The following is a 65,811-nucleotide window of genomic DNA, read 5'->3' as shown; positions in this document are numbered from 1 at the left end:
TAAAAAAACATAGACAAAAACCATTAAATCAACAAGCTATATATTATCATCATCATCATCATCATCATCATCATCATCATCATCATCATCATCATCATCATCATCATCATCAGAAGAAGAAGAAGAAGCAGGAGTAGCAGCAGCTGCATCATCATCATCATCATCATCATCATCGTCATTGGCAACAGTAGCAGCCGCAGCAACAACAACAAGCAGCAACACCACTATCACCATCATTATCATCATCATTATCATCATCGACATCATCGACATCATCATCGTGATTGTTCGGCAAGCAATGATGTGCATGTGTTTTACATGTAGCAAAGTCCCTCAAAAACTGTATGTCCCTTGTTACATGCTCCTCTGTTATTATAACACCAGAAAAACATAAACCTTGAGGTTCTGAACCTTTCGTGGAATGGGATGTACCAAGAGGGCGCGTCCCAGATCGCCACCTCGCTCACCCGGAACCAAGCGCTCCGTGACCTTGACCTCTCCTGTAATAGGCTCTCAGAGGCCTGTGTAGCCACTTTTCTCGCTGGATTAAAAAACAACAGCACGCTCAAGAAATTGAGGGTAAATGTGTTTTTGGTGTTGTTTTCTATTTACAATTTTGTTATTTCCAAAATTGTTATATTACCTTTCCAACCTACGCTTTCTTTTATAACTATTCTGTATAGAGTGTATGTCAGTTTTGTAATATTGGTCAATGTCACAGAACTGCTACATCGAGAAACGCTATTTAAAGATAAAAACTTTGTGTCTTCACCATTATTGATTGCAGATCGGAAGGAATCACATTTCTCACGTTGGCGCGGTGCTAGTTTTAGATTATATCAAGAACAACCCGAAGATCGGACTCGAATATATTGATATGGGAGTAAGTTTCTAAAAAAAAACGCTCTATATACATACATTCAGCTTAATGTAATATTATTTAAGTTAAGAATACAGTAAAGGCCAAAAAAACTCATTTCTAATCACCGAAGTCATAAGCATTATGAAACACGGGATAACAACACACAACCCAACATAATAACAATATACTAATTTACTTTGCACTTATGAGCAAGTTCATGTTTTAGGACCAGCACGTACGTGACGACTTTATTAAGCTGTTGAAAGAACTGCAGGAGAACAGACGACTGGAAGTCGTGTTCGGAATAGTTTGGTCATGTGACAGGGACCCCATCGGCAAACAAGTGAGTAATGGTTGTTGCTATAGTGACACTGTGTGTAGGTGCAATGACATCTCCGTCATGGTTATGTGCAGGCAAACCTAACCCAATGGGTTTGGAGGGACACATGTTATAAACATAACCCGTTAAGTTGCTTAAGATAGTATTAATTGTGCGCCGGGTAGGGGCTATAAAATATCTATTGAGAGAATGATTAAAGTACTAAAATAGGCGTACTGGTAAAAGTATAGGAACATCCTCGGTAAATGTTGTGTTGATGAAGTCGTCTGAAGATCGGTATACATTGTATAAACGAGTATTTAGTACAAATAGATGTATGACAAGGAAATTGATTAATATTGGCAACTAAATATCTGCTTCATCAGGATGCCTCCGAGGACGAGCTCGCGCTTCTGAACGAGAATCCCCACTTCGTGCTGATGGAGTTCATGCGGATACAGAAACTGCGGCTGGTGGACCTCTTCCACCAGATGGACAAGGACAACAGCAAGGGCATCAGTGTGGACGAGTTCCAAAATGGACTCAGGGTAAGTGGCTCAAGCTGCGTAAATTGGATGTACAAACATATAGATGCATGGGAAAGAATCCACTGTGAATATCATACACATTTATGGACTTAGTAAATGTTACAAGTTGCCCGAATATCACATTAGAAAGTATATTTTCTTCATGTTTTCTAGTTTGTTGTTGTTTTTGTTTGTTTCTTTCTTTCTTTTAGTATTACCGAAATACCGTAGGTTGAATCTTACATACTTATGTATCACATCGCTTGCGAAGCATGTATCTTTTGCAGTTTTTGCGTATTGTTCAAATTCGAAAATTGCTTAGTTTGTCTACCACGTTAATACCAGTAAATTTAAAATTAGAGTTGTTATATACATCTGTACTAATCACGTGACTTTCACATGCTTAATATACACACTTTAAACTGGGAAACCATTATGCCCTATTTTAAACAGGTAAACTTATCTGAGACAACGACGAAATATTCCTTTTATTATGTACAGTGATGTATTATCGGTCTAATACTAGCTCGTATTGACAATTCCAGCCCTGTTTAGAGGAAATACGGTATTTGCAAATTAATTCTGGGATCATCTGGTGTCTAGTCCCTTTAAAACTAAGCTTGATTTTTGTATCCCATAATACAGGAGGTGCACATTCCACTGAAACGGAAGACCTTAGAAACGTTTGTGCGCAAGTGCGACACCGACAATAATGGGGAAATTGAATACTCGTGAGTACAGCATACTTGAATACTTTAAATAAAATACTTTTATCGGTGTTCATTCAATGTCAATTTAGTTCAACTTAATATACAAGGTTACCTCCAAGTAGTCAAGTCAAATTAATATTTAATCATAAAGCCGGTTTTACAACATGTAACACAAACTCTGAAGAGCTTTTAAAGCCGACTTAACCAATCAAACTGTACATGTTATAGATAAATCATGCTGTTCATAAAATAATTAATAATTAAAAATAAATAAATGTGTTACATAAATTAAAGTGACAGTGTGTAAGCAATATGTACACAATAATGTTTGTGCATTCATTTTATATCTCTATACACGCCGGTTGTTCCGCGACACAGGGAGCTGATCGAAGCCAACAAGCTGTATAAAGAGGCTCTCCGGAAGCTTGCGAAGTCAACCACCCCAATGGAAAAAAGCGCCATAGGCCGCATACAGAAACTCCTCCGCAAGATTATGCTGGATAACCGTGGACTCCCACCGGACCAGGGGAACCAACTTGCTACCGGAAGTACAACCTGACATGCGTTAACTCCTACGTTTAAGAACAGCACACAAATAACCATTTCAAGTGTATGGTGTTTTGCATCAGCAATATCTTACAGACAGCACAGTAATATATTCAAAGGCGTGAAACACTTTATACACTTGCTATTAGATCACATTTAAACAATATATTATGCGATTGTGTTACGAATACATGAGATCGTGTCTTTTCCGCCACTCCAAATAGTTCTGATCATTTTCACGTGGCGATGGAGGGTGACTGTGATGTGAGTAATGACCACCAGGATCAAACCCAGTGTTGTCATATGCACGCCTATCTCCCGACCACTGGTCACCATAGGACATGTGACCGTATCCGGCTGATTCGTGCCCGCCATGGTTGGATGGGTGACCGAAGTCTGAGAGAACGAAGGGGCTGTTGTATGGATATTCACTCTGACGATGGTGTCCCTAATATAAAACTGGTTGAATCAATTCTTGTTTAACATGATTGGCGCTTTTTTAATAATTGGACTGTATGTATCACGGTTAATTTTATGCTTATGTCATTTCCAATAAAATATATATTGTAAAATTATTAAAGAATTGTTGAAAATATATTATTAAGTTTATTATGGTGTATATTTATACCAGTTGGTGATCCGATTCAGTCCTCTTGTCAATGCAGACTGCTGTGCAATACTTTACATATAATACTTAATGAATCTGTACATGCAACGTCGCAAAACAAACTGGCCTTAACGGCATCGCGTCATTGTGAAATCTCGATATAAATGATATTAAATAGAAAATGCGTCACCTATGATTTAAAGTGTTGCTTCATTTGTAAAACGTTTTAAGCGCACCTGAGTATGAGGCCTGGAGTTGTGCCGATGGATGAGGCATGTGTCCACAGCGAGCAGACTTCCGGTGATGATAAACAGCAGGCCTGCTGTGCAGCTAAGGGCGAACGAGTAGTGAAAATCATGGCGGACCTTGTCGGCGTAAACACCTATACCGGCCAGAACGAGAATACCTGTAGAATAGAGGACATGGAGAAAACACAATAGCGTCATTGAAGAGAAATATCAAATCATACCAAAGGTACCAAAAAGCGACCAAAAAGTCGACTAGAGTAGGCAAAGGGTAGAATTATAATAAAATATCCCAAGCAATACATATGTACATCAAACCTTGAAACTGATATTTTTGCTTATAACATTCGCAAAATTATGTCCTTTACATGTATATTATATTGTTCTCAAGCGTCCGATATCATTTCAAATCGGTTGTGTGAACTGCTTTTATTTGCTGGACTGATTTCACTGTTGTACGTCTAGGGCTGATATCTTATCAAACGTCTTAGATATTTAGTGAAGCGGAAACCTCACGTGCAATATTACTACGCCCGTAAGTTTCAAAATGTAGCCTCGCTTGTTTTGCATAAACAATTACGGTAGGAACATTAATCGCATTAATATATTTTACTCATATACGGTTATAAAGGAGACCGCCAGCAGGAATAACTGGTAATGTTTGTAGATATCAAGAAAACACGTTTCTTTGATTTATAATGGGCATTTATTCAAACGATATAGTAAAATCAAATCAAAGTCAACAAGAATGAGTCAAAAAGTATAACGAGTAAATCGCCGAAAGCCGCAACTTTACACTCATAAAGCAGTGTAAGGTTCATGATGAATCGGGGATCCGAACTCCTCTACATATTTCAATTTAAAATTGTAAGTTACTTTATTGTTTAAAAATACACATTTATTACGCTTTATGACTGCCATGGTCCATTAACTGTATACAACCATTTATATATTTACATAAAAACAGATATTAACAGTCAGCCCACTTTTAATAGTAGTTCATCGAGAGTTGCATCTTATTTTACAACGATTGTAAAACTAGTTATACAACATGTATAACAACATTTTATCGCATGTGTAACCATGTTTGCAGTTATGATAACCATCGCGTATTTTATCTGTATAACACATGTGTCGCCAAAGATTCGCTTACTAACACATTTCCGGAACTTGTTCAATAAAACTATACTAAACTAAAAACTATAATATATTGAGACTCATGACGACTACATATACAAACGAATCTCGTTGACACGATATTACGCGAGTGTACGGTCTTGTGTTGTGGGGAAACCGGCGAAACCGGAGGAAGGCCATTTGACCGGCTTGGTGTCATCAAAACAAACTCACATGCGCTCATGCCAGGAGTCGAACCCAGGCCGCCTAGGTGAGAAGAGAGTGCGCTAACCAATGCGCTACTAGCTGGAATACATCTACGTCAGTTATACTACTTAGTTGAAGACTACCATTACCGCCCGTCCTTACCCGCTATCACTGAGGCGAAAACCGCGAAGAGCCTTAAGGACCAGTGGAAGTATCTTGGGAGACAGACCAGGAAAACCACGACTAGCAGCGCCAATAGGGCGAAAGCCAGACCCGTCGCCTCCAGGACCCTGGTCGCCGTCAACCAACCTGGGGATCGAAGGGCGTAAGGTTACCACAACCCGTAACCAAAGTATGTGTCAAGGAAATATAATCAACCATTCAAAGCTCAAAATAAGCATTGTCAGAAAAAGAAAGCGCTATGAGTTCATAAGAAAATGCCCGATAGTTATTACTATGGTAAGTTTCCTCCGGGCTTAGATATATGAGTTTTGGAGTTATGCATGGCGTCAAATGCACGATTGTACAGTACCTAGATTTTGATATAGACCAATGTCCCACAGGCCGGACCCAATGCGCTCCTGGATGTCGTGCCTCGTTGTCCACCAAGTGGTGCTGATCCCGACCACATGCAGCATATATCCGACGTCCAGAAGCAGCGCCGACCCCACCCATAGCTTTGACAGGGACGGCCTCCGCCGACCATACATCGCTCGCTACGTCAAACTCAACAAATCCGCCTTTTAGAGTTTACGAAGGCTTTTTTTGAACTCGTATTATCCAAGATAACAAACTTTGGGCTGCTTTAAAACTTAAACTTTGATAAGCTTCCGTAGAAACAATCACATTTTATTATTTTGGTGTAAGTTTGCACGACAAGTCCAGTGGTTTGATCCTCGCCTATATCCCCTTAGCTAGCTGTCAAATGTTCACTGTTTACATTGTATGTACATGTTGTATCATATAAATAACAAAAACAAAAGAAACAGGGCAGTAAACTCTGTCACTTTATTAAACATTGTAATTAAACGATGTGAATGCGAGCATCCTTGTTACAATGTTAAACTATGGTTTGTTGCTCCGCTGTATCATTCGTGGGTTGTAACCATTGTCTTAAGGCAATATTTAGTCAGTTCAAAACGCATCACCAGTTACATTCTACATTAAATGAGAGTACTTTTCTAAGTTGCGCGGTCAGATAAAATCAATGTGATAACTAAAATGTTCGATAAAACTGCCTTTTCTATTAGGTACAACTATATACAGTCTACCAAAGCATAGGGTCATTCGTTTATGACATGCTTGATATAAGAAAAACGTCAGGATCTTAGTCGAAAATCAAGCTTTTATTAACATTTTCTAATTTGGTGATGTTCAAATCCTTTCAGTGTATTATTTATTCGTGTACCCTTAAATATTGCGAGTTTCTGAACAATTCAACCAAAAAATAGAAGGCCAAGATCGTAACATGTGCATTATAGAAGGATAATATTTGAACTGAAGTTTGCTTTATGGAATTGCATCCCTTGATTAAGCAATTTTGATGAAACAGCAGTGATCTTATAGTTTACTATTTCTTTTTAATTCTTTATTCATATTTAATTACCTGTTATCAACTTTTTGGCAATTAGCCTCTGCTCAAACACACTCCTCGCGGCAAAACACAATCACTCATATCTAAATAAATGATGCACGTACTATGTCACAACCTAAAATTGTATTTAAAGTAAACAGTAAAAACGTTTCATGCACAGTTAAAAAATATATATTGACAATTGATAGCTTAGGTCAGCATTTAGATATCAATGAAAATATGCAAGTACGAAACATCTATGAAATCAAAATACGTCTTTATTTGAAAGCAAAAATCAAATCTAATTAAACAACGGCAGGCAGACAGAAAACTTTAACATAGTGCATTGTCAACACATAATATACATAGTTCATAATAATAGAAATTTCATACAATATGTAACAACAATGCGATTATTACATACATATAGTAATTGTTCACGCGTCAGGTAAAAAGCAAGTTTTTATAGACAGTTAAGTACAGTTTAAATGATGATCATATAGATGGATTATCATATCACAAAAATCAACATGAGATATGATCATCCATCCATAATCGCTAGTTAACTCAATCACACAAGCGTTGACAGTGGCATCGTTGCCCCAGACAATCTGTGTGGTCTGAGAAAGCAAGTGGAAGAATGTGATAATGACTCCGTGCCAGTGTCTCGGGTGTCATCTTTGGTGCATCATGACGTCATTTTCATTTCGGGAATGTCTCCACTCTGATCAAGAAAACATGTCAACAGTGTTCCTTTGTTTTCTGGACAGTAGACAGGCCTTTGACCGTGTCTGGATCGACGGTCTTTAATTCAAGCTTATTCAGCTACAGAAGGGGCATGACATATATACGTTATCCACAGTCATTGACAGTAATACTTTGGTTGCGTTTCATAGTATATTTTCGAATGTGACTAGCCGTGTTAGGTATCAAGTACTCTTCTCAAAGGAATTTCCAGTTTAACAAGGCACCAGACAGGGCGGGAAAAGTTTACGGTTAATGTACCTCCTCTTCATAGCCGGACTAATCAAGGAACTGGAAAAATAGTGGCAATGGTCTTTGCATCCATTATCTGACGATATGCTCACCGAGAGTGGCGGACGACATGGTCTTGGTGTCTTTTTCTCAAACGGTACTGATGGCGGTATTTTTACAACTCAAGTAATCCTTCAGTCCGTCAAGTCAAGCAGCATTACCAGGCCACTTCCGCCAACATTTGCACTTGGTCTGAATTTTAGTTTCCGCCGTTGATGAATACATGCACTTCGGTGTTGTATGTGTTTTACATATATCTGCCACAGAATCAATGCGCGAAGCGTGTATTTAGCTAAGAGGAACTTACTTCAGCATTTGTAGTAGTGGCATTTGTCCTGAAAATATTAGGTATATGTTTACCAAATGTAAATACGTTTTGTTCTTCATATTTGGAGAAAATAAATCATCTTTATTGTTACAACACATACTATATCTTACCAGCCCAAACCTCAATTTCTAAAGGAAAAATTAGCGGTCTGGAAAGTGAGAACACACCACTGTAAGACCCTATTTTTCCCAGAGCATAATTTTATTCTTCCCACCTGGAAAAATAGGATCCTATTCTTCACAGCTGGGAAAAATAAGATCTCATTTGTCACACATTTTGAACATATATGTCACAGCTCCTGGGAAAATTGTGATCGAAGCCAGTTTATGTTCCATTAACTCACGTTCCTCACAGGTCAAAAATTGCATAATTTTTCTAACCAAAAAATAAATTTTACAACTGAGTCACATTTGTCACTGATTGCTATTTCCAGTATTGCAGATATATTTTGTTGATATACATGTATGCGTATATATCCTTGTCATAAAGAATCGTTGATTTATGTTATTGTCGTTACTGTTGTTGTTGTTGATGTTAGTTGGCTGCAGTTGTAGGCGCAGTGGCGGTTTTTTAGAGATAGTTCTTTTATTTTTTTATTTTTTTATGTTGATGCTTTACGGTTTTTGTGGTATAAGTAGGAATAGTTTTGGATCTTGTTGGTACCGTAATAGCTGGTGTATGCCTAGTAAAGGTAAATGACACTGTGTTGGCCTAATCAGATGTACTGGAAAAAGTATTTCTAACGCTTTCAACGGCTAAATTTCGGGCAAGCAGTGAATACCGCAGTGCTAGAAGAGCTTTGGTTTAAAGATAATTCTATTCCGAGCTTGCCTGATATGGTCGAGCATTCACAATAGTGTAACAGAATTCACCCTCGGGAACACATTCCAACTAATAAAAATAGAGAAAAAAGATATTTGTAAGAATTGGTGGTGGTGGTGGTGTTGTAAGAATATGTTTTATTTTTTTTGTATAAGGCGTAGTTTTAAGAATATGTGTTGTTGTTGTTGTTGTTGTTGTTGTTCTTCTTCTTCTTCTTCTTCTTCTTCTTCTTCTTCTTCTTCTTCTTCTCCTTCTTCTTCTTCCTCTTCTTCTTCTTATTATTATTAATAATATTTTTATCATTATAACTATGTTTATTATTATTAATTTTATCATGATATTATTATTTTATTTTTATTTTTTTAATTTATTTTTATTATTACATTTTTAATAACAAATTTATCAAACAGCAATGTCATCAACAAAATCTGTGAAGAATATGATTCTCTTGCATACCACCAATTTGGTCAATCATATATGTCACAGTTTGAAACTGAAGAATAAGATCCTATTTTTCCCAGACCTGTGAAGAATATGATCTGGGAATAGTAAGGTCCTACACACCACTGTTTCATGCACGGAAGGATTTAAAAGTTAATTGACACACGTGTTTAGACCATATAAAAGCGTTGTGTCGCGTGCTAGCCCCACTAGCGGCGGACCCGTGGTTTATTAGTAATACACTTGACTGTCAAGGGTCGCAGGTTAGATTCTTCGCCGCAACACTAAAACTACTAATCGTCTTCCGAGAGGGACGTTGAATGGGGGTCCCGTTTGACAGTGCTATACACTGGTGAACGTTAAAGAAACAGGGTAGCTCTTAAAAGTTACATTCTGTCTTTGCACTATGCTCCAAAAACCTAAAATGACTAACAATCTTAACGGAACACTCGCCGAATGGGCAGGGCCCGAGTGCGAGAATAAAGAAGATAACACACCACCACCTAGCCCCACTATTATCTGAATGTTCCCCAACGATTACCACGATGTTCAAGGTCTCAATTTATTAATGTTTGATCATTATGGATGCTGCATATATTCACATAGTCTAAGAATAGTATATTTTCAGAAAAGTTGATACGGGTGGGCGTTGTTTCACATATATTTTCTGAGCAAATTTCTAATCCCAATAAATGCTAAGGGGCATGAACGGGCGGGGCTGATAATTAAAACATATTATGAACAGAACAGAAGTTTATTTCGAATTATGCTACAAAGCATCTCGTCAATCAAATATATAAAAGTAAATACAACTTACATGTATGTGATAATCGTAACAAGGTAGCCATTATCAATAACAATTTAAAAATAGCTTGAGAAATAAGGAGAATGTTCATGTATAACAATATTGTGAATAATAATAGATATAAAAAGCTTTTTTATCTAGTTAGTTGTTAGTAGATACATTATGGAAATGCAGATGGTTAGTTGTTACAACAGTGATTACACAATTACAAATTAAGCAATATCATTGATTAAAAGGTTTATTCCATTATTTACCTGTGTCCTTAATCACTTACAACTCAAGGATCGAGGATTCTGTAACATGGGCTGATTCGTTGTTTTAGTGAGATCGATTAATGTATAATCGACTCTTCTTTCAATCGACGCGGCGTCTTTTTTTCAAAAAGCTTTTGAATGCATTAAGGCGGAACTTGATGTCAATGCCAGGTGCCATGGTATCATACAAAACTGCTCTGTGACCTTGTCCGTTCAGGTACGTACCAGAATCTTGCACGCGACGTGTTTTCATGTAATGGTTAACGTTTGTGAAAAGTCATTCTATAACCCCACTTATATGCACGGCAAAGTCATGACCCATACACAAACAACATTAGAAAAATTAGTACACACATTTAATTGAAAGAGTTCAATCACTATTTACACAAAACTGTGTGTGCATTTATTTTTAACTCTGCGATACAGGGAGCTGATCGAAACCAGCAAGCTGTATAAAAAGGTTCTCCGGAAGCTAGCGAAGTCAACCATCCTAATGGAAAAGAGCGACGTAGTCCGTGTTCAGAAACTCCTCTACACGATTATGCTGGACGACCGTGGACTGCTGTCGGTTCAGACAAACTAGCTTGCGAAAACAGAAACCCAGAATCCAAACCCAATGTTGCCAACTGCGCGTCCATCTCCCGACCTCTGGTCACCATAGGGCACGTGGCCGTATCCGGCCGATTCATAACTGTTATTGTGCCCGCCATGGTTGGATGGGTGACCGTAGTCTGAAAGAACGAAGGGGCAGTTGTATGGATTTTCACTCTCACGCTGGTGTCCCTAATATAAAACTGGTTGTATGAATTATTTTGTAACATTACATTTGACTGTTTCAGTGTTTGTATCATTGTCAATTTTATTCTTAAGTTATTTCCTATTAAATAATTATCGTAAAATTATCAAAGAATTGTTAAATATATATTTAATTAAGTTTATTATGTTGTATATTCATACGATTTGGTGATCAGATTTTCCCATGTTGTCAATGCAGACTGCTGTGCAATAATACCTATATAATACTGAATGCAATTGTATATGCAGCATACAATAATAATTATGCTGGGTTAAACTTACAAGCGTCGCAAAAAGCATGCCATAATGGCATCGCGTCATTGGGAAATCTCGATATACATGATAATTTACGAGAAAATACGTCACCTTAGTGACCTTAGTGTCGCTTTATTTGCAAAAGACATTTAATCGCACCTGAGTATGAGCTCTTGAGTTGTGCTGGCGGATGCGGCAAACGTCTATGGCGAGCAGACCTCCGGCAAGGATAAACAGCAGGCCTGCTGTGCAGTTAGGGGCGGACGAGAAGTCAAAAACATGGCGGAGCTTGTTGGCGTAAATACCTATACCAGTCAGAATTGAGACACCTGTAGAATAGAAGACAAAGAGAAGAAAAAGTGTCAATGTTACCGACGAGTAAATTTGTCAACATCAATGTCTTGTCAATTGTACCCATGTCCGTTAAAACGACCAAAAGGTAGACAAGAGAAGACCAAGGGTGGATTTATAAAATCCAAACCATACTTATGCACATTGAAATGAGAGTTTTGCTAGTAAGATACTCAAATAATTTTCTTTTCATGTATATTTTTTTTTCATAAGCGGCCTGTATCATTTCCAATTGGTTGTGTGAACTACTTTTATTTGCTGAACTGCAGAACGTCTAGGGCTGAATTATTATGAACGTCTTAAATCTTTAGTGAAGCGGAAACCTCACGTGCAATATGACAACGTCCGTAGATTTCAAGATGTAGCCTCGCTTTTGGTCTTAAAAACTACGGTAGGAGCATTAGTCGCATTCATATATTTTACACACATTAGGTAATAAAGCAAGCCGGTTAAACTAGTAATATATGAAGGAAAATAACAAGAACACACATTTTTTTATTGCTGATCGATGTGCATTTATTCAAAACGCCATACGATAAAATCAGAATCAACAATTTTAAGTTGACAAGTTTTACGCTATGTTTCCCACCCTTAATAGTTGATTATCTAGAGTTGCACCTAGTCGTTTAAATTCCGACATGAAAGACGATATCATGCAATTTAATACTTTGCGTTAATAATATCTTTACATTCAACACAAAGATATTCGAATTTATATCAAAACATAGCTAACGAAAGCAATGGTTGAACACGCAACAAAATAATTCACAAATTGTTTAAAAAACAATGCCATTTTCATAAATTCCGTAAAGGCTAAAACTAGTTTTCGACGCAAAACATTCAAATCAACAAGATAACAATACTCTTGACAAAAAGAGGAAACTGATTGAGTGAAAAAAATAAACAACATTTTCGTGCAACAATTTCCGAAGGACGAGATAGTTTCACGGTGGCACTGCTAAACTGGGTCTTTTTTGCATTATATAATTCTTACGCTGAGAAAAGTCGATGAAAAGGGATTATGCAAAAACACGTCTAAATTAATTTAAAATCATTCATTTTTAAACGATATTAAAAAAAATTATTTAAAAAATTCATCACACGTTGAACCTTGTGGTTTTTCTGTGTTATCGCCAAAGACTCGCATACTAACACTTTATTGGACGTGTTCAATAACACTATACTGAAGTATTATTATACGACGATACATAACAACTTTATATATCAATGACTCTCGTCGGCAGGATATTACGCGAGAGTGTGTTTCTGTTGAGGGGGAAACCGGCGAAACCGGCTTTGAGACAATACAATACAATGCGCTTAATCTAGGAATGGAGGTTGGGTCGACTAGGTGAGCTGAGATTGTGCTTACCAATGCACTATTGGCTGCTGGCTCAACGTTATTTATACTTCTAAGTAATGGTGATAAGACGACCGTTATCACTCTTCCTTACCCGCTATCACTGAGGAAAAAATCGCGACGAGCATCACGGTCCAGTGGTAGAATCTTGGTAGACATACCAGGGAAAACACGATAAGCAGCGCAAATAGGCCGAAGCCAACACCCGTCGCCTCAAGGGTTTTTGTCGCCGTCAACCAAACTAAGGATGAAAGGGCCAAATTATGTGTCATGGAAATATAATCAAAGGACCTACATTAAAAGCTCAAGCATTGTCAAAATATTAATGTGCTTTGCTTTCATGAGTGAATGCCACAGTTATAAAAGTCATAGTTAAATAAATACTGGACACACTCCAACTATGGTAAGTTCCTCCTGATGTATATATCGGAGTATTAGAGTAATGTATGGCTTCAAATGCGCCAGTGTACAGTACCTGAATTTGGATAAAGATCAATGTCCCACAGGCCTAACGCAATGCACACCCTTGCGTTGTACCAATTCCAACAAAGTGGGCTAATTCCGACAACCTGTAGCATATATCCGATGTCAAGAAGCCACACTGCCACCGCCTGCAGTTTTGACATCGCCATCGCTAGTTATGTCCTACTCAACAGATCCGTCGTTATCGATGAATTTTTGCGAATTTAAAACTATGATAAGCTTTCGTAGAAACAATCACATTTGAATAATTTGGTTTACATTTCCGCGGCAAGTCTAGTGTCTTAATCTCACATAATCTCTTAGCTAGATGTTTACTAACAGTAGTCAAGGCATGACGAAAATTATTTGAAACGCTCGGCCGTAACGCTATGGCATTCATTACAGACAATATTTGCAATTGTTCAATAGTTTGGGTTTGTGTTTTAAATTCTTTTTATTGAGACGTATTCGCGTATTATTTGTTACAAGCCATTTGTATGAATTATATTTTTATATGACGTGAGAGCAATCTTACTCTTTAGTTAAACCAAACTAGTTTGTAATAAAATGTTATTTATATTTACACGCTTGAATAACCTTACCAATTTGATAACTTCCTGTTCACCTAGAGCAGTTTCGTATCAAAGTATGGGTGTTCTCAAAGAAGTTATAAAACTTTGATAAAAGGTTACACGTCAGTAAATTTGAAGTATATAATATGTTGACTTTGAATTAACAAGTTAATTGTTAACTTTTTTTTGTAACATATAGTCATAACCTCTAGTATGCCTTGTGGACATGCCATTGTCAAATTTAATGATAGGGAAATCAGAGGACAATGCTTTATATTATTGTATTACAGGTATACAAAACGAATCCAAGTTTGACTAGACTTATAAAATCACATATGTACAATATATTAAATATAATTATATACTTAAAGATATTACCCTGCATCATTAAGCATAAAACATTTCATGTTTCACAAAGGGCACGTTCATAGCGGAATTTTCTCGCATTGTTGTCAATGTAAACAGTGCAACAGGAAGACAGATAGTTCAATGTTCTTTATGGACATGCGGTGAAATGGGATCATGGAATAACAGCATCCCCTCCTTTCTCGTAAATGCTGTCCAGGGATATAAGCTTGGACACGGTTTAAAAGTTATAATGGCATAACGAATTCCTTCCGCATCAAATGATCTCTGTGCATGACCAACTGTGATATCTGAAATGTCTTAATATTTTAATTGTCAACTTTTGTCTGTAACCATGTCATGAATTTAAAGGTCTGGCAGCCACACAAGACACGCCCCTTTTGTCTACAATGATATTGTTACCACCATACATGTATAAGTATGAGGATCCGTAATAGGTGGCTTGATCTGGTAGGTATGGCTTCTCTTAATAACACTTTTTTCCAACACAATGATCTACAACAAAGTAGTTGTGTCATCAGTTGTGTCTGAAGGAGCAGTTACTGGCTCACTGATTCTAACCTGCAACAGAATGTTTTTAGTTGATCAATATTGAATTTAAATATGATAAGTGTATTTTATACAGTTCGACTATAGTGTATTTAGAAATTTACACTCATATCAGTTCCAAGGCAGTAACTGATAAACAAATATTCATGTGCATGTATGTACTGGAAATTATTCCAAAAAGGCTCCCTTCCTTCACAGTACAATGTTTATAGATTCAGTACTTTTGAGTTTAACTCAACACTTATTATTACAAATGACGTCCTCATAACTGTCTACAGGGGTTTCACTGCACTCAAGTGCAACCACTGATCGCAGAGGTCACAATGAACCCAGACGCGTTTAATTCCTTAGAATTTGTCCTATGTCCAACTTAATTTACAACACATTCATGCCACATTTTCAGAATCCTCAATTTTGTTTGAAATATCCTTTTTTATTATGTTCATTTTCTTCTTTTCCTGGTGGACTCCTGCTCATCAGCGAATGAAGTTTTCCTTGTGCATGTTCTGTTCCAATAAATGTTCTAAGAACTTTTGCCTACAGTTTTCTTGCTGTAGTTTGCATTATTTAATTTTGATTTAGTATTTCCCTTTAGTGCTAGTGCTTTAGTACTTCTTTTTTTGCTTTAATTTCCCTTCATCTAAAATGCTTCGAGTTTACTCAATTCAGCGACATAGTATGTAATGCATCCGATGATGCGAGATTTTCTGACTTTGCTTCTGAGCAGCTGATGGGAATGTAAGTGCACCCTTCAATGTTGGTAAAATAATCGAAGATTGCGGTTGTGTGTTTTCTGTGTTACATGCAGATGAAATCATTTGCATTTGTTGGTTTGTTTGTAACAGTTTTGCGACTTGTTTTTGACAAAAGTTAGTTTATTGTAGACGTGATAATATGGAATTTGTCCTTCAACATCATAACCCTCTTGTAGACAATTAGTGTACTTGGTCTTTGTATCTGTTGTAACTATCGATGCGTTTGGCTGTTGAATATCAGACTCTGGTATTTAGATACTCGATTCCGTTGTTAATTCATCCAATGATTTGAAACCTGCTCTTCTGATAGTGATATCTTTTTAAGATGCTCCTTTGGGATTACAGTACTATCAACTGGGTAAAGTCCAGATGAAATAAGAGCTGTCGTAAGACTACGACGCTCGACTACGACGCATTGTCTTAGAATTGAAAACAACGAGGTAATATATGCCTGTTAAAAGCAATAACAAATCAATTTAAAAAGTAAACACGAACTTCGCTGTGACAAAATCTGGTTGTTTAATGATTGGCAAAAGAGATATAGTTTTATCTTCTTTCTTCTTTTTTCTGTAACAGAGGCCTTGATGCTAGGGGCCCAAAACACATTCCCATAGAAGTCCTCCATAAACTCTTCCTACATATAAAGTTTGGTCACAGAATCAGTATGTCAACCAAAACTCTTAATATTTAATACCAACGGTAGTCTTTTTTAAGTTGCAGTGGCCTTGACCCAAGTGGAGCCAAATTCAATCGAATGAAAGGTCTCAATAAACATTATTTCAACCATTACATAAGTTATTCAATACTTACCATTTTTCCAGTTATTAGCAACAGTGACCTTGACTCTGGCCATAACGTTTTGTGCCCAATACATAATCTCATGAAAGGTATCTGGAAAAATCTTCATATTTACTAAGTTTAATCGCAATAGGTCGACCCTCACTTAAGTTATTCAATACTCACCATTTTTCTATAAATTGCAACTTTGACCTTGACCTTGATCCCAAGGATCTCAAACGCAATCCCATGAAACGCCTCCATAAACACTTCCTATATACCATATTTGGTCACTATATGTCAAACCTAGCTAAAATAATTCGATACAAAAGTTGACTTTGACGCTGCCCTCCCACAAGCCTATCCGAAGAATAATAGACAGTGCTTTAATAAACAGTTTTTCTCTTTGTGAAAACCTGGTTGAGAATATTAAAAGGTAAAATAAATAAAGGGTTAAAATAGAGTTATGTAATTTAGTTGTAAGATTGTCGTCAATAATTCTGAATACTGAGTCGATTGAATGAAGGGTATAGAGTTTTTTTAATTAAAATCCTAACTTTCCCTAAAGCAATAACCTGCCTTAAACTTTAACCTATGTTCCTTAGTCAATTAGGGGTCATAACTTGTATTCAGTATAATATGGAGTAATGTAACCTCATTGAATGATGGTCCAGAATAACTGTGTTTAGTATCAAGTCAATTAAAAGAAGAATATAGAAGTTATTTTTATATATATATCCCAACCTGCCCAAAAAACTTTAACCTAAATTCCATAGTCAATCAGGGGCCATAATATGTAAAAATGGTAATATGGTAATATCTTACTTCATTCTGCTATGGCCCTGAACAATTATGTGAATTATTAGGTGAATTGCATGAAGGGTATTGGATTTATAAGTGAAAATCCCAACATGCCATAAAACTTTAACGAATCGCCGACGCCGACGCTGGGGTTAGTAGTAAAGCCCTCCTTATTCTTCAAATAGTCGTGCTTGAAAGGCATTGCTGACTGTAAACGGCTTATAAAAACGAAGGTATGCATCTTTATTCTTTTCGAGTAAAGGTCGCATTGCTGATTGGCACACCGCGGAGTATTCTATTATGGGACCTCACAATCGGTTGCCACTTTTGGTCCCATGGCCCAAACACGCCAGAGGCTGCATTAGATGCGTAGCATTTTGCCCATTGCAGTAATGTTCGATGTCCCTTTCACTCCTCACATAATCTGTCAATAAAAACAGGGAGCATGCTCATGGAAATAATTCTACGGAAAGCCGCCTGTGTAAATAACACACCATAGAATACAACATAACGTTCTAAAGCTTTTTTCGTATATTCGGAAAGTTTTGAGACTGCGTTAATAAAAACCATACAACTCATAGGATGCATTTTAAATTTTAGCAGCTGATAATTTCATCTAATATAAACAAATCCTGAAAGTTTCAACAATATACTAAGTAGTGAACGTACACAACAAACATTACAAAAAGTAAAGGTCACAAGTCACGGAGCACTTCCTTGTCTCATTGTGTCACGTCTTTTGTTTCAAAATACCCTCTTTTTGCAAGTATACACTTATGGTGGCTTTCAACCCATTGCTTAAATATATTTCCAGCTTAAATATATTTCCATACCACTCTTCCATGATATTATGAACAACTGTCCTTTTTAACTGAACAGAGTCACCAATTTCCCTCACTGTCCTCCGCCGGTCTTCTTGTAACCTGTAACGCACTGAATTTACGCCACTTTAAGGTATTAGCCATGTAATACAACTCGGGAAACATCGGATAACATCGACATATATCGCCACTCGCCGTAACAGATCGCGACGAACATCGGGCGTATTCGGCCTGTACCGGATGTTGCTATTTTTAGAAACAGAAGGTATTTCCCGGCTATTCATAGGTCAATTATGGAATTTCTACATCGTAGGATTTGGAAACATTGTGATGTTTTTCTCATGAATATACGTTTAAAATAAATAAACACTAAAAGTACACGCTGACAGTTGATTACGATGCATCTAACAACTTCAGTCATTACAGTAAAACATGGATTATAAGTGAAATATACGCGTAAGAGAAGATTTCTTTCGAAAAAACGGTCTGTCAACAATCGGCATGGAACTGGGATATTCAGATATTCGTATCAAAGGGCTCTGAATGTAAGTATCCTTGAGCAGTTTTGTACGTTGATGTGTTCAAAAACGTTTGTTTTTTAATTTATCTTTGGAATTCTTATATCATTTTTATTAGCTAAATGGGTAGATAGCATGTTCATATTTTACATGTACTTATGTACATGTTACATATTTTTATATGTACTTACTTATGTACATAACTTATGTTTAAGATATGATATGAGTATGTTATTTTTAGATTGATTGTTTTATCTTAGAAAAATATTAGACTTAAAATTTTGTTTAAAAGTGATGTGTTTTGGTACGTGACCTAATTCTAACATACCATAATACATGTATATACCCGTTATTTGTTTACAAAATGCATATTTTCAAAATTATCCTGTGAAAAAAGTTGTATGTGGTTTGAGGCTTGAAGCCGCATCTGTTAGGGCACTATTGACATTCATTGGCTTGGTGTAGGTCTCGTTAAAACCCCATACTATTGTGAATCATTATCAACCATATGCACAACTACACATTTGTGCCTACCAACCCTTACTCTTGGCTAAAACAGATAGTAGTACAGAATGTATACTACTTGTGCATTTGTATTTTACGGTGGTAGTTTCTGCTGGTTGATAATCAGAAGTCTAATTTCTTTCAGGCAGGAAAATGACTGAATATTACTTAGTCAACAACACTGGGTTATGAAGAATTTCAGTCTGCATTAAATACTATGTTGGATCCTTGAGAGCGGATTTGACAGCCATGTCCATCCACAAGGCAGACGCATCTGATCGAGATGATGTGAGTATTTCATATAAAAAATATTTGACATGGTTTTTGTTGTTATAAACACACTGTATTCAATAATCAAGTGGTGGTGGTGATGGTGGTCAAGTGGTGGTGGTGGTGTTGATGATGATGATGATGATGATGATGATGATGATGAATTTTATTGATAAATTTAATAATTTTCTTTATATAGATATACATGTATGTATCAGCTTGTTGTTGTTTTTTCAAAATAATGTCGAGAAATATTAAACCGTTTATATTTTATTTTGTATATGTATGGCAATATAATTATCTATACTAATTAGTTAGAAAGGCTTTAAAGTACAACTTTTTTTCCTTTACAGCACTAAACATTCTTGATGGGTAAAGAACCTGAAGGGGCATGAACCAAATCAGCATTGACTCAGCATTGAGTAGTTATCATCTGTGCACACACTACAAGTACAAAGAATGGGAACAGACCAAACTTCAAATGTTGAAGAGTGAAGAATAACTGTGAAAACAACTAAATGTTAGAACACCAATGACAAAATAAAACAGATAGACATCAAATTACTCACAGAGATTGTTTACATGTTATAATATTAAAAAAAAACATCATTAGTTGAGAACTTTCACTCTGATATTTTTGGAGGGGCGAGCCCACTTAGTGTTCTTGTTTCTTCACATATTTTAGTTTAAAAGTACACTCATTTGTTTTAAACTCTGTATTCTGAGTTAGTATCATAAGTAAAATTCATTTATTTGAAAGAGTACATTTTATGAATAAGTCCAATTAAGCTTTATAAATTTTTACAAGAAAAGGGTTGATTTTTAAGCATTTTATTAACTATAAAAATGTATGGTATCATGACATTATGTATATTTTCTTCAAAACTGGACGGTAAACTATCATAAATTGTCTTTTAAATTGTTCATTAAACATCATAGATAATATCTAAAATGATTTCAGCAGCTTGCCTTATAGTTAACTATTTTTTATAAATTTTATAAAACTGCTATATATTTTCAAACATTGAAAAACTGCTCTTTTCCGAAGAATCATAAGATCAATCAAAATGATTTTTTTCCATGTGTATCAATAATGTAGTCGTTTGAACTTTAGTTTTCTGTTAGCTGAAGTTTATTTTACCAGAAACAGTTGTGTTTATTTCATAATCTCTGATAATGCGAAAAATATTCAAATATAGACAAAATATTTACTTGTCGCTCTTTGTAGCCCCTGGAGTTTGGGGGTGGGTGTAATGAAACATAAATAACTTTTTTAATTCACGGTAAAAAAATTTCAAAATTTGGATAAAAGTCCCATAGTGTACCGTGATTATAACTATGTTGTCGGTTAAAGCTTTTAAAAAAGTGTGTATTACGCGGCTAATACCTTAACTCACGACTGACAGTCTGCCGCTTTAAATCGCACACATTTTCATGCCCGTCACTAAAAACGTCCATGCCAGTGAAATACCAAAGCCCTTGAACATTTTGGCTTTGATTTATCCTGTGTAAGAAACGTACAAGTATTTGTAAGAGCTATCCCGGTGCGAACACCGTGTTTGATCATAGCGCGCTGCTCCGTGTGTGACGTCAACGTTGAAGTTTTTTCGTACATCTTCGAAATACCTCTCTACTTCCATTGATTGTTACAAAGTTGTATGCAGTAAGATGGCTTTAATAAATTGCGGGGTGATGCAGCTGACCTCATACTGTCGTCATATGTTTTGATGTGACATTTTGGCATCTATTATTCAGACGGAGTAGTATTATATGAATTGTGAACAATTTTCAGAAAGAGTAAAATTCAAAGTGCTCCGTGAAGCGCTAGATGGGTTGTCTTGACAACCATTTTCTTCCATATTATGAGATTATATAATTTTATTTTTCAAAAGGAAACTCGTGAATAGTCTATATACTCAGCTGCTTATTGTTTGTTGATTTATATTAAAAACGTTTTGAAATATAGACACAGTCTCAAAACTTTCCGGACAACCCTCGTACTTTACCTCTTTTTTTCAATTGCGATAAAAGCTCGCGTACATCTTACGGCTATGCCGGCGGATAATCTTTGGTATTTCTTTTAAATACATTTAGCTTTGTTCACAGCCGGGTTGTTATGTAAGTTTTGTGTCACAGGTAAAATTGTAACATAGTCATCTGACATGTTTTATTGTCTTTCATGTCTTTGTTTCTATGGGTTTTTTACTATAACTACATATGTGAGTTCTCATTTCATTTCATCACTCCTATTTTAACGATCTGCATGCATTTTAACTGTGACCGTTTTTAACACCCGTTTTGGTTCTCGGACACGCCTGCGCAGTTCATATATATTAACATCGATTAGGCGCGCGCTGTCCCTTGTTCAAAGACAACAAATTTCCTTATAACCATACATACTGTGTTTACAGGTTAGTAAAGTATTGAGGAAATTCATGTTCTAACTATGTTGTTTTATGTATTTTCTTTGCATTCACATTCGTTCTGTGTATTTATTCGTTGTTGGCAGTTCATATATATATATATATATACATCGGATAGGCGTGAGCTGTCCCTTGTTCAAAGACAATAAATGTCCTTAAGACCATACATTCTGTGTTTACAGTGTTTACAGCCAATCTTACTAAAGAGAATTTTATAGGAGTAGTGATATTTGTTTATCCCATTTCTGAAAAAAAATCAACAAAGTAACATGTAAATTAAGATACAAATTTATTAACAATACTTTTCTTAAGAAGACAAGTGTTTTTAATGCTTAAAATTTCACTCCAAGGTTCCATTAAAATATCATCTATTTTGGAAAATATCAATGGTTATTTCAATATTTCCCTTGAACATCAAACTGATAATATGCTTAAATGTCCAACTTCTTTTGTAAAAAACACACACATAAAAACAGCCGTTTGGCAGCTCATAATACAGTTGAGAAATTCCCCCATTGACTTTCAATTTGTGTGTCACGTAATCCGAAACTACCTGAACGATCATTATCGAATTATAACATGTGGAAATTTACACTGACGGTCGATACAATTTTACAAACCTTTTGTTGTGTCGTTGAGGAGATATTTGTGAACATTATACAAAATATGATACATTTATACAAAACTTACTGGTAAAATCTCGTTGTTTTCAAAGAAACGCCATAATTTTCCCGCACCTTTTCGTTAAACATTGAATTACTATACTAGTATCAATACGCAATGTAACAATATAGGTCTTTAATATAAATATTGACTGTACACACGTATTTTGTTCCGGGATTCCAACGAAGACATGTATTGACATTTAGTTTCAGATGTATCGATGACGCGCTTATCGATATTATGATCCCTTGTCTTTATTTGTCGTTTTTTTAATAAAACAACATTTTTCACGTTTCCGTACAATTTTGTTTTCATCAGCGAGAGTGACTGAGTCCATCGATGGACAATTTTGCCATTTAGGGGAATCTAAATCCTACAAGAAGCACCCATTGGGGTGCCTGGGATGATATCTGGTCACCGTCAACTAACGCGTCAAAGTATGCCAATTTTTCGCGACTTGTAGGATTTAGATTCCCCTAAATGGCAAAATTGGTCACAGCCTCGTCAGGTACAGGGATGCTGAGATAACTTCGATGGTGCATACCCCAGTTTTAGGCATTTTTCGCTGCATTTTAGAGTATAGAATAGCCTTATAGGCGAATGGGACCGGTGGTCGAATATAATTCCCGGCACCCCGAAGACTGCCTCTTGTAGGGCATCGAGAGACCTAAATTTCAAGACCTTAACGGACCTCATACCATTTTTGGGTCCGGAGATATCTTCGAGAATAGCTCCCCCTTACAAGCTATATGGGAGCGCGCTAAAAGTGCAAAAAGTCGCGAAAGTTGGCATAATTTGACGAGTTAAAAACCAGTGACCAAATATCATCCCAGACACCTCATTGGGTACTTCTTGTAGGGTTTAGATTCCCCTGAAAGGCAAAATTGGTCACAGCCTCGTCAGATGCAGGGATGCTGAGATAACTTCGATGGTGCATACCCCAGTTTGGGGCATTTTTCGCTGCATTATACAGTATAGAATAGCCTTATAGGCGAATGAGACCGGTGGTCGAATATAATTCCCGGAACCCCGTAGGGTGCTTCTTGTAGGGCATCGAGAGACCTAAATTTCAAGACCTTAACGGACCTCATACCATTTTTGGGTCCGGAGATATCTTCGAGATTAGCTCCCCCTTACAAGCTATATGGGAGCGCGCTAAAAGTACGAAAAATCACAAAAGTTGGCATACTTTGACGCATTAAAAACTAGTGACCAAATATCATCCCAGGCACCCCAATGGGTGCTTCTTGTAGGGTTTAGAGTCCCCTAAATGGCAAAATTCGTCACATCCTCGTCAGGTGCAGGGGTGCTGAGATAACTTCGATGGTGCATACCCCAGTTTTAGGCATTTTTCGCTGCATTTTAGAGTATAGAATAGCCTTAAAGACGAATGGGACCGGTTGTCGATTATAATTCCCGGCACCCCGAAGGGTGCTTCTTGTAAGGCATCGAGAGACATACATTTTCAAGACTTTAACGGACCTCATACCATTTTTGGGTCCGGAGATAGCTTAGTTAGCTCCCCCTTACAAGCTATATGGGAGCGCGCTAAAAGTACGAAAAGTCGCGAAAGTTGGCATACTTTGACACGTTTAAAACCAGTGACCAAATATCATCCCTGGCTTACCAATGGATGCTTCTTGTAGGGTTTAGAGTCCCCTAAATGGCAAATTTTGTCACGGCCTCGTCAGGTGCAGGGATGCTGAGATAACTTCGATGGTGCATACCCCGTTTTTAGGCATTTTTCGCTGCATTTTAGAGTATAGAATAGCCTTATAGGCGATTGAGACCGGTGGTCGAATATTATTCCCGGCACCCCGAAGGGTGCTTCTTGTAGGACATCGAGAGACCTAAATTTCAAGACCTTAACGGACCTCATACCATTTTTGGGTCCGGAGATATCTTCGAGATTATCTCCCCCTGACAAGCTATATGGGAGCGCGCTTAAAGTACGAAAAGTTGCGAAAAATTGGCATACTTTGACGCGTTAAAAACCAGTGACCAGATATCATCCCAGGCACACCAGTGGGTGCTTCTTGTAGGGTTTAGAGTCCCCTAAATGGCAAAATTGGTCACAACCTCGTCAGGTGTAGGGATGCTGAGATAACTACGATGGTGCATACCCCAGTTTTAGGCATTTTTCGCTGCATTTAAGAGTATAGAATAGCCTTATAGGGGAATGGGACCGGTGGTCGAATATAATTCCCGGAACCCCGTAGGGTGCTTCTTGTAGGGCATCGAGAGACCTAAATTACAAGACCTTAACGGACCTCATACCATTTTTGGGTCCGGAGATATCTTCGAGATTAGCTCCCCCTTACAAGCCATATTGGAGCGCGCTAAAAGTACGAAAAGTCGCGAAAGTTGGCATACTTTGACGCATTAAAAACTAGTGACCAAATATCATCCCAGGCACCCCAATGGGTGCTTCTTGTAGGGTTTAGAGTCCCCTAAATGGCAAAATTAGTCAAATCCTCGTCAGTTGCAGGGGTGTTGAGATAACTTCGATGGTGCATACCCCAGTTTTAGGCATTTTTCGCTGCATTTTAGAGTATAGAATAGCCTTAAAGACGAATGGGACCGGTTGTCGAATATAATTCCCGGCACCCCGAAGGATGCTTCTTGTAGGGCATCGAAAAGATATCTCCGGACCCAAAAACGGTATGAGGTCCGTTAAGGTCTTGAAATTTAGGTCTCTCGATGCCCTACATGAAGCACCCATCGGGGTGGCTGGAATTATATTCGACCACCGGTTTCATTCGCCTATAAGGCTATTCTATACTCTAAAATTCAGCGAAAAATGCCTAAAACTGGGGTATGCACCATCGTAGTTATCTCAGCATCCCTGCTCCTGGCGAGGCTGGGACTAATTTTCCCTTTTAGGGGACTCTAAACCCTACAAGAAGCACCCCTTGGGGTGCCTGGGATGATATCTGGTCACCGTCAACTAACGCGTCAAAGTATGCCAATTTTTTCGCGACTGTTCGTACCTTTAACGCGCTCCCATATAGCTTGTAAGGGGGAGCTAATCTCGAAGATATCTCCGGACCCAAAATGGTATGAGGTCCGTTAAGGTCTTGAAATTTAGGGCTCTCGATGCCCTACACGAAGCACCCATCGGGGTGCCTGGAATTATATTCGACCACCGGTTCCATTCGCCTATAAGGCTATTCTATACTCTAAAATGCAGCGAAAAATGCCTAAAACTGGGGTATGCACCATCGAAGTTATCTCAGCATCCCTGCATCTGACGAGGCTGGGACCAATTTTCCCTTTTAGGGGACTCTAAACCCTACAAGAAGCACCCATTCGGGGTGCCTGGGATGATATCTGGTCACCGTCAACTAACGCGTCAAAGTATGCCAATTTTTCGCGACTGTTCGTACCTTTAACGCGCTCCCATATAGCTTGTAAGGGGGAGCTAATCTCGAAGATATCTCCGGACCCAAAAATGGTATGAGGTCCGTTAAGGTCTTGAAATTTAGGGCTCTCGATGCCCTACATGAAGCACCCATCGGGGTGCCTGGAATTATATTCGACCACCGGTTCCATTCGCCTATAAGGCTATTCTATACTCTAAAATGCAGCGAAAAATGCCTAAAACTGGGGTATGCACCATCGAAGTTATCTCAGCATCCCTGCATCTGACGAGGCTGGGACCAATTTTCCCTTTTAGGGGACTCTAAACCCTACAAGAAGCACCCTTGGGGTGCCTGGGATGATATCTGGTCACCGTCAACTAACGCGTCAAAGTATGCCAATTTTTTGCGACTGTTCGTACCTTTAACGCGCTCCCATATAGCTTGTAAGGGGGAGCTAATCTCGAAGATATCTCCGGACCCAAAAATGGTATGAGGTCCGTTAAGGTCTTGAAATTTAGGGCTCTCGATGCCCTACATGAAGCACCCATCGGGGTGCCTGGAATTATATTCGACCACCGGTTCCATTCGCCTATAAGGCTATTCTATACTCTAAAATGCAGCGAAAAATGCCTAAAACTGGGGTATGCACCATCGAAGTTATCTCAGCATCCCTGCATCTGACGAGGCTGGGACCAATTTTCCCTTTTAGGGGACTCTAAACCCTACAAGAAGCACCCCTTGGGGTGCCTGGGATGATATCTGGTCACCGTCAACTAACGCGTCAAAGTATGCCAATTTTTCGCGACTGTTCGTACCTTTAACGCGCTCCCATATAGCTTGTAAGGGGGAGCTAATCTCGAAGATATCTCCGGACCCAAAAATGGTATGAGGTCCGTTAAGGTCTTGAAATTTAGGGCTCTCGATGCCCTACAAGAAGCACCCATCGGGGTGCCTGGAATTATATTCGACCACCGGTTCCATTCGCCTATAAGGCTATTCTATACTCTAAAATGCAGCGAAAAATGCCTAAAACTGGGGTATGCACCATCGAAGTTATCTCAGCATCCCTGCATCTGACGAGGCTGGGACCAATTTTCCCTTTAGGGGACTCTAAACCCTACAAGAAGCACCCCTTGGGGTGCCTGGGATGATATCTGGTCACCGTCAACTAACGCGTCAAAGTATGCCAATTTTTTGCGACTGTTCGTACCTTTAACGCGCTCCCATATAGCTTGTAAGGGGGAGCTAATCTCGAAGATATCTCCGGACCCAAAAATGGTATGAGGTCCGTTAAGGTCTTGAAATTTAGGGCTCTCGATGCCCTACAAGAAGCACCCATCGGGGTGCCTGGAATTATATTCGACCACCGGTTCCATTCGCCTATAAGGCTATTCTATACTCTAAAATGCAGCGAAAAATGCCTAAAACTGGGGTATGCACCATCGAAGTTATCTCAGCATCCCTGCATCTGACGAGGCTGGGACCAATTTTCCCTTTTAGGGGACTCTAAACCCTACAAGAAGCACCCCTTGGGGTGCCTGGGATGATATCTGGTCACCGTCAACTAACGCGTCAAAGTATGCCAATTTTTTGCGACTGTTCGTACCTTTAACGCGCTCCCATATAGCTTGTAAGGGGGAGCTAATCTCGAAGATATCTCCGGACCCAAAAATGGTATGAGGTCCGTTAAGGTCTTGAAATTTAGAGCTCTCGATGCCCTACATGAAGCACCCATCGGTGTGCCTGGAATTATATTCGACCACCGGTTCCATTCGCCTATAAGGCTATTCTATACTCTAAAATGCAGCGAAAAATGCCTAAAACTGGGGTATGCACCATCGAAGTTATCTCAGCATCCCTGCATCTGACGAGGCTGGGACCAATTTTCCCTTTTAGGGGACTCTAAACCCTACAAGAAGCACCCATTCGGGGTGCCTGGGATGATATCTGGTCACCGTCAACTAACGCGTCAAAGTATGCCAATTTTTTGCGACTGTTCGTACCTTTAACGCGCTCCCATATAGCTTGTAAGGGGGAGCTAATCTCGAAGATATCTCCGGACCCAAAAATGGTATGAGGTCCGTTAAGGTCTTGAAATTTAGGGCTCTCGATGCCCTACATGAAGCACCCATCGGGGTGCCTGGAATTATATTCGACCACCGGTTCCATTCGCCTATAAGGCTATTCTATACTCTAAAATGCAGCGAAAAATGCCTAAAACTGGGGTATGCACCATCGAAGTTATCTCAGCATCCCTGCATCTGACGAGGCTGGGACCAATTTTCCCTTTTAGGGGACTCTAAACCCTACAAGAAGCACCCTTGGGGTGCCTGGGATGATATCTGGTCACCGTCAACTAACGCGTCAAAGTATGCCAATTTTTTGCGACTGTTCGTACCTTTAACGCGCTCCCATATAGCTTGTAAGGGGGAGCTAATCTCGAAGATATCTCCGGACCCAAAAATGGTATGAGGTCCGTTAAGGTCTTGAAATTTAGGGCTCTCGATGCCCTACAAGAAGCACCCATCGGGGTGCCTGGAATTATATTCGACCACCGGTTCCATTCGCCTATAAGGCTATTCTATACTCTAAAATGCAGCGAAAAATGCCTAAAACTGGGGTATGCACCATCGAAGTTATCTCAGCATCCCTGCATCTGACGAGGCTGGGACCAATTTTCCCTTTTAGGGGACTCTAAACCCTACAAGAAGCACCCCTTGGGGTGCCTGGGATGATATCTGGTCACCGTCAACTAACGCGTCAAAGTATGCCAATTTTTCGCGACTGTTCGTACCTTTAACGCGCTCCCATATAGCTTGTAAGGGGGAGCTAATCTCGAAGATATCTCCGGACCCAAAAATGGTATGAGGTCCGTTAAGGTCTTGAAATTTAGGGCTCTCGATGCCCTACAAGAAGCACCCATCGGGGTGCCTGGAATTATATTCGACCACCGGTTCCATTCGCCTATAAGGCTATTCTATACTCTAAAATGCAGCGAAAAATGCCTAAAACTGGGGTATGCACCATCGAAGTTATCTCAGCATCCCTGCATCTGACGAGGCTGGGACCAATTTTCCCTTTAGGGGACTCTAAACCCTACAAGAAGCACCCCTTGGGGTGCCTGGGATGATATCTGGTCACCGTCAACTAACGCGTCAAAGTATGCCAATTTTTTGCGACTGTTCGTACCTTTAACGCGCTCCCATATAGCTTGTAAGGGGGAGCTAATCTCGAAGATATCTCCGGACCCAAAAATGGTATGAGGTCCGTTAAGGTCTTGAAATTTAGGGCTCTCGATGCCCTACAAGAAGCACCCTTCGGGGTGCCTGGAATTATATTCGACCACCGGTTCCATTCGCCTATAAGGCTATTCTATACTCTAAAATGCAGCGAAAAATGCCTAAAACTGGGGTATGCACCATCGAAGTTATCTCAGCATCCATGCATCTGACGAGGCTGGGACCAATTTTCCATTTAGGGGACTCTAAACCCTACAAGAAGCACCCTTCGGGGTGCCTGGGATGATATCTTGGTCACCGGTCAACTAACGCGTCAAAGTATGCCAATTTTTTGCGACTGTTCGCTACCTTTAACGCGCTCCCATATAGCTTGTAAGGGGGAGCTAATCTCGAAGATATCTCCGGACCCAAAAATGGTATGAGGTCCGTTAAGGTCTTGAAATTTAGGGCTCTCGATGCCCTACAAGAAGCACCCTTCGGGGTGCCTGGAATTATATTCGACCACCGGTTCCATTCGCCTATAAGGCTATTCTATACTCTAAAATGCAGCGAAAAATGCCTAAAACTGGGGTATGCACCATCGAAGTTATCTCAGCATCCCTGCATCTGACGAGGCTGGGACCAATTTTCCCTTTTAGGGGACTCTAAACCCTACAAGAAGCACCCCTTGGGGTGCCTGGGATGATATCTGGTCACCGTCAACTAACGCGTCAAAGTATGCCAATTTTTTGCGACTGTTCGGTAGTTTAACGCGCTCCCATATAGCTTGTAAGGGGGAGCTAATCTCGAAGATATCTCCGGACCCAAAAATGGTATGAGGTCCGTTAGAGGTCTTGAAATTTAGGGCTCTCGATGCCCTACAAGAAGCACCCTTCGGGGTGCCTGGAATTATATTCGACCACCGGTTCCATTCGCCTATAAGGCTATTCTATACTCTAAAATGCAGCGAAAAATGCCTAAAACTTGGGTATGCACCATCGAAGTTATCTCAGCATCCCTGCATTTGACGAGGCTGGGACCAATTTTCCCTTTTAGGGGACTCTAAACCCTACAAGAAGCACCCTTCGGGGTGCCTGGATGATATCTGGTCACCGTCAACTAACGCGTCAAAGTATGCCAATTTTTTGCGACTGTTCGTACCTTTAACGCGCTCCCATATAGCTTGTAAGGGGGAGCTAATCTCGAAGATATCTCCGGACCCAAAAATGGTATGAGGTCCGTTAAGGTCTTGAAATTTAGGGCTCTCGATGCCCTACAAGAAGCACCCTTCGGGGTGCCTGGAATTATATTCGACCACCGGTTCCATTCGCCTATAAGGCTATTCTATACTCTAAAATGCAGCGAAAAATGCCTAAAACTGGGGTATGCACCATCGAAGTTATCTCAGCATCCCTGCATCTGACGAGGCTGGGACCAATTTTCCCTTTAGGGGACTCTAAACCCTACAAGAAGCACCCCTTGGGGTGCCTGGGATGATATCTGGTCACCGTCAACTAACGCGTCAAAGTATGCCAATTTTTCGCGACTGTTCGTACCTTTAACGCGCTCCCATATAGCTTGTAAGGGGGAGCTAATCTCGAAGATATCTCCGGACCCAAAAATGGTATGAGGTCCGTTAAGGTCTTGAAATTTAGAGCTCTCGATGCCCTACATGAAGCACCCATCGGGGTGCCTGGAATTATATTCGACCACCGGTTCCATTCGCCTATAAGGCTATTCTATACTCTAAAATGCAGCGAAAAATGCCTAAAACTGGGGTATGCACCATCGAAGTTATCTCAGCATCCCTGCATCTGACGAGGCTGGGACCAATTTTCCCTTTTAGGGGACTCTAAACCCTACAAGAAGCACCCATTGGGTGCCTGGGATGATATCTGGTCACCGTCAACTAACGCGTCAAAGTATGCCAATTTTTCGCGACTGTTCGTACCTTTAACGCGCTCCCATATAGCTTGTAAGGGGGAGCTAATCTCGAAGATATCTCCGGACCCAAAAATGGTATGAGGTCCGTTAAGGTCTTGAAATTTAGGGCTCTCGATGCCCTACATGAAGCACCCTTCGGGGTGCCTGGAATTATATTCGACCACCGGTTCCATTCGCCTATAAGGCTATTCTATACTCTAAAATGCAGCGAAAAATGCCTAAAACTGGGGTATGCACCATCGAAGTTATCTCAGCATCCCTGCATCTGACGAGGCTGGGACCAATTTTCCCTTTTAGGGGACTCTAAACCCTACAAGAAGCACCCCTTGGGGTGCCTGGATGATATCTGGTCACCGTCAACTAACGCGTCAAAGTATGCCATTTTTTTTGCGACTGTTCGTACCTTTAACGCGCTCCCATATAGCTTGTAAGGGGGAGCTAATCTCGAAGATATCTCCGGACCCAAAAATGGTATGAGGTCCGTTAAGGTCTTGAAATTTAGGGCTCTCGATGCCCTACATGAAGCACCCATCGGGGTGCCTGGAATTATATTCGACCACCGGTTCCATTCGCCTATAAGGCTATTCTATACTCTAAAATGCAGCGAAAAATGCCTAAAACTGGGGTATGCACCATCGAAGTTATCTCAGCATCCCTGCATCTGACGAGGCTGGGACCAATTTTCCCTTTTAGGGGACTCTAAACCCTACAAGAAGCACCCCTTGGGGTGCCTGGGATGATATCTGGTCACCGTCAACTAACGCGTCAAAGTATGCCAATTTTTCGCGACTGTTCGTACCTTTAACGCGCTCCCATATAGCTTGTAAGGGGGAGCTAATCTCGAAGATATCTCCGGACCCAAAAATGGTATGAGGTCCGTTAAGGTCTTGAAATTTAGAGCTCTCGATGCCCTACAAGAAGCACCCTTCGGGGTGCCTGGAATTATATTCGACCACCGGTTCCATTCGCCTATAAGGCTATTCTATACTCTAAAATGCAGCGAAAAATGCCTAAAACTGGGGTATGCACCATCGAAGTTATCTCAGCATCCCTGCATCTGACGAGGCTGGGACCAATTTTGCCATTTAGGGGACTCTAAACCCTACAAGAAGCACCCATTGGGTGCCTGGGATGATATTTGGTCACCGGTAACTTAACGCGTCAAAGTATGCCAATTTTTGCGACTTTTCGTACTTTTAACGCGCTCCCATATAGCTTGTAAGGGGGAGCTAATCTCGAAGATATCTCCGGACCCAAAAATGGTATGAGGTCCGTTAAGGTCTTGAAATTTAGGGCTCTCGATGCCCTACAAGAAGCACTCTTCGGGGTGCCGGGAATTATATTCGACCACCGGTTCCATTCGCCTATAAGGCTATTCTATACTCTAAAATGCAGCGAAAAATGCCTAAAACTGGGGTATGCACCATCGAAGTTATCTCAGCATCCCTGCATCTGACGAGGCTGGGACCAATTTTGCCATTTAGGGGACTCTAAACCCTACAAGAAGCACCCCTGGGGGTGCCTGGATGATATCTGGTCACCGGTCAACTAACGCGTCAAAGTATGCCAATTTTTTGCGACTTTTCGTACTTTTAACGCGCTCCCATATAGCTTGTAAGGGGGAGCTAATCTCGAAGATATCTCCGGACCCAAAAATGGTATGAGGTCCGTTAAGGTCTTGAAATTTAGGGCTCTCGATGCCCTACATGAAGCACCCATCGGGGTGCCTGGAATTATATTCGACCACCGGTTCCATTCGCCTATAAGGCTATTCTATACTCTAAAATGCAGCGAAAAATGCCTAAAACTGGGGTATGCACCATCGAAGTTATCTCAGCATCCCTGCATCTGACGAGGCTGTTTCCAATTTTCCCCTTTAGGGGACTCTAAACCCTACAATAAGCAGCCCTTGGGGTGCCTAGGTATATCTGGTCACCGTCAACTAACGCGTCAAAGTATGCCAATTTTTCGCGACTGTTCGTACTTTTAACGCGCTCCCATATAGCTTGTAAGGGGGAGCTAATCTCGAAGATATCTCCGGACCCAAAAATGGTATGAGGTCCGTTAAGGTCTTGAAATTTAGGGCTCTCGATGCCCTACATGAAGCACCCATCGGGGTGCCTGGAATTATATTCGACCACCGGTTCCATTCGCCTATAAGGCTATTCTATACTCTAAAATGCAGCGAAAAATGCCTAAAACTGGGGTATGCACCATCGAAGTTATCTCAGCATCCCTGCATCTGACGAGGCTGGGACCAATTTTCCCTTTTAGGGGACTCTAAACCCTACAAGAAGCACCCCTTGGGGTGCCTGGGATGATATCTGGTCACCGTCAACTAACGCGTCAAAGTATGCCAATTTTTCGCGACTGTTCGTACCTTTAACGCGCTCCCATATAGCTTGTAAGGGGGAGCTAATCTCGAAGATATCTCCGGACCCAAAAATGGTATGAGGTCCGTTAAGGTCTTGAAATTTAGGGCTCTCGATGCCCTACATGAAGCACCCATTCGGGGTGCCTGGAATTATATTCGACCACCGGTTCCATTCGCCTATAAGGCTATTCTATACTCTAAAATGCAGCGAAAAATGCCTAAAACTGGGGTATGCACCATCGAAGTTATCTCAGCATCCCTGCATCTGACGAGGCTGTGACCAATTTTCCCTTTTAGGGGACTCTAAACCCTACAAGAAGCACCCCTTGGGGTGCCTGGATGATATCTGGTCACCGTCAACTAACGCGTCAAAGTATGCCAATTTTTTGCGACTGTTCGTACTTTTAACGCGCTCCCATATAGCTTGTAAGGGGGAGCTAATCTCGAAGATATCTCCGGACCCAAAAATGGTATGAGGTCCGTTAAGGTCTTGAAATTTAGGGCTCTCGATGCCCTACACGAAGCACCCATCGGGGTGCCTGGAATTATATTCGACCACCGGTTCCATTCGCCTATAAGGCTATTCTATACTCTAAAATGCAGCGAAAAATGCCTAAAACTGGGGTATGCACCATCGAAGTTATCTCAGCATCCCTGCATCTGACGAGGCTGGGACCAATTTTCCCTTTTAGGGGACTCTAAACCCTACAAGAAGCACCCCTTGGGGTGCCTGGAATGATATCTGGTCACCGTCAACTAACGCGTCAAAGTATGCCATTTTTTTGCGACTGTTCGTACCTTTAACGCGCTCCCATATAGCTTGTAAGGGGGAGCTAATCTCGAAGATATCTCCGGACCCAAAAATGGTATGAGGTCCGTTAAGGTCTTGAAATTTAGGGCTCTCGATGCCCTACACGAAGCACCCATCGGGGTGCCTGGAATTATATTCGACCACCGGTTCCATTCGCCTATAAGGCTATTCTATACTCTAAAATGCAGCGAAAAATGCCTAAAACTGGGGTATGCACCATCGAAGTTATCTCAGCATCCCTGCATCTGACGAGGCTGGGACCAATTTTCCATTTTAGGGGACTCTAAACCCTACAAGAAGCACCCCTTGGGGTGCCTGGAATGATATCTGGTCACCGTCAACTAACGCGTCAAAGTATGCCAATTTTTTGCGACTGTTCGTACCTTTAACGCGCTCCCATATAGCTTGTAAGGGGGAGCTAATCTCGAAGATATCTCCGGACCCAAAAATGGTATGAGGTCCGTTAAGGTCTTGAAATTTAGGGCTCTCGATGCCCTACACGAAGCACCCATCGGGGTGCCTGGAATTATATTCGACCACCGGTTCCATTCGCCTATAAGGCTATTCTATACTCTAAAATGCAGCGAAAAATGCCTAAAACTGGGGTATGCACCATCGAAGTTATCTCAGCATCCCTGCATCTGACGAGGCTGGGACCAATTTTCCCTTTTAGGGGACTCTAAACCCTACAAGAAGCACCCCTTGGGGTGCCTGGGATGATATCTGGTCACCGTCAACTAACGCGTCAAAGTATGCCAATTTTTTGCGACTGTTCGTACTTTTAACGCGCTCCCATATAGCTTGTAAGGGGGAGCTAATCTCGAAGATATCTCCGGACCCAAAAATGGTATGAGGTCCGTTAAGGTCTTGAAATTTAGGGCTCTCGATGCCCTACATGAAGCACCCATCGGGGTGCCTGGAATTATATTCGACCACCGGTTCCATTCGCCTATAAGGCTATTCTATACTCTAAAATGCAGCGAAAAATGCCTAAAACTGGGGTATGCACGATCGAAGTTATCTCAGCATCCCTGCATCTGACGAGGCTGGGACCAATTTTCCCTTTTAGGGGACTCTAAACCCTACAAGAAGCACCCTTGGGGTGCCTGGGATGATATCTGGTCACCGTCAACTAACGCGTCAAAGTATGCCAATTTTTCGCGACTGTTCGTACCTTTAACGCGCTCCCATATAGCTTGTAAGGGGGAGCTAATCTCGAAGATATCTCCGGACCCAAAAATGGTATGAGGTCCGTTAAGGTCTTGAAATTTAGGGCTCTCGATGCCCTACATGAAGCACCCATCGGGGTGCCTGGAATTATATTCGACCACCGGTTCCATTCGCCTATAAGGCTATTCTATACTCTAAAATGCAGCGAAAAATGCCTAAAACTGGGGTATGCACCATCGAAGTTATCTCAGCATCCCTGCATCTGACGAGGCTGGGACCAATTTTCCCTTTTAGGGGACTCTAAACCCTACAAGAAGCACCCCTTGGGGTGCCTGGGATGATATCTGGTCACCGTCAACTAACGCGTCAAAGTATGCCAATTTTTTGCGACTGTTCGTACTTTTAACGCGCTCCCATATAGCTTGTAAGGGGGAGCTAATCTCGAAGATATCTCCGGACCCAAAAATGGTATGAGGTCCGTTAAGGTCTTGAAATTTAGGGCTCTCGATGCCCTACAAGAAGCACCCTTCGGGGTGCCTGGAATTATATTCGACCACCGGTTCCATTCGCCTATAAGGCTATTCTATACTCTAAAATGCAGCGAAAAATGCCTAAAACTGGGGTATGCACCATCGAAGTTATCTCAGCATCCCTGCATCTGACGAGGCTGGGACCAATTTTCCATTTAGGGGACTCTAAACCCTACAAGAAGCACCCCTTCGGGGTGCCTGGGAATGATATTTGGTCACCGGTCAACTAACGCGTCAAAGTATGCCAATTTTTTGCGACTTTTCGTACTTTTAACGCGCTCCCATATAGCTTGTAAGGGGGAGCTAATCTCGAAGATATCTCCGGACCCAAAAATGGTATGAGGTCCGTTAAGGTCTTGAAATTTAGGGCTCTCGATGCCCTACAAGAAGCACCCTTCGGGGTGCCTGGAATTATATTCGACCACCGGTTCCATTCGCCTATAAGGCTATTCTATACTCTAAAATGCAGCGAAAAATGCCTAAAACTGGGGTATGCACCATCGAAGTTATCTCAGCATCCCTGCATCTGACGAGGCTGGGACCAATTTTGCCATTTAGGGGACTCTAAACCCTACAAGAAGCACCCTTCGGGGTGCCTGGATGATATTTGGTCACCGTAACTAACGCGTCAAAGTATGCCAATTTTTTGCGACTGTTCGTACTTTTAACGCGCTCCCATATAGCTTGTAAGGGGGAGCTAATCTCGAAGATATCTCCGGACCCAAAAATGGTATGAGGTCCGTTAAGGTCTTGAAATTTAGGGCTCTCGATGCCCTACAAGAAGCACCCTTCGGGGTGCCGGGATTTATATTCGACCACCGGTCTCAATCGCCTATAAGGCTACTCTATACTCTAAAATGCTGCGAATAATGCCTAAAACTTGGGTATGCATCATCGAAGTTATCTCATCATCCCTGCATCTGACGAGGCTGGGACCAATTTTGCCATTTAGGGGACTCTAAACCCTACAAGAAGCACCCATTGGGGATGCCTGGGATGATATTGGTCACCGGTTAACTAACGCGTCAAAGTATGCCAACTTTTCGCGACTTTTCGTACTTTTAAGCGCGCTCCCATATAGCTTGTAAGGGGGAGCTAATCTCGAAGATATCTCCGGACCCAAAAATGGTATGAGGTCCGTTAAGGTCTTGAAATTTAGGGCTCTCGATGCCCTACAAGAAGCACCCATCGGGGTGCCTGGAATTATATTCGACCACCGGTTCCATTCGCCTATAAGGCTATTCTATACTCTAAAATGCAGCGAAAAATGCCTAAAACTGGGGTATGCACCATCGAAGTTATCTCAGCATCCCTGCATCTGACGAGGCTGGGACCAATTTTCCCTTTAGGGGACTCTAAACCCTACAAGAAGCACCCCTTGGGGTGCCTGGATGATATCTGGTCACCGTCAACTAACGCGTCAAAGTATGCCAATTTTTTGCGACTGTTCGTACTTTAACGCGCTCCCATATAGCTTGTAAGGGGGAGCTAATCTCGAAGATATCTCCGGACCCAAAAATGGTATGAGGTCCGTTAAGGTCTTGAAATTTAGGGCTCTCGATGCCCTACAGGAAGCACTCATCGGGGTGCCTGGAATTATATTCGACCACCGGTTCCATTCGCCTATAAGGCTATTCTATACTCTAAAATGCAGCGAAAAATGCCTCAACTGGGGTATGCACCATCGAAGTTTCTCACATCCCTGCATCTGACGAGGCTGGGACCAATTTCCCTTTTAGGGGACTCTAAACCTACAAGAACACCCTTGGGGTGCCTGGATGATACTGGTCACCGTCAACTAACGCGTCAAAGTATGCCAATTTTTGCGACTGTTCGTACCTTTAACGCGCTCCCATATAGCTTGTAAGGGGAGCTATTCTCGAAGATATCTCCGGCCCAAAAATGTATGAGGTCCGTTAAGGTCTTGAAATTTAGGGCTCTCGATGCCCTACAGAAGCACCCATCGGTGCCTGGAATTATATTCGACCACCGGTTCCATTCGCCTATAAGGCTATTCTATACTCTAAAATGCAGCGAAAAATGCCTAAAACTGGGGTATGCACCATCGAAGTTATCTCACATCCTGCATCTGACGAGGCTGGGACCAATTTTCCCTTTTAGGGGACTCTAAACCACAAGACAGCCCTTTGGTGCCTGGAATGATATCTGGTCACCGTCAACTAACGCGTCAAAGTATGCCAATTTTTGCGACTGTTCGTACCTTTACGCCGCTCCATATAGCTTGTAAGGGAGCTAATCTCGAAGATATCTCCGGACCCAAAAATGGTATGAGGTCCGTTAAGGTCTTGAAATTTAGGCTCTCGATGCCCTACAGAAGCACCCATCGGGGTGCCTGGAATTTATTCGACCACCGGTTCCATTCGCCTATAAGGCTATTCTATACTCTAAAATGCAGCGAAAAATGCCTAAAACTGGGGTATGCACATCGAAGTTATCTCAGCATCCCTGCATCTGACGAGGCTGGACAATTTTCCTTTTAGGGGACTCTAAACCCTACAAGAAGCACCCCTTGGGGTGCCTGGAATGATATCTGGTCACCGTCAACTAACGCGTCAAAGTATGCCATTTTTGCGACTGTTCGTACCTTTAACGCGCTCCCATATAGCTTGTAAGGGGGAGCTAATCTCGAAGATATCTCCGGACACAAAAATGGTATGAGGTCCGTTAAGGTCTTGAATTTAGGGCTCTCATGCCCTACAGAAGCACCCATCGGGTGCCTGGAATTTATTCGACCACCGGTTCCATTCGCCTATAAGGCTATTCTATACTCTAAAATGCAGCGAAAAATGCCTAAAACTGGGGTATGCACATCGAAGTTATCTCAGCATCCCTGCATCTGACGAGGCTGGACAATTTTCCCTTTAGGGGACTCTAAACCCTACAAGAAGCACCCTTGGGGTGCCTGGAATGATATCTGGTCACCGTCAACTAACGCGTCAAAGTATGCCATTTTTTGCGACTGTTCGTACCTTTAACGCGCTCCCATATAGCTTGTAAGGGGGAGCTAATCTCGAAGATATCTCCGGACACAAAATGTGTATGAGGTCCGTTAAGGTCTTGAAATTTAGGCTCTCGATGCCCTACAGAAGCACCCATCGGGGTGCCTGGAATTTATTCGACCACCGGTTCCATTCGCCTATAAGGCTATTCTATACTCTAAAATGCAGCGAAAAATGCCTAAAACTGGGGTATGCACCATCGAGTTATTCACATCCCTGCATCTGACGAGGCTGGACCAATTTCCCTTTTAGGGGACTCACCCTACAAGAAGCACCTTGGGGTGCCTGGAATGATATCTGGTCACCGTCAACTAACGCGTCAAAGTATGCCAATTTTTTCGACTGTTCGTACCTTAAACGCGCTCCCATATAGCTTGTAAGGGGGAGCTAATCTCGAAGATATCTCCGGACCCAAAAATGTTAAGGTCCGTTAAGGTCTTGAAATTTAGGGCTCTCGATGCCCTACAGAAGCACCCATCGGGGTGCCTGGAATTATATTCGACCACCGGTTCCATTCGCCTATAAGGCTATTCTATACTCTAAAATGCAGCGAAAAATGCCTAAAACTGGGGTATGCACCATCGAAGTTATCTCAGCATCCCTGCATCTGACGAGGCTGGATCAATTTTCCCTTTTAGGGGACTCTAAACCCTACAAGAAGCACTTGGGGTGCCTGGAAGATATCTGGTCACCGTCAACTAACCGTCAAAGTATGCCAATTTTTGCGACTGTTCGTACCTTTAACGGCCCATATAGCTTGAAGGGGGAGCTAATCTCGAAGATATCTCCGGACCCAAAAATGGTATGAGGTCCGTTAGTCTTGAAATTTAGGGCTCTCGATGGGGACGAAGCACCCATCGGTGTGCCTGGAATTATATTCGACCACCGGTTCCATTCGCCTATAAGGCTATTCTATACTCTAAAATGCAGCGAAAAATGCCTAAAACTGGGGTATGCACCATCGAAGTTATCTCAGCATCCCTGCATCTGACGAGGCTGGGACCAATTTCCCTTTTAGGGGACTCTAAACCCTACAAGAAGCATCCCTTGGGGTGCCTGGAATGATATCTGGTCACCGTCAACTAACGCGTCAAAGTATGCCATTTTTGCGACTGTTCGTACCTTTAACGCCTCCCATATAGCTTGTAAGGGGGAGCTATTCTCGAGATATCTCCGGACCCAAAAATGGTATGAGGTCCGTTAAGGTCTTGAAATTTAGGGCTCTCGATGCCCTACAGAAGCACCCATCGGGTGCCTGAATTATATTCGCCCACCGGTTCCATTCGCCTATAAGGCTATTCTATACTCTAAAATGCAGCGAAAAATGCCTAAAACTGGGGTATGACCATCGAAGTTATCTCAGCATCCCTGCATCTGACGAGGCTGGGACCAATTTTCCCTTTTAGGGGACTCTAAACCACAAGAAGCACCCTTGGGTGCCGGAATGATATCTGGTCACCGTCAACTAACGCGTCAAAGTATGCCAATTTTTGCGACTGTTCGTACTTAACGCGCTCCTATAGCTTGTAAGGGGGAGCTATATCTCGAAATATATCTCCGGACCCAAAATGGTATGAGGTCCGTTAAGGTCTTGAAATTTAGGGCTCTCATGCCAACGAAGCACCCGTGGTGCCTGGAATTATATTCGACCACCGGTTCCATTCGCCTAAAGGTATTCTATACTCTAAAATGAGCGAAAAATGCCTAAAACTGGGGTATGCACCATCGAATTATCTCAGCATCCCTGCATCTGACGAGGCTGGGACCAATTTTCCTTTTAGGGGACTCTAAACCCTACAAGAAGCACCCTTGGTGCCGGATATATCTGGTCACCGTCAACTAACCGTCAAAGTATGCCAATTTTTTGCGACTGTTCGTACCTTTAACGCGTCCCATATAGCTTGTAAGGGGGAGCTAATCTCGAAGATATCTCCGGACCCAAAAATGGTATGAGGTCCGTTAAGGTCTTGAAATTTAGGGCTCTCGATGCCCTACAGAAGCACCCATCGGGGTGCCTGGAATTTATTCGACCACCGGTTCCATTCGCCTATAAGGCTATTCTATACTCTAAAATGCAGCGAAAAATGCCTAAAACTGGGGTATGCACATCGAAGTTATCTCAGCATCCCTGCATCTGACGAGGCTGGACAATTTTCCCTTTAGGGCTCTAAACCCTACAAGAAGCACCCCTTGGGGTGCCTGGAATGATATCTGGTCACCGTCAACTAACGCGTCAAAGTATGCAATTTTTGCGACTGTTCGTACCTTTAACGCGCTCCCATATAGCTTGTAAGGGGAGCTAATCTCGAAGATATCTCCGGACCCAAAAATGGTATGAGGTCCGTTAAGGTCTTGAATTTAGGGCTCTCGATGCCCTACGAAGCACCCATCGGGGTGCCTGGAATTTATTCGACCACCGGTTCCATTCGCCTATAAGGCTATTCTATACTCTAAAATGCAGCGAAAAATGCCTAAAACTGGGGTATGCACATCGAAGTTATCTCAGCATCCCTGCATCTGACGAGGCTGGACAATTTTCCTTTAGGGGACTCTAAACCCTACAAGAAGCACCCTTGGGGTGCCTGGAATGATATCTGGTCACCGTCAACTAACGCGTCAAAGTATGCCATTTTTTGCGACTGTTCGTACCTTTAACGCGCTCCCTATAGCTTGTAAGGGGGAGCTAATCTCGAAGATATCTCCGGACCCAAAATGTATGAGGTCCGTTAAGGTCTTGAAATTTAGGGCTCTCGATGCCCTACAGAAGCACCCATCGGGGTGCCTGGAATTTATTCGACCACCGGTTCCATTCGCCTATAAGGCTATTCTATACTCTAAAATGCAGCGAAAAATGCCTAAAACTGGGTATGCACCATCGAAGTTATCTCAGCACCCTGCATCTGACGAGGCTGGACCAATTTTCCTTTTAGGGGACTCAAAACCCTACAAGAAGCACCCTTGGGGTGCCTGGAATGATATCTGGTCACCGTCAACTAACGCGTCAAAGTATGCCAATTTTTGCGACTGTTCGTACCTTTAACCGCGCTCCCATATAGCTTGTAAGGGGAGCTAATCTCGAAGATATCTCCGGACCCAAAAATGGTATGAGGTCCGTTAAGGTCTTGAAATTTAGGGCTCTCGATGCCCTACAGAAGCACCCATCGGGGTGCCTGGAATTATATTCGACCACCGGTTCCATTCGCCTATAAGGCTATTCTATACTCTAAAATGCAGCGAAAAATGCCTAAAACTGGGGTATGAACCATCGAAGTTATCTCAGCATCCCTGCATCTGACGAGGCTGTGACCAATTTTCCCTTTTAGGGGACTCCAAACCCTACAAGAAGCACTATTTGGGGTGCCTGGGAAGATATCTGGTCACCGTCAACTAACTCGTCAAAGTATGCCATTTTTTGCGACTGTTCGTACCTTTAACGCGCTCCATATAGCTTGAAGGGGGCTAATCTCGAGATATCTCCGGACCAAAAAATGGTATGAGGTCCGTTAAGGTCTTGAAATTTAGGCTCTCGATGCCCTACAGAAGCACCCATCGGGTGCCTGGAATTATTTCGACCACCGGTTCCATTCGCCTATAAGGCTATTCTATACTCTAAAATGCAGCGAAAAATGCCTAAAACTGGGGTATGCACCATCGAAGTTATCTCAGCATCCCTGCATCTGACGAGGCTGGGACCAATTTCCCTTTTAGGGGACTCTAAACCTACAGAAACACCCTTGGGGTGCTGGAATGATATCTGGTCACCGTCAACTAACGCGTCAAAGTATGCCATTTTTGCGACTGTTCGTACCTTTAACGCGCTCCCATATAGCTTGTAAGGGGAGCTATCTCGAAGATATCTCCGAGACCAAAAATGGTATGAGGTCCGTTAAGGTCTTGAAATTTAGGGCTCTCGATGCCCTACAGAAGCACCCTCGGGGTGCCTGGAATTATATTCGACCACCGGTTCCATTCGCCTATAAGGCTTTCTATACTCAAAATGCAGCGAAAAATGCCTAAAACTGGGGTATGCACCATCGAAGTTATCTCAGCATCCCTGCATCTGACGAGGCTGGGACCAATTTTCCCTTTTAGGGGACTCTAAACCCTACAAGAAGCACCCTTTGGGTGCCTGGAATGATATCTGGTCACCGTCAACTAACGCGTCAAAGTATGCCAATTTTTGCGACTGTTCGTACCTTTAACGCGCTCCATATAGCTTGTAAGGGGGAGCTAATCTCGAAGATATCTCCGGACCCAAAAATGGTATGAGGTCCGTTAAGGTCTTGAAATTTAGGGCTCTCGATGCCCTACAGAAGCACCCATCGGGGTGCCTGGAATTTATTCGACCACCGGTTCCATTCGCCTATAAGGCTATTCTATACTCTAAAATGCAGCGAAAAATGCCTAAAACTGGGGTATGCACATCGAAGTTATCTCAGCATCCCTGCATCTGACGAGGCTGGACAATTTTCCCTTTATGGGACTCTAAACCCTACAAGAAGCACCCCTTGGGGTGCCTGGAATGATATCTGGTCACCGTCAACTAACGCGTCAAAGTATGCCAATTTTTTGCGACTGTTCGTACCTTTAACGCGCTCCCATATAGCTTGTAAGGGGGAGCTAATCTCGAAGATATCTCCGGACCCAAAAATGGTATGAGGTCCGTTAAGGTCTTGAAATTTAGGGCTCTCGATGCCCTACACGAAGCACCCATCGGGTGCCTGGAATTTATTCGACCACCGGTTCATTCGCCTATAAGGCTATTCTATACTCTAAAATGCAGCGAAAAATGCCTAAAACTGGGGTATGCACCATCGAAGTTATCTCAGCATCCCTGCATCTGACGAGGCTGGAATCAATTTTCCCTTTTAGGGGACTCTAAACCCTACAAGAAGCACCCTTGGGGTGCCTGGAATGATATCTGGTCACCGTCAACTAACGCGTCAAAGTATGCCATTTTTTGCGACTGTTCGTACCTTTAACGCGCTCCCATATAGCTTGTAAGGGGGAGCTAATCTCGAAGATATCTCCGGACACAAAAATGGTATGAGGTCCGTTAAGGTCTTGAAATTTAGGCTCTCGATGCCCTACAGAAGCACCCATCGGGGTGCCTGGAATTAATTCGACCACCGGTTCCATTCGCCTATAAGGCTATTCTATACTCTAAAATGCAGCGAAAAATGCCTAAAACTGGGGTATGCACCATCGAAGTTATCTCAGCATCCCTGCATCTGACGAGGCTGGACCAATTTTCCCTTTTAGGGGACTCTAAACCCTACAAGAAGCACCCCTTTGGGGTGCCTGGAATGATATCTGGTCACCGTCAACTAACGCGTCAAAGTATGCCAATTTTTTGCGACTGTTCGTACCTTTAACGCGCTCCCATATAGCTTGTAAGGGGAGCTAATCTCGAAGATATCTCCGGACCCAAAAATGGTATGAGGTCCGTTAAGGTCTTGAAATTTAGGGCTCTCGATGCCCTACAGAAGCACCCATCGGGGTGCCTGGAATTATATTCGACCACCGGTTCCATTCGCCTATAAGGCTATTCTATACTCTAAATGCAGCGAAAAATGCCTAAAACTGGGGTATGACCATCGAAGTTATCTCAGCATCCCTGCATCTGACGAGGCTGGACCAATTTTCCCTTTTAGGGGACTCTAACCCTACAAGAAGCACCTTTGGGGTGCCTGGAAGATATCTGGTCACCGTCAACTAACGCGTCAAAGTATGCCAATTTTTGCGACTGTTCGTACCTTAACGCGCTCCATATAGCTTGAAGGGGGAGCTAATCTCGAAGATATCTCCGGACCCAAAAATGGTATGAGGTCCGTTAAGGTCTTGAATTTTAGGGCTCTCGATGCCCTACAGAAGCACCCATCGGGGTGCCTGGAATTATATTCGACACACCGGTTCCATTCGCCTATAAGGCTATTCTATACTCTAAAATGCAGCGAAAAATGCCTAAAACTGGGGTATGCACCATCGAAGTTATCTCAGCATCCCTGCATCTGACGAGGCTGGGACCAATTTTCCCTTTTAGGGGACTCTAAACCTACAAGAAGCACCCCTTGGGGTGCCTGGAATGATATCTGGTCACCGTCAACTAACGCGTCAAAGTATGCCAATTTTTGCGACTGTTCGTACCTTTAACGCGCTCCCATATAGCTTGTAAGGGGGAGCTATATCTCGAAGATATCTCCGACCCAAAAATGGTATGAGGTCCGTTAAGGTCTTGAAATTTAGGGCTCTCGATGCCCTACAGAAGCACCCATCGGGGTGCCTGGAATTATATTCGACCACCGGTTCCATTCGCCTATAAGGCTATTCTATACTCTAAAATGCAGCGAAAAATGCCTAAACTGGGTATCACCATCGAAGTTATCTCAGCATCCCTGCATCTGACGAGGCTGGGACCAATTTTCCCTTTTAGGGACTCTAAACCACAAGAAGCACCCTTTGGGTGCCTGGAATGATATCTGGTCACCGTCAACTAACGCGTCAAAGTATGCCAATTTTTGCGACTGTTCGTACCTTTAACGCGCTCCATATAGCTTGTAAGGGGGAGCTAATCTCGAAGATATCTCCGGACCCAAAAATGTGTATGAGGTCCTTTAAGGTCTTGAAATTTAGGGCTCTCGATGCCCTACAGAAGCACCCGTGGTGCCTGGAATTATATTCGACCACCGTTTCCATTCGCCTAAAGGTTATCTATACTCTAAAATGCAGCGAAAAATGCCTAAAACTGGGGTATGCACCATCGAGTTATCTCAGCATCCCTGCATCTGACGAGGCTGGGACCAATTTTCCTTTTAGGGACTCTAACCCTACAAGAAGCACCTTGGGTGCTGGAATGATATCTGGTCACCGTCAACTAACGCGTCAAAGTATGCCATTTTTTGCGACTGTTCGTACCTTTAACGCGCTCCCATATAGCTTGTAAGGGGGAGCTAATCTCGAAGATATCTCCGGACCCAAAAATGGTATGAGGTCCGTTAAGGTCTTGAAATTTAGGGCTCTCGATGCCCTACAGAAGCACCCATCGGGTGCCTGGAATTTATTCGCCTCACCGGTTTCATTCGCCTATAAGGCTATTCTATACTCTAAAATGCAGCGAAAAATGCCTAAACTGGGGTATGCACATCGAAGTTATCTCAGCATCCCTGCATCTGACGAGGCTGGACCAATTTCCCTTTAGGGGACTCTAAACCCTACAAGAAGCACCCCTTGGGGTGCCTGGAATGATATCTGGTCACCGTCAACTAACGCGTCAAAGTATGCCATTTTTTGCGACTGTTCGTACCTTTAACGCGCTCCCATATAGCTTGTAAGGGGGAGCTAATCTCGAAGATATCTCCGGACACAAAAATGGTATGAGGTCCGTTAAGGTCTTGAATTTAGGCTCTCGAGTCCCTACGAAGCACCCATGGTGCCTGGAATTTATTCGACCACCGGTTCCATTCGCCTATAAGGCTATTCTATACTCTAAAATGCAGCGAAAAATGCCTAAAACTGGGGTATGCACCATCGAAGTTATCTCAGCATCCCTGCATCTGACGAGGCTGGACCAATTTTCCTTTTAGGGGACTCTAAACCCTACAAGATGCACCCTTGGGGTGCCTGGAATGATATCTGGTCACCGTCAACTAACGCGTCAAAGTATGCCATTTTTTGCGACTGTTCTTACCTTTAACGCGCCCATATAGCTTGTAAGGGGGAGCTAATCTCGAAGATATCTCCGGACACAAAAATGGTATGAGGTCTGTTAAGGTCTTGAAATTTAGGCTCTCGATGCCCTACAGAAGCACCCATCGGGGTGCCTGGAATTTATTCGACCACCGGTTCCATTCGCCTATAAGGCTATTCTATACTCAAAATGCAGCGAAAAATGCCTAAAACTGGGGTATGCACCATCGAAGTTATCTCAGCATCCCTGCATCTGACGAGGCTGGACCAATTTTCCCTTTTAGGGGACTCTAAACCCTACAAGAAGCACTATTTGGGGTGCCTGGAATGATATCTGGTCACCGTCAACTAACGCGTCAAAGTATGCCAATTTTTGCGACTGTTCGTACCTTTAACGCGCTCCCATATAGCTTGTAAGGGGGAGCTAATCTCGAAGATATCTCCGGACCCAAAAATGGTATGAGGTCCGTTAAGGTCTTGAATTTAGGGCTCTCGATGCCCTACAGAAGCACCCATCGGGGTGCCTGGAATTATATTCGACCACCGGTTCCATTCGCCTATAAGGCTATTCTATACTCTAAAATGCAGCGAAAAATCCTAAAACTGGGGTATGCACCATCGAAGTTATCTCAGCATCCCTGCATCTGACGAGGCTGGGACCAATTTTCCCTTTTAGGGGACTCTAACCCTACAAGAAGCACCCCTTGGGGTGCCTGGAATGATATCTGGTCACCGTCAACTAACGCGTCAAAGTATGCCAATTTTTGCGACTGTTCGTACCTTTAACGCGCTCCCATAGCTTGTAAGGGGAGCTAATCTCGAAGATATCTCCGGACACAAAAGGTATGAGGTCCGTTAAGGTCTTGAAATTTAGGGCTCTATGCCCTACAGAAGCACCCATCGGGTGCCTGGATTATATTCGACCACCGTTCCATTCGCCTATAAGGCTATTCTATACTCTAAAATGCAGCGAAAAATGCCTAAAACTGGGTATGCACCATCGAAGTTATCTCAGCATCCCTGCATCTGACGAGGCTGGGACCAATTTTCCTTTTAGGGGACTCTAAACCCTAAAGAAGCACCCTTGGGGTGCCTGGATGATATCTGGTCACCGTCAACTAACGCGTCAAAGTATGCCAATTTTTGGCGACTGTTCGTACCTTTAACGCGCTCCCATATAGCTTGTAAGGGGGAGCTAATCTCGAAGATATCTCGGACCCAAAATGGTATGAGGTCCGTTAAGGTCTTGAAATTTAGGGCTCTCGATGCCCTACAGAAGCACCATCGGGTGCCTGGAATTATATTCGACCACCGGTTCCATTCGCCTAAAGGCTATTCATACTCTAAAATGCAGCGAAAAATGCCTAAAACTGGGGTATGCACCATCGAAGTTATCTCAGCATCCCTGCATCTGACGAGCTGGGACCAATTTTCCCTTTAGGGGACTCTAAACCCTACAAGAAGCACCCCTTGGGGTGCCTGGAATGATATCTGGTCACCGTCAACTAACGCGTCAAAGTATGCCAATTTTTGCGACTGTTCGTACCTTTAACGCGCTCCCATATAGCTTGTAAGGGGGAGCTAATCTCGAAGAATCTCGGACCCAAAATGGTATGAGGTCCGTTAAGGTCTTGAAATTTAGGGCTCTCGTGCCCTACAGAAGCACCCATCGGGGTGCCTGGAATTATATTCGACCACCGGTTCCATTCGCCTATAAGGCTATTCTATACTCTAAAATGCAGCGAAAAATGCCTAAACTGGGGTATGCACCATCGAAGTTATCTCAGCATCCCTGCATCTGACGAGGCTGGACCAATTTTCCCTTTTGGGGACTCTAACCTACAAGAAGCACCCCTTGGGGTGCCTGGAATGATATCTGGTCACCGTCAACTAACGCGTCAAAGTATGCCAATTTTTTGCGACTGTTCGTACTTTAACGCGCTCCCTATAGCTTGTAAGGGGGAGCTAATCTCGAAGATATCTCCGGACCCAAAAATGGTAAGGTCCGTTAGGTCTTGAAATTTAGGGCTCTCGATGCCCTACAGAAGCACCCATCGGGTGCCTGGAATTATATTCGACCACCGGTTCCATTCGCCTATAAGGCTATTCTATACTCTAAAATGCAGCGAAAAATGCCTAAAACTGGGGTATGCACCATCGAAGTTATCTCAGCATCCCTGCATCTGACGAGGCTGGACAATTTCCCTTTTGGGACTCTAAACCCTACAAGAAGCACCCCTTGGGGTGCCTGGAATGATATCTGGTCACCGTCAACTAACGCGTCAAAGTATGCAATTTTTGCGACTGTTCGTACTTTTAACGCGCTCCCATATAGCTTGTAAGGGGGAGCTAATCTCGAAGATATCTCCGGACCCAAAAGTATGAGGTCCGTTAAGGTCTTGAAATTTAGGGCTCTCGATGCCCTACAGAAGCACCCATCGGGGTGCCTGGAATTATATTCGACCACCGGTTCCATTCGCTATAAGGCTATTCTTACTCTAAATGCAGCGAAAAATGCCTAAACTGGGGTATGCACCATCGAAGTTATCTCAGCATCCCTGCATCTGACGAGGCGGGACCAATTTCTCCTTTTAGGGGACTCTAAACCTACAAGAAGCACCCCTTGGGGTGCCTGGAATATCTGGTCACCGTCAACTAACGCGTCAAATATGCCAATTTTTTGCGACTGTTCGTACCTTTAACGCGCTCCCATATAGCTGTGTAGGGGAGCTAATCTCGAAGATTCTCGGACCCAAAATGGTATGAGGTCCGTTAAGGTCTTGAAATTTAGGGCTCTCGATGCCCTACAGAAGCACCCATCGGGTGCCTGGAATTATATTCGACCACCGGTTCCATTCGCCTATAAGGCTATTCTATACTCTAAAATGCAGCGAAAAATGCCTAAAACTGGGGTATGCACCATCAAGTTATCTCAGCATCCCTGCATCTGACGAGGCTGGGACCAATTTTCCTTTTAGGGGACTCTAACCCTACAAGAAGCACCCCTTGGGGTGCCTGGAATGATCTGGTCACCGTCAACTAACGCGTCAAAGTATGCCATTTTTTGCGACTGTTCGTACCTTTAACGCGCTCCCATAAGCTTGAAGGGGAGCTAATCTCGAAGATATCTCCGGACCCAAAAATGGTATGAGGTCCGTTAAGGTCTTGAAATTTAGGCTCTCGATGCCCACATGAAGCACCCATCGGGGTGCCTGGAATTATATTCGACCACCGGTTCCATTCGCCTATAAGCGTATTCTATACTCTAAAATGCAGCGAAAAATGCCTAAAACTGGGGTATGCACCATCGAAGTTATCTCAGCATCCCTGCATCTGACGAGGCTGGACCAATTTTCCCTTTTGGGGACTCTAAACCCTACAAGAAGCACCCCTTGGGGTGCCTGGATGAATCTGGTCACCGTCAACTACGCGTCAAAATGCCATTTTTTGCGACTGTTCGTACTTTTAACGCGCTCCCATATAGCTTGTAAGGGGGAGCTATCTCGAAGATATCTCCGGACCCAAAAATGGTATAGGTCCGTTAAGGTCTTAAATTTAGGGCTCTCGATGCCCTACAAAAGCACCCATCGGGTGCCTGGAATTATATTCGCCACCGGTTCCATTCGCCTATAAGGCTATTCTATACTCTAAAATGCAGCGAAAAATGCCTAAAACTGGGGTATGCACCATCGAAGTTATCTCAGCATCCCTGCATCTGACGAGGCTGGGACCAATTTCCCTTTTAGGGGTCTAAACCCTACAAGAACACCCCTTGGGGTGCCTGGAATGATATCTGGTCACCGTCAACTAACGCGTCAAGTATGCCATTTTTTGCGACTGTTCTTACCTTTAACGCGCTCCCATATAGCTTTAAGGGGGAGCTAATCTCGAAGATATCTCCGGACCCAAAAATGGTATGAGGTCCGTTAAGGTCTTGAAATTTAGGGCTCTCGATGCCCTACAGAAGCACCATCGGGGTGCCTGGATTATATTCGACCACGGTTCCATTCGCCTATAAGGCTATTCTTACTCTAAAATGCAGCGAAAATGCCTAAAACGGGGTATGCACCAAAGTTATCTCAGCATCCCTGCATCTGACGAGGCTGGACCAATTTTCCCTTTTAGGGGACTCTAAACCCTACAAGAAGCACCCTTGGGGCCTGGAATGATATCTGGTCACCGTCAACTAACGCGTCAAAGTATGCAATTTTTGCGACTGTTCGTACCTTTAACGCGCTCCCATTAGCTTGTAAGGGGAGCTAATCTCGAAGATATCTCCGGACCCAAAAATGGTATGAGGTCCGTTAAGGTCTTGAAATTTAGGGCTCTCGATGCCCTAAAAAGCACCATCGGGTGCCTGGAATTATATTCGACCACCGTTCCATTCGCCTATAAGGCTATTCTATACTGTAAAATGCAGCGAAAAATGCCTCAAACTGGGGTATGCACCATCGAAGTTATCTCAGCATCCCAGCATCTGACGAGGCTGGGACCAATTTTCCCTTTTAAGGGACTTTAAACCCTAAAGATGCACCCCTTGGGGTGCCTGGGATGATATCTGGTCACCGTCAACTAACGCGTCAAAGTATGCCAATTTTTACCGACTGTTCGGTACTTTAACGCGCTCCCATATAGCTTGTAAGGGGGAGCTAATCTTGAAGATATCTCCGGACCCAAAAACGGTATGAGGTCCGTTAAGGTCTTGAAATTTAGGGCTCTCGATGCCCTAAATAAATCATCCAACGGGTGTCTTGAATTGTATTCGACCACCGGTTCCATTCGCCTATAAGGCTACTCTATACTCTAAAATGCAGCGAAAAATGCCTAAAACTGGGGGTATGCACCATCGAAGTTATCTCAGCATATCTACATCTGACGAGGCTGGGACCAATTTTCCCTTTTAGGGGACTCTAAACCCAACAAGAAGCACCCCTTGGGGTGCCTGGGATGATATCTGGTCACCGTCAATTTACGCGCCAAAGTATGCCAATTTTTCGCGACTGTTCGTACCTTTAACGCGCTCCCATATATCTTATAAGGGGGAGATAATCTCGAAGATATCTCCGGACCCAAAAATGGTATGAGGTCCGTTAAGGTCTTGAAATTTAGGGCTTTCGATGCCCTACATGAAGCACCCATTGGGGGACCTGGAATTATATTAGACCACAGGTTCCATTCGCCTATAAGGCTATTCTATACTCTAAAATGCAGCGAAAAATGCCTAAAACTGGGGTATGCACCATCGAAGTTATCTCAGCATCCCTGCATCTGACGAGGCTGGGACCAATTTTACCTTTTAGGGGACTCCAAACCCTACAAGAAGCACCCCTTGGGGTGCCTGGGATGATATCTGGTTACCGTCAACTAACGCGTCAAAATATGCCATTTTTTCGCGACTGTTCGTATCTTTAACGCGCTCCCTTTAGCTTGTAAGGGGGAGCTAATCTCGAAGATATCTCCGGACCCAAAATTTGTATGAGGTCCGTTAAGGTCTTGAAATTTAGGGTGTCGATGCCCTACATGAAGCACCCATCGGGGTGCCTGGAATTATATTCGACCACCGGTTCCATTTGCCTATAATGCCATTCTATACTCTAAAATGCAGCGAAAAAATGTCTAAAACTGGGGTATGCACCATCGAAGTTATCTCAGCATCCCTGCATCTGACGAGGCTGGGACCAATTTTCTCTCTTAGGGGACTCTAAACCCTACAAGAAGCACCCCTTGGAATGCCTGGGATGATATATGGTAACCGTCAACTAACGCTTCAAAGTATGCCAATTTTTCGCGACTGTTCGTACCTTTAACGCGCTCCCATATAGCTTGTAAGGGGGAGCTAATCTCGAAGATATCTCCGGCCCCAAAAATGGTATGAGGTCCGTTAAGGTCTTGAAGTTTAGGGCTCTCGAAGCCCTACAGGAAGCACCCATCGGGGTGCCTGGAATTATATTCGACCACCGGTTCCATTCGCCTATAAGGCTATTCTATACTCTAAAATGCAGCGAAAAATGCCTAAAACCTGGGTATGCACCATCGAAGTTATCTCAGCATCCCTGCATCTGACGAGGCTGGGACCAATTTTCCCTTTTAGGGGACTCTAAACCCAACAAGAAGCACCCCTTGGGGTGCCTGGGATGATATCTGGTCACCGTCAACTTACGCGCCAAAGTATGCCAATTTTTCGCGACTGTTCGTACCTTTAACGCGCTCCCATATATCTTATAAGGGGGAGATAATCTCGAAGATATCTCCGGACCCAAAAATGGTATGAGGTCCGTTAAGGTCTTGAAATTTAGGGCTTTCGATGCACTACATGAAGCACCCATCGGGGGGCCTGGAATTATATTAGACCACAGGTTCCATTCGCCTATAAGGCTATTCTATACTCTAAAATGCAGCGAAAAATGCCTCAATTTGGGGTATGCACCATCGAAGTTATCTCAGCATCCCTGCATCTGACGAGGCTGGGACCAATTTTTCCATTTAGGGGACTCTAAACCCTTAAAGAAGCACCCCTTGGGGTGCCTGGGATGATATCTTGTCACCGTCAACTAACGCGTCAAAATATGCCATTTTTTCGCGACTGTTCGTACCTTTAACGCGCTCCCTTTAGCTTGTAAGGGGGAGATAATCTCGAAGATATCTCCGGACCCAAAAATGGTATGAGGTCCGTTAAGGTCTTGAAATTTAGGGCTCTCGATGCCCTACATGAAGCACCCATCGGGGTGCCCGGAATAATATTCGACCACCGGTTCCATTCGCCTATAAGGCTATTCTATACTCTAAAATGCAGCGAAAAATGCCTAAAACTGGGGTATGCACCATCGAAATTATCTCAGCATCCCTGAATCTGACGAGGCTGTAACCAATTTTCTCTCTTAGGGGACTCTAAACCCTACAAGAAGCACCCCTTGGGATGCCTGGGATGATATATGGTAACCGTCAACTAACGCTTCAAAGTATGCCAATTTTTTGCGACTGTTCGTACCTCTAACGCGCTCCCATATAGCTTGTAAGGAGTAGCTAATCTTGAAGATATCTCCGGCCCCAAAAAAGGTATGAGGTCCGTTAAGGTCTTGAAATTTAGGGCTCTCGATGCCCTACATGAAGCACCCATCGGGATGCCTGGAATTATATTTGACCACCGGTTCCATTCGCCTATAAGGCTATTCTATACTCTAAAATGCAGCGAAATATGCCTAAAACTGGGGTATGCACCATCGAAGTTATCTCAGCATCCCTGCATCTGACGAGGCTGGAACCAATTTTTCCATTTAGGGGACTCTAAACCCTTAAAGAAGCACCCCTTGGGGTGCCTGGGATGATATCTTGTCACCGTCAACTAACGCGTCAAAATATGCCCATTTTTCGCGACTCTTCGTACCTTTTACGTGCTCCCATATAGCTTGTAAGGGGGAGATAATCTCGAAGATATATCCGGACCCAAAAATGGTAAGAGGTCCGTAAAGGTCTTGAAATTTAGGGCTCTCGATGCTCTAAATGAAGCACTCATCGGGGGGCCTGGAATTATATTCGACCACAGGTTCCATTCGCCTATAAGGCTATTCTATACTCTAAAATGCAGCGAAAACTGCGTAAAACTGGGGAATGCACCATCGAAGTTATCTCAGCATCCCTGCATCTGACAAGGCTGGGACCAATTTTCCCTTTTAGGGGACTCTAAACCCTACAAGAAGCGACCCTTGGGGTGCCTGGGATGATATTTGGTCACCAGGAACTAACGCGTCGAAATATGCCAATTTTTTGCAACTTTTAACGCGCTCCCATATAGCTTGTAAGGGGGAGCTAATCTCGAAGATATCTCCGGACCCAAAAATGGCATGAGGTCCGTTGAGGTCTTGAAATTTAGGGCTCTCGATGCCCTACATGTAGCACCCATCGGGGTGCCTGGAATTATATTCGACCACCGGTTCCATTCGCCTATAAGGCTATTCTATACTCTAAAATGCAGCGAAAAATGCCTAAAACTGGGGTATGCACCATCGAAGTTATCTTAGCATCCCTACCTCTGACGAGGCTGGGACCAATTTTGCCTTTTAGGGGACTCCAAACCCTACAAAAAGCACCCGTCGTGGTGTCTGAGAGGGATGATATCTGGTCACCGGGAACTAACGCGTCAAAATATGCCAATTTTTGCGACTTTTCGCAATTTTAACGCGCGCTAATATAGCTTGTAAGTGTGAGCTAATCTCGAAGATATCTCCGGACCCAAAATTGGTATGAGGTCCGTTAAGGTCTTGAAATTTAGGGCTCTCGATGCCCTACATGAAGCACCCATTGGGGTGCCTGGAATTATATTCGACCACCGGTTCCATTCGCCTATAAGTCTATTCTATACTCTAAAATGCAGCGAAAAATGCCTAAAACTGGGGTATGCACCATCGAAGTTATCTCAGCATCCCTGCTTCTGACGAGGCTGGAATCACCAAATATCATCCAAGACACCCCGACGGATGCTTCTTGTAGGGTTTAGAGTCCCCTAAATGGCAAAATTGGTCGCAGCCTCGTTAAAAGCAGGGATGCTGATATAACTTCGATGGTAGTGCACGAGGCGGGAATCACCAAATATCATCCAAGACACCCCGACGGATGCATCTTGTAGGGTTTAGAGTCCCCTAAATGGCAAAATTGGTCGCAGCCTCGTCAAAAGCAGGGATGCTGAGATAACTTCGATGGTGCATACCCAAGTATTAGGCATTTTTCGCTGCATTTTAGTGTATAGAGTAGCTTTATAGGCGAATGGAACCGGTGGTCGAATATAATTCCAGGCACCCCGAAGGGTGCATCTTGTAAGACATCGAGAGCCCTAAATTTCAAGACCTCAACGGACCTCATACCATTTTTGGGTCCGGAGATATATTCGAGATTATCTCCCCCTTACAAGCTATATGGGAGCTCATTAAAAGTGCGAAAAGTCGCAAAGAATTGGCATACTTTGACGCGTTAGTTCCCAGTGACCAAATATTATCCCAGACACCCTGACGTGTGCTTCTTGTAGGGTTTAGAGTCCCCTAAATGGCAACATTGGTCCCAGCCTCGTCAGAAGCAGGGATGCTGAGATAACTTCGATGGTGCATACCCCAGTTTTAGACATTTTTCGCTGCATTTTAGAGTATAGAATTGCATTATAGGCGAATGGAACCGGTGGTCGAATATAATTCCAGGCACCCCGAAGGGTGCATCTTTCAGGGCATCGAGAGCCCTAAATTTCAAGACCTCAACAGACCTCATACCTTGTTAGGGTCCGGAGATATCTTCGAGATTAGCTCCCCATTACAAGTTATATGGCAGCGCGCTAAAAGTACGAAAAGTCGCAAAAGTTGGCATACTTTGACGCGTTAAAATCTAATGACCAAATATCATTCCAGGCACCCCAATGGGTGCTTCTTGTAGGATTTAGAATCGTCTAAATGGCAAAATTGGATACAGCCTCGTCAGTTGCAGGGATGTTGAGATTACTTGGATGGTGCATACCCCCAGTTTTAGTCATTTTTCGCTGCATTTTAGAGTATAGAATAGCCTTATAGGCGAATGGGACCGGTGGTCGAATATAATTCCAGGCACTCCGAAGTATGCTTCTTGTAGGGCATCGAGAGACCTAAATTTGAAGACCTTAACGGACCTCATACCATTTTTGGGTCCGGAGATATCTTCGAGATTAGCTTCCCCTTACAAGCTATATAACAGCGCGCTGCAAGTACTAAAGGTCGCGACATTTGGCATACTTTAACGCGTTAAAAACCAGTGACCAAATATCATCCCAGGCACCCCAAAGGGTGCTTCTTGTAGGGTTTAGAGTCCCCTAAATGGCAAAATTAGTCACAGCCTCGTCAGGTGCAGGGATGCTGAGATAACTTCGATGGTGCATACCCCAGTTTTAGGCATTTTTCGCTGCATTTTAGAGTATTGAATAGCCTTATAGGCGAATGGGACCGGTGGTCGAATATATTTCCCGGCACTCCGAAGAATGCTTTTTGTAGGGCATCGAGAGACCTAAATTTCAACACCTTAACGGACCTCATACCATTTTTGGGTCTGGAGATATATTCGAGATTAGCTTCCCCTTACAAGCTATATGGGAGCTCGCTACAAGTACGAAAAGTCTCGAAATTTGGCATACTTTAACGCGTTAAAAACCAATGACCAAATATCATCCCAGGCACCCCAAAGGGTGCTTCTGGTAGGGTTTAGAGTCCCCTAAATAGCAAAATTGGTCACAGCCTCGTCAGGTGCAGGGATGCTGAGATAACTTCGATGGTGCATACCCCAGTTTTAGGCATTTTTCGCTGCATTTTAGAGTATAGAGTAGCCTTATAGGCGATTGAGACCGGTGGTCGAATATAATTCCCGGCACCCCGAAGGGTGCTTCTTGTAGGGCATCGAGAGACCTAAATTTCAAGACCTTAACGGACCTCATACCATTTTTGGGTCCGGAGATATCTTCGAGATTAACTCCCCCTTACAAGCTATATGGGAGCGCGCTAAAAGCACGAAAGTTTGCAAAAGTTGGCATAATTTGATGCGTTAATAACCAGTGACCCAATATCATCCCAGGCACCCCAAAGGGTGCTTCTTGTAGGGTTTAGAGTCCCCTAAATGGCAGAATTAGCCACAGCCTCGTCAGGTGCAGGGATGCTGAGATAACTTCGATGGTGTATACCCCAGTTTTAGACATTTTTCGCTGCATTTTAGAGTATAGAATAGCCTTATAGGCGAATGGGACCGTTGGTCGAATATAATTCCAGGCACCCCGAAGGGTGCTTCTTGTAGGGCATCGAGTGACCTAAATTTCAAGATCTTAACGGACCTCATACCATTTTTGGGTCCGGAGATATCTTCGAGATTAGCTCCCCCTTACAAGTTATATGGGAGCGAGCTAAAAGTACGAAAGGTCGCGAAAGTTGGCAAACATTGACGCGTTAAAAACCAGTGACAAAATATCATCCCAGGCATCCCAATGGGTGCTTCTTGTAGGGTTTAGAGTTCCCTAAATGGCAAAATTGGTCACAGCCTCGTCAGGTGCATGGATGTTGAGATAACTTCGATGGTGCATACCCCCAGTTTTAGGCATTTTTCGCTGCATTTTAGAGTATAGAATAGCCTTATAGGCGAATGGGACCGGTGGTCGAATATCATTCCCGGCACCCCAAATGGTGCTTCTTGTATTGCATTGAGAGACCTAAATTTCAAGACCTTAACGAACCTCATACCATTTTTGGGTCCGGAGATATCTTCGAGATTAGCTCCTCCTTACAAGCTATATGGGAGCGCGCTAAAAGTACGAAAAGTCGCGAAAGTTGGCATACTTTAACGCGTTAAAAACCACTGACCAAATATCATCCCAGGCACCCCAATGAGTGCTTCTTGTAGGGTTTAGAGTCCCCTAAATGGCAAAATTGGTCACAGCCTCGTCAGATGCAGGGATGCTGAGATAACTTCGATGGTGCATACCCCAGTTTTAGGCATTTTTCGCTTCATTTTAGAGTATAGAATAGCCTTATAGGCGAATGGGACCGGTGGTCGAATATAATTCCCGGCACTCCGAAGAATGCTTTTTGTAGGGCATCGAGAGACCTAAATTTCAAGACCTTAACGGACCTCATACCATTTTTGGGTCTGGAGATATATTCGAGATTAGCTTCCCCTTACAAGCTATATGGGAGCTCGCTACAAGTACGAAAAGTCTCGAAATTTGGCATACTTTAACGCGTTAAAAACCAATGACCAAATATCATCCCAGGCACACCAAAGGGTGCTTCTGGTAGGGTTTAGAGTCCCCTAAATAGCAAAATTGGTCATAGCCTCGTCAGGTGCATGGATGCTGAGATAACTTCGATGGTGTATACCCCAGTTTTAGACATTTTTCGCTGCATTTTAGAGTATAGAATAGCCTTATAGGCGAATGGAACCGGTGGTCGAATATAATTCCAGGCACCCCGAATGGGTGCTTCATTGTAGGGCATCGAGAGACCTAAATTTCAAGACCTTAACGGACCTCATACCATTTTTGGGTCCGGAGATATCTTCGAGATTAGCTCCCCCTTACAAGCTATATGGGAGCGAGCTAAAGGTACGAACAGTTCGCGAAAAGTTGGCATAATTTGACTGCGTTAGTTGAACAGGTGACCAGATATCATCCCAGGCACCCCAATGGGTGCTTCTTGTAGGGTTTAGAGTCCCCTAAATGGCAGAATTAGTCCACAGCCTCGTCAGGATGCAGGGATGCTGAGATAACTTCGATGGTGCATACCCCAGTTTTAGGACATTTTTCGCTGCATTTTAGAGTATAGAATAGCCTTATAGGCGAATGGGAACCGGTGGTCGAATATAATTCCAGGCACCCCGATGGGTGCTTCATGTAGGGCATCGAGTAGACCTAAATTTCAAGATCTTAACGGACCTCATACCATTTTTGGGTCCGGAGATATCTTCGAGATTAGCTCCCCCCTACAAGTTATATGGGAGCGAGCTAAAAGTACGAAAGGTCGCGAAAGTTGGCAAACATTGACGCGTTAAAATCCAGTGACCAAATATCATCCCAGGCACCCAAATGGAAGCTTCTTGTAGGGTTTAGAGTCCCCTAAATGGCAAAATTTGTCACAGCCTCGTCAGGTGCATGGATGTTGAGATAACTTCGATGGTGCATACCCCCAGTTTTAGGCATTTTTCGCTGCATTTTAGAGTATGGAATAGCATTATAGGCGAATGGGACCGGTGGTCGAATATAATTACCGGCACCCCAAATGGTGCTTCTTGTAGGGCATCGAGAGACCTAAATTTCAAGACCTTAACGGACCTCATACCATTTTTGGGTCCGGAGATATCTTCGAGATTAGCTCCTCCTTACAAGCTATATGGGAGCGCGCTAAAAGTACGAAAAGTCGCGAAAGTTGGCATACTTTGACGCGTCAAAACCCACTGACCAAATATCATCCCAGGCACCCCAATGAGTGCTTCTTGTAGGGTTTAGAGTCCCCTAAATGGCAAAATTGGTCACAGCCTCGTCAGATGCAGGGATGCTGAGATAACTTCGATGGTGCATACCCCAGTTTTAGGCATTTTTCGCTGCATTTTAGAGTATAGAATTGCCTAATAGGCGAATGGGACCGGTGGTCGAATATAATTCCCGGCACCCCGAAGGGTGCTTCTTGTAGGGCATCGAGGGACCTAAATTTCAAGACCTTAACGGACCTCATACCATTTTTGGGTCCGGAGATATCTTCGAGATTAGCTCCCGCTTACAAGCTATATGGGAGCGCGCTAAAAGTACGAAAAGTCGCCAATATTCAACTACAATACAGTTGGTAGTTTGGGATTCAGATTTTTTCTTATGGTTAAAAGGTACACATGTAGTGAATCCAAACAGTTCTTGTGTTTTTATTAATGTACACATATGTATCTTTGTGACAAACACTGTTTCAAATCACTTTTTTCGTACACTCACCGTACGGATATTCGACCTTTTTCTGTCGATTATTCGCGAATCATGATTCAACTACCAGCAAGTCTGGAGTTGGGTATACAGATAATGTCCATTTATATGGTTTGAAAGGTATCTTCGTAACAAACATTGGTTTAAATTGCTCTTATTCGTATATTCGCCAGTCTGATAAATGTCCATTTCCAGTCGGTTCTTCGCGAATATCAAACATTGGTAGTTGGGTATTCAGATGTTGTTTTGTTTATAGTTAAAAGGTACACATGTGAAGAATTCACTGTCCAAATGTGTTTGTATATGCACACATATGTATTTTTGTGAAAACAATGTTTTAAATCACTCTTATTCGTGCATTCGCCAGTTGGATATTTGACCATTTCCAGTCGATTATTCGCGAATATTTAACTACCAACTAGACGGGAGTTGGGGATTCAGATGTTGTCTTGTTTAATGGTTGCATGGTACACATGTAAAAAAAACTAAGCCAAATGTATGTTATTGCATCTACCCATATGTATCTTCTTGACAAGCATTGGTTTAATTTACCTTTTTCGAGCATTCGCATTCGTCGGGTATTCGACCATTTCCAGTCGGTTATTCACGAATATTCAACCACCTACCAGTTGATAGGTGGGGACCCAGATTGCGTCTTGTTTATGGTTAAAAGGTACACATGTAAAGAAATCAAACTGTTGTTGCATTCTTATTCATGTACTTATATGTATCTTTGTGACAAACACTGGTTTAATTTACTATTGTTCGTACATTCGCCAGTGTTTGCACAGCTGCGGCAGCGGCGGTGGTGGTGGTGGTGGTGGTGGCGGCGGCGACGACGAGGACGACGATGATGAATATGAGGAGGAGGATAATGGTGGTGGTGGTGGTGGTGGTGGTGGTGATGATGATGATGATGATGATGATGATGATGATGATGATGATGATGGTGGTGGTGGTGGTGGTGGTGGTGGTGGTGGTGGTGGTGGTGATGATGATGATTATGATGATGATGATGATGATGATGATGATGTACTTTTGAATACTGACAATACAGGCCCCTTACAAACGTTGTTTTTTGATAACCCTGGCATTTGTACGCTTTTATACGAAATGGTCAAAATACACGTATAGAATGCAGATATTTTTATTCATTTTTTATATTAATTTAAAATTTCGCGAGACATTTCTTCTTTGTATATTTGGGTGTCATCTTTGAACCGAGGCTGGGATTCATTATCACATTTAAGATCATGTTGATGGTGTTGTGGTTTTTTAGCACTTTAAGATTGATTTCCAATTTAAGCTAAGAAAGACGCAAAACACGCGTCCATAACAATGAAAATATGTGCGGTTCAATTTAGCAATGCCAGAAGTTAATAAATGTTTCGCTACTGCAAAGATACATAAAGACATATAATATAAAAAAAAATTATTTGTCAACTGTATATTTTGAAACAATACAAACTAAACCTAAATTTAAACATAAACATGAAAGTATGACATATAATATAGCAAATTACATGATTATAAATTCAGTATACACTATATTTAATAATGTAAATAATTGATATAGCATGGGCAAACTATTCACTGGATCATATATGATCATTCTGGTGTGTCGAGCCGTATGAATTATACAGTCTCACATTGTACTGCTGATGTGGATAACTTCTCGGAGTAAAGAGAATGCAATTTACACAAAAACACTGAGCGATGAGATTGTCGTCCATGTTTTCAACAATCTGGGAGAAATTAGCACCAAAGGTGGATAATCAACAAGTTCATGAAACATGAATGAACTTTTTAACATTGGTTTAATATACATATAGCAAGATTATATTATATTTTTAGAAGTAAGATCAATTGTCTTTCTGATTTCTAAGCCGATGACAATTTCACAATTTTAATGGTGGAGCGGGATAGACAATAGTATTTGTATTGTCCATGTTATACTATGCTGAATCGAAAATGCATACGAAGTTCGTCGAAAGCAAACTTTATTAATACTAGAGAGAGCGTGGGAGGGCGGTCTTTCATTTAATAATAATCGTATCGCCTTGTTTTGCTGTAATAGTTTGGTTCGTTGTCCCTGTACGTCCGTCCGTACGGCCGATCGATCGGGTCATATTCCTTGTACGTCTTTCCATATGGGCGGTCGTACCCGCGGTAAGGCCCATCATATGCATTCCTTTCGTACAACGGTGATTCGTACCTATCGTGTTCGTTCCTACGTTCATATCGGTATGGATTATCTTCAGTATACTCCCTTCTGGGGTAACGGCGGTCGTCGTAAGCTGGTGCTCTCAATTCGCGTGGATAATCTGACGAATAGTATTCCGTACGACTACGATCCTGGAAATGATATAACACATGAGCATGATCTTATGCACGCAGTGATACCAATTAAATTTCTGCACATCATAACTTTTAGCTTTAGAAGGAATGGTGTTTTCTCCCCAAAGTGTATACTGAACAACGATAAAAGAAATATATATATTCGGCCTACGGCACACAAAATGTGTGAAATTTAATCATAAATGTCTCCTGGGGGTATAATGATTGTCATTGGTCCCAGATGTCTAGGAAATGAAACCTCTGAGTGTCGAAAATATAACGAATGAAATGGTTTAATACGAAGGAGACTAATCATGTGTATAACACGTTGGTGTTTGGGTCGTCATGAATGTGAGTTATCGGCCATACCCTAAATGTCGCCGTTTGCATAATTAATGAAGTGTACCAGACCTAAAAACGTATGTTAATATAATTTGCATTGAATATACTATAGTAATCATTTACGCAAAACCATCTACGAGATTTAGCGATATCAACTAAAAATATTTAAATAAAACTAACAGCATGAAATTACAATGACAGAACGTGAATAAAAACATTCTTACACACATTCGTCATAACTTTGCCATCCATGCGATTACTGATAAAGTGTAGCCATCCCTGAAGTTACTACATACTAGCTACACTTGAGCGACCAACGCAAAACATCAACCGATTCAACTGATCAGAATCAGTATTACATTATCTTATATGGTATGGCAACTGACTTCTTTTCATGTAAATACAGTAAACGTTTAGCCTCAATTCTGTTTATAGTGATGTAAAAAGGTATCATTGCCAAACGTTACTATACACAATGTACTGCGATTACCCTAACAATAAACAAGGCATCGTATTTAGGCCCATCCATGATAGTCAATGTGTTAAAGGTCTCCAACACAGTCATTCCTTTAAAAACATCAATCAAGAGATTCCAACGCAAAGTTTCAAAATACTTAATCATTAAAGATGCACTCTTATTCCCAAATAAAATTTACTACAATTGATACGAATGTTTCATTTACCAACTAGGATAAATAAATGTCGAAAACAATGGTTTTTATGGAGGATACCGAGTTTCATCTAAAAGAAAGGTGCAGAAAACATGGTATGTCTACCCGTTATGAGACCAAAGTTTACCACAGTAAAACTTTCAGCATTCACCAAACATTTAATATTTTTGCGTTTTCATCTATTAAATACACGGTTACAATCTTGTTATCAGTATCATATATTTTCAATAAATGCATTATTCAGTAAGTAGTTAAAGTTTTATAACTCAAAAATTATGTTTGTTATACATGTGTATGTATTGATTTTGAATAAGAGTGACACTTTAACTGTTTTACCTTTGGTCGGCGGTGTCCCCGGTAGAAGCAGTAGTCACAGCAGAGGATGGCACCGGCGATGAGAAAAAGAACGCCGGCACAGCAACACAGGCCGAATGAGTAGTCCAAGTTGTCCTCAACCTTCGCCCCGTAGATGATCACACCCACGATTATCAATACGCCTGTAAAACGCATACACACATGTATGTTTAATACCATATGTCGCTGAATTAATACCTTAATATATACTAGTAACCCCCTAAGCAACTGTATTATGTATTGTTAAAGAAAGTACAGTACTAGCAAATTTCAGCTTACATTTCTTAAATGGAGTTCAAAAATTTGTGGAAATGGCAAAATTGCAGACACATTTTTGTTACGGTACCGTGCATTGCTAGATCAGCAACCATAATTGCAGTAAAAAAATGGTTACGTTAGCGTCATTTCTAGATTAGTGACCATACATGCAGTCACAAATGTGTGATCGTCGTATCATGCATTTCAAGATCAGTGACCATACTGTATCGTGCATTGCATGCACAAATGTGTGGAAATGCTTACAAAAACCAAAACTTGTGAAAAGAAGTAGGAAAACTAGAACGAAGATAAAATGTCTATAATTACTTATATTTATTTGCAAATAAAGAATCGTTGTCATATACAAGAAAGAGCTGTGTTACAATTTTTAGTTTAAGAATGTCAAGCGCATGTCGTATATACTGATATTATTAATAGGTAGTATGGAGGCGTTTATATACTGATGATGTGATCATGCAGGCTTGTCGATTTGTTTAATGTCAATAGATGAGAAATAAGTACTTTTGGGTGTTTGCATTTTTGTGTCGACCAAAGACAACGATGATTTTTGTCAAAGGTACGTAGCCTTGTTCACTTATTGACTCGATATGCTGACACAAGTCATGTTATAGACGTTATGTCGACTAGTCAACACCAGCATGTTCAACTACTCGACATACATTCGGCAAAATTACTCGTCAAATTGACATAAAATAAGTCTACCACTTTATCACATCATTACTTACCATTTATGTACGAAATACGCTTCCATAAAATGTTATTTATTAAATAATAATTATCAACATCTTATAGATCTGTTGTTTTCACCACATATAATTAATTGGTGTACTATATAACACTTTTCTGTGAATTCGCCTGTCTGTGGCAATAGTTTGTGCCGAGATAGATCGTGCTTTGAACATTCATTCACTGTAGCACACATCATCACTCCGGTCATGTAACGAAACACAATCACATCAACTCATGACAATAGTAAACCAAATACAATCTTTACTCTTAATATCAATCTCCAAACAAGTTTCGATGCATATGGTTTAAAAAAAATCTTATTACATGGAGAGTTTTTGTCTTAAGACCATAATCCCCGCAACACTTTCCACGGTTATGTAGAACTTTATCTATTGTCCTAGACTTTTTTTGAAATTCTTGGCCAATTGATTTCTCGGAGTTGAAAGTTTCGACAAAGTGCACGACTCCTGACAAATATATTACTAAAATTGGGTTAGCCGTAAATAATTCATACGATACTTATATTTGAGTGATATGAGTTTTATGCATTTTAAAGGTTTCAGAGGCTACGGTTTTATAGTATTTTCAAAGGGGAAAATGAGCAAAACAAAATTGATAAAGTGCACGGACATTTTCCAACCTTGGGCACATATCCGAATTATTTCATGGGTGCTCCTTTTTGTCAATGTATCAATGTTATGTAAAACTCGTTATTGGACATTGGTACCTGTTCGAAGCAGACGCATAGTAATGGCGTGGCAACAAAGTACAATAACACTATGACATTCAGACAATGGACAAAATGCATAAGTTATTAAGCAAGGATATATTACTATGCTGTATGTCGAGTATAATACATGCGCAATTGTAATGGAGTATACAAAGTTACAAA

At 42.1% G+C, this 65,811-nt stretch overlaps 4 protein-coding genes across 4 annotated transcripts in view; 1 reads left to right on the top strand and 3 right to left on the bottom strand.

Moving 5' to 3' along the window:
* Window positions 1-2,977, top strand: part of LOC128226225 (leucine-rich repeat-containing protein 74A-like) — a 5,760-nt gene extending 2,783 nt beyond the window's left edge. Inside the window, exons 7-12 of the mRNA XM_052936114.1 lie at window positions 385-579; window positions 788-883; window positions 1,089-1,205; window positions 1,568-1,729; window positions 2,354-2,439; window positions 2,797-2,977. Of these exons, the coding sequence (XP_052792074.1) occupies window positions 385-579; window positions 788-883; window positions 1,089-1,205; window positions 1,568-1,729; window positions 2,354-2,439; window positions 2,797-2,977 (837 nt within the window). The remainder of the gene's footprint in view (window positions 1-384; window positions 580-787; window positions 884-1,088; window positions 1,206-1,567; window positions 1,730-2,353; window positions 2,440-2,796) is intronic.
* Window positions 2,546-6,085, bottom strand: LOC128229291 (uncharacterized). The gene is made up of 4 exons (XM_052941125.1): window positions 5,672-6,085; window positions 5,302-5,448; window positions 3,808-3,977; window positions 2,546-3,412 (listed from the first exon to the last, which is right to left on the bottom strand). Exons 1-4 carry the CDS (start codon window positions 5,847-5,849, stop codon window positions 3,146-3,148), a joined length of 762 nt encoding a protein of 253 aa, XP_052797085.1. The 5' UTR covers window positions 5,850-6,085; the 3' UTR covers window positions 2,546-3,145.
* Window positions 6,086-10,096: 4,011 nt separating this feature from the next.
* Window positions 10,097-14,191, bottom strand: LOC128228636 (uncharacterized). Its single transcript, XM_052940056.1, has 4 exons — window positions 13,634-14,191; window positions 13,253-13,399; window positions 11,607-11,776; window positions 10,097-11,128 (listed from the first exon to the last, which is right to left on the bottom strand). The coding sequence occupies exons 1-4, from the start codon at window positions 13,788-13,790 to the stop codon at window positions 10,937-10,939; spliced, it is 666 nt and encodes a 221-aa protein (XP_052796016.1). The 5' UTR covers window positions 13,791-14,191; the 3' UTR covers window positions 10,097-10,936.
* A 47,433-nt stretch (window positions 14,192-61,624) lies between these two features.
* Window positions 61,625-65,811, bottom strand: part of LOC128228274 (uncharacterized) — a 6,023-nt gene continuing 1,836 nt past the window's right edge. Inside the window, exons 3-4 of the mRNA XM_052939475.1 lie at window positions 63,894-64,054; window positions 61,625-62,562 (exon numbers count right to left, since the gene is read on the bottom strand). Coding sequence (XP_052795435.1) covers window positions 62,248-62,562; window positions 63,894-64,054 — 476 coding nt within the window. The 3' untranslated portion in view covers window positions 61,625-62,247. The remainder of the gene's footprint in view (window positions 62,563-63,893; window positions 64,055-65,811) is intronic.

This window comes from Mya arenaria, chromosome 3 (assembly GCF_026914265.1).
Source record: "Mya arenaria isolate MELC-2E11 chromosome 3, ASM2691426v1".
In the NCBI taxonomy this organism is placed as follows: domain Eukaryota; kingdom Metazoa; phylum Mollusca; class Bivalvia; order Myida; family Myidae; genus Mya; species Mya arenaria.
The sequence above is the reverse complement of the archived record's forward strand: the minus strand, read 5'-3'. Positions and strand labels throughout refer to the sequence as shown.

Excerpts from the sequence above, each read along its gene's own strand:
- LOC128229291 (XM_052941125.1), bottom strand. The coding sequence starts at position 5,849 with ATGTATGGTCGGCGGAGGCCGTCCCTGTCAAAGCTATGGGTGGGGTCG. Across the intron at positions 5,449-5,671 it reads TGGTCTATATCAAAATCTAG|GTTGGTTGACGGCGACCAGG; the intron begins GTACTGTACAAT and ends TTCGATCCCCAG. Across the intron at positions 3,413-3,807 it reads ACTCCAGGCCTCATACTCAG|GGACACCATCGTCAGAGTGA; the intron begins GTGCGCTTAAAA and ends GTTTTATATTAG.
- LOC128228636 (XM_052940056.1), bottom strand. The coding sequence starts at position 13,790 with ATGGCGATGTCAAAACTGCAGGCGGTGGCAGTGTGGCTTCTTGACATC. Across the intron at positions 13,400-13,633 it reads TGATCTTTATCCAAATTCAG|TTTGGTTGACGGCGACAAAA; the intron begins GTACTGTACACT and ends TTTCATCCTTAG. Across the intron at positions 11,777-13,252 it reads TTTTTCCTCAGTGATAGCGG|GTGTCTCAATTCTGACTGGT; the intron begins GTAAGGAAGAGT and ends TCTATTCTACAG.